General features: G+C 39.0%; 2 protein-coding genes across 4 annotated transcripts in view; one reads left to right on the forward strand and one right to left on the reverse strand.

Annotated features, from left to right (window-relative positions):
• The first annotated feature begins 1,681 nt into the window (after nucleotides 1-1,681).
• LOC135571196 (E3 ubiquitin/ISG15 ligase TRIM25-like) lies at nucleotides 1,682-23,933 on the forward strand. 3 transcript variants are annotated; one of them, XM_065016990.1, is made up of 7 exons: nucleotides 1,682-1,706; nucleotides 9,351-9,455; nucleotides 11,824-11,940; nucleotides 13,985-14,031; nucleotides 14,549-15,170; nucleotides 21,566-21,612; nucleotides 21,988-23,933. In XM_065016990.1, the coding sequence occupies exons 2-7, from the start codon at nucleotides 9,367-9,369 to the stop codon at nucleotides 22,566-22,568; spliced, it is 1,503 nt and encodes a 500-aa protein (XP_064873062.1). In that variant the 5' UTR covers nucleotides 1,682-1,706; nucleotides 9,351-9,366; the 3' UTR covers nucleotides 22,569-23,933. The 3 variants fall into 3 exon arrangements, with proteins under 3 accessions (XP_064873062.1, XP_064873061.1, XP_064873063.1); XM_065016989.1 differs by lacking the exon at nucleotides 1,682-1,706 and adding an exon at nucleotides 1,744-2,269; XM_065016991.1 differs by lacking the exons at nucleotides 1,682-1,706; nucleotides 9,351-9,455; nucleotides 11,824-11,940 and adding an exon at nucleotides 12,364-12,522.
• A 32,462-nt stretch (nucleotides 23,934-56,395) lies between these two features.
• The window catches only part of LOC135571198 (NLR family CARD domain-containing protein 3-like), a 16,271-nt gene continuing 577 nt past the window's right edge, over nucleotides 56,396-72,089 (reverse strand). Inside the window, exons 3-8 of the mRNA XM_065016992.1 lie at nucleotides 70,065-71,853; nucleotides 69,605-69,778; nucleotides 67,731-67,904; nucleotides 61,326-61,499; nucleotides 59,851-59,897; nucleotides 56,396-59,363 (exon numbers count right to left, since the gene is read on the reverse strand). Coding sequence (XP_064873064.1) covers nucleotides 58,825-59,363; nucleotides 59,851-59,897; nucleotides 61,326-61,499; nucleotides 67,731-67,904; nucleotides 69,605-69,778; nucleotides 70,065-71,853 — 2,897 coding nt within the window. The 3' untranslated portion in view covers nucleotides 56,396-58,824. The remainder of the gene's footprint in view (nucleotides 59,364-59,850; nucleotides 59,898-61,325; nucleotides 61,500-67,730; nucleotides 67,905-69,604; nucleotides 69,779-70,064; nucleotides 71,854-72,089) is intronic.

Below are 72,089 nucleotides of genomic sequence, written 5' to 3' on the forward strand. Positions count from 1 at the left end.
CCTCAACACTAATACATTTCACTTCTGCTTTTAGTGTCAACTTGAATTAGAGTGTGGCTGTGGAAGACTGGTCCCTTGATGATGTCTGCAAGTGTCTGAGTACCAATGATCTCCATGATTCCGTCCCATCATTCCAAGGTTCACAATCTTTCTGAAGAATGCCAACTCTATTCAATTGTCCACTTTGCCACGAGCAAACTTTCTCTGTGTCCAGACTACTCACACATATTGGCCTCTACCACCAGCATGAACCACATTTTCTAACTACCTGTGGAGTTAATGGGTGTGGGAAAACAAATAGATGTTTCAGCGTCTATCGGTCACACATCTACCAAAACCACACAGAGCTTTTAAGAGCCAACTTAGATGAGAATTGCCCTCATGATGAATTTGAGACTGGGACTGATCCCATTGAAGATGACATGAGACTGGGACTGATCCCATTGAAGATGACATGAGACTGAGATTGAAGATGGGACTGATCCCATTGAAGATGACATGAGACTGGGACTGATCCCATTGAAGATGACATGAGACTGGGACTGATCCCATTGAAGATGACATGAGACTGGGACTGATCCCATTGAAGATGACATGAGACTGGGACTGATCCCATTGAAGATGACATGAGACTGGGACTGATCCCATTGAAGATGACATGAGACTGGGACTGATCCCATTGAAGATGACATGAGACTGGGACTGATCCCATTGAAGATGACATGAGACTGGGACTGATCCCATTGAAGATGACATGAGACTGGGACTGATCCCATTGAAGATGACATGAGACTGGGACTGATCCCATTGAAGATGACATGAGACTGGGACTGATCCCATTGAAGATGACATGAGACTGGGACTGATCCCATTGAAGATGACATGAGACTGGGACCGATCCCATTGAAGATGACATGAGACTGGGACTGATCCCATTGAAGATGACATGAGACTGGGACTGATCCCATTGAAGATGACATGAGCGATGTAGAGAGTCTGCCAGAGGCTGAATATGTTCAAGACACAGAGATCAACACTGAGCAGCTAATTGAACGTCTCCAAAACAATATCTGTCTTGTTATTTAGTAAACCAGGAAAGAACACTGCATCCCAGCTACGGTACAGAATAACATTGTTGAGGACCTCAGAACCATGTTGATGCATTATGACCCACTACAGTCCCCTCAGGTTTCATCTGACAAATAAACTAATAAATGTGGTTGAACAGGACGATCTCAGGGACAGGGGGGAGCTGATCCTGAATCAGATCATAATGGAATCAGATTTACATGGAGAGGGGGAGCTGATCCTAGATCATAATGAATCAGATTACATGGAGAGGGGGGATCCTATATCATAATGAATCCATGGAGAGGGGGACCTGAGATCATAATGAATCAGATTAGATGGAGAGGTGGACCTGATCCTAGATCATAATGAATCAGATTACATGGAGAGGGGGAACTGATCCTAGAGCAACGCTCCTCCTCTGGGACACTGCCTGTATGAAACAGAACACATAGTTGTAAAGTCTAGTTACAGCAGGTGTTTACTGCCATCTAGTGGAAGATACCAATATAACACTTTATTATCAGGGTGGGGAGGCGGCTGAGCTGAAACAGAAAGTAAAGTTGTTCTTTTGTTCAGGATCCATTTTGAGACGACAGAGCAGAAAAGACTATATATGGAGATTATTGAAAAATAAAGTAAGTATTTCTGAACAATAATCTATTCTAATGGACAGAGTACGTGCATGAATACCTGGAATGAGATATTACTAGTTAGTAGAACTGCTACTTGAGCTGAGTTGCTGACAGACAGCAGTTTTCAAAGTGTAAACTAATCAGTAGTCCTACATGTTATCAGTAACACGTCTGGTAAAGATGGTGGAGGAGCTTTTCAATGATATGGTTTTATGTTTATCTCAGGGTTTCTCCATCCTTTTGTTCTTACCAGCACTTACACACCTGATTCAACTAATCATCATATATTTTAAGACAGTTTAATATTTGAGGCAAACAATTGAACCTTCTCAAATTAAAACCTGTTTGGTTTGTAGGCCTGTTTACAATTATTAAAGTCCTACAGTAACTCACATCTTGGAGAAAAAAAACACAGCTAAACTTGGTTTCGAGTAAATTATATGTTTATCAACAATAATGTAAGAGAGATGTCTTGAAGAAACGCGTCTGGGATTCTAACTCTGTGTCTCAGTGCCCTGCTACAGTGGGAGTGCCCTGCTATCGTTTTGCATGGCCCGGTGCTACAGGTGGGTGGACATATATTTTATGGACCAATGGAATGGTGTAAAATGCTCAAACTCTGCTCCCCCGGGGAGCCGGGCAATGCACAACTAATTCACCCAGTGACCGTTACTTTATTTCCTCATATGAAATTGAAAGTAATTTTGTAGCCGACGCAGTTCCAGAATGTCTGTTGAAACTGTGTCTCATATGGAACGTGAGAACAGTGGTGAGAACAGTGGTGGAAACAGAACTCAGTTCCAGAATGTCTGTTGAAACTGTGACTCATATGGAACGTTAGAACAGTGGTGGAAACAGAACTCAGTTCCAGAATGTCTGTTGAAACTGTGTCTCATATGGAACGTTAGAACAGTGGTGGAAACAGAACTCAGTTCCAGAATGTCTGTTGAAACTGTGTCTCATATGGAACGTTAGAACAGTGGTGGAAACAGAACTCAGTTCCAGAATGTCTGTTGAAACTGTGACTCATATGGAACGTTAGAACAGTGGTGGAAACAGAACTCAGTTCTCAAACTGGAGTAAAAGTAAAGATTCCTTCATAGAAAATTACTCAATTAAAAGTGAAAGTCACACAGTAAAATACTACTTCAGGAAAAGTCTAGAAGTATTTGGTTTGAAATATAATTAAGTATCAAAAGTAAATGTAATTGTTAAAATATACTTAAGCATCAAAAGTAAAACTAAAGTAGTAATAATTTAAAATTCCTTTTATTAAGCAAACCAGACAGCACAATGTTCTTGTTATTTTAATTCATGGATAGCCAGGGTCACATTCCAACACTCAGACATCATTTAAAAACAAAGCATTTGTGTTTAGTGAGTCTGCCAGATAAGATGCAGTAGGGATGACCAGGGATGTTCTCTTGACAATTTTCTGTCCTGCTAAGCATTCAAAATGTAACGAGTACTTTTGGGTGTCAGGGAAAATGTACGGAGTAAAAAGTACATAATTTTCTTTATGACTGTAGTGAAGTAAAAGTAAAAGTTGTTAAAAATATAAATAGTAAAGGACAGATTCCCCCAAAAAACTACTGAAGTAGTACTTTAAAGTATTTTACTGAAGTACTTTACACCACTGTATTAGAAGACAGATAAATGTGTTGATTTGAAGGAAAGACGGCAGATTCTGGTAGGTCGGCTACGAACTATTATAAAGTTAGGTCGTCGTCAGACATTCAACAGTCACAGTAGGTTTGAGATACAGTATGATCACTAATCATGCCGACCAACCTGATGGTCTCAGTTGGAAATGTTGTGAAAAGAATCTGGCCTCGGCTATAAATATCTGGCATTACTCATCTCATATGTATATACTGTATTCTATACAATTCTACTGTATCTTAGTCTATGCATTACTCATCTCATATGTATATACTGCATTCTATACTGTTCTACTGTACCTTAGTCTAGGCATTACTCATCTAATATGTATATACTGTATTCTATACTATTCTACTGTATCTTAGTCTATGCATTACTCATCTCATATGTATATACTGTATTCTATACTATTCTACTGTATCTTAGTCTATGCATTACTCATCTCATATGTATATACTGTATTCTATACTATTCTACTGTATCTATGCATTACTCAGTCTATGTATATACTGTATCTCATATGTATATACTGTATTCTATACTATTCTACTGTATCTTAGTCTATGCATTACTCATCTCATATGTATATACTGTATTCTATACTATTATACTGTATCTTAGTCTATGACATTACTCATCTCATATGATTTATTTAGATTAGGCTATACTATTCTACTGTATCTTAGTCTATGACATTACTCATCTCATATGTATATAATCTATTCTATACTATTCTACTGTATTTTAGTCTATGCATTACTCATCAAGCATATGTATATACTGTATTCAATACTATTCTACTGTATCTTAGTCTATGCATTAACAGCATATGTATATACTGTATTCTATTATCACTAACTGTATCTTAGTCTGGAATGCATTATCATCTCATATGTATATACTGTATTCTATAATATTCTACTGTATCTTAGGAAGGCATTACTCATCTCATAACATACTCCTATTCTATACTATTCTACTGTATCTTAGTCTCCATGCATTACTCATCTCATAACATGTATATACTGTATTCTATACTATTCTACTGTATCTTAGTCTATGAAGGACCTTATCACTAACATTGTGACCAATAAGATTTGATTTGATTTTGATTAGGCTCCATACACTACATGACCAAAAAAGTATGTGGACTCCATGGAAGGTCTAACATCTAACAGGGGAGAATCCATGGAAATATAACACTCTTACAGGAACTTGTGAATTCAATATACACTTTAATACAAAGTAGCAAAACTGAGCCTTTCCATGGAAGGACCTTATCACTAACATAACAGGCCCTCCATGGAAGGACCTTATCACTAACATAACAGGCCCTCCATGGAAGGACCTTATCACTAACATAACAGGGCTGAGCCCCTCCATGGAAGGACCTTATCACTAACATAACAGGCCCTCCATGGAAGGACCTTATCACTAACATAACAGGCCCTCCATGGAAGGACCTTATCACTAACATAACAGGGCTGGCCCTCCATGGAAGGACCTTATCACTAACATAACAGGGCTGAGCCCCTCCATGGAAGGACCTTATCACTAACATAACAGGCCCTCCATGGAAGGACCTTATCACTAACATAACAGGCCCTCCATGGAAGGACCTTATCACTAACATAACAGGCCCTCCATGGAAGGACCTTATCACTAACATAACAGGGCTGAGCCCCTCCATGGAAGGACCTTATCACTAACATAACAGGGCTGAGCCCCTCCATGGAAGGACCTTATCACTAACATAACAGGGCTGAGCCCCTCCATGGAAGGACCTTATCACTAACATAACAGGGCTGAGCCCCTCCATGGAAGGACCTTATCACTAACATAACAGGGCTGAGCCCCTCCATGGAAGGACCTTATCACTAACATAACAGGGCTGAGCCCCTCCATGGAAGGACCTTATCACTAACATAACAGGGCTGAGTCCCTCCATGGAAGGACCTTATCACTAACATAACAGGGCCTCCATGGAAGGACCTTATCACTAACATAACAGGGCTGAGCCCCTCCATGGAAGGACCTTATCACAAACATAACAGGGCTGAGTCCCTCCATGGAAGGACCTTATCACTAACATAACAGGGCTGAGCCCCTCCATGGAAGGACCTTATCACTAACATAACAGGGCCTCCATGGAAGGACCTTATCACTAACATAACAGCCCCTCCATGGAAGGACCTTATCACTAACATAACAGGGCTGAGCCCCTCCATGGAAGGACCTTATCACTAACATAACAGGGCCTCCATGGAAGGACCTTATCACTAACATAACAGCCCCTCCATGGAAGGACCTTATCACTAACATAACAGGGCTGAGCCCCTCCATGGAAGGACCTTATCACTAACATAACAGGGCTGAGCCCCTCCATGGAAGGACCTTATCACTAACATAACAGGGCTGAGTCCCTCCATGGAAGGACCTTATCACTAACATAACAGGGCTGAGCCCCTCCATGGAAGGACCTTATCACTAACATAACAGGGCTGAGCCCCTCCATGGAAGGACCTTATCACTAACATAACAGGGCTGAGTCCCTCCATGGAAGGACCTTATCACTAACATAACAGGGCCTCCATGGAAGGACCTTATCACTAACATAACAGGGCTGAGCCCCTCCATGGAAGGACCTTATCACAAACATAACAGGGCTGAGTCCCTCCATGGAAGGACCTTATCACTAACATAACAGGGCTGAGCCCCTCCATGGAAGGACCTTATCACTAACATAACAGGGCCTCCATGGAAGGACCTTATCACTAACATAACAGCCCCTCCATGGAAGGACCTTATCACTAACATAACAGGGCTGAGCCCCTCCATGGAAGGACCTTATCACTAACATAACAGGGCCTCCATGGAAGGACCTTATCACTAACATAACAGCCCCTCCATGGAAGGACCTTATCACTAACATAACAGGGCTGAGCCCCTCCATGGAAGGACCTTATCACTAACATAACAGGGCTGAGCCCCTCCATGGAAGGACCTTATCACTAACATAACAGGGCTGAGCCCCTCCATGGAAGGACCTTATCACAAACATAACAGGGCTGAGCCCCTCCATGGAAGGACCTTATCACTAACATAACAGGGCTGAGCCCCTCCATGGAAGGACCTTATCACTAACATAACAGGGCTGAGCCCCTCCATGGAAGGACCTTATCACACACATAACAGCCCCTCCATGGAAGGACCTTATCACTAACATAACAGGGCTGAGCCCCTCCATGGAAGGACCTTATCACTAACATAACAGGGCTGAGCCCCTCCATGGAAGGACCTTATCACAAACATAACAGGGCTGAGCCCCTCCATGGAAGGACCTTATCACTAACATAACAGGGCTGAGCCCCTCCATGGAAGGACCTTATCACTAACATAACAGGGCTGAGCCCCTCCATGGAAGGACCTTATCACTAACATAACAGGGCTGAGCCCCTCCATGGAAGGACCTTATCACAAACATAACAGGGCTGAGCCCCTCCATGGAAGGACCTTATCACTAACATAACAGGGCTGAGCCCCTCCATGGAAGGACCTTATCACTAACATAACAGGGCCTCAATGGAAGGACCCTATCACTAACATAACAGGGCCTCCATGGAAGGACCTTATCACTAACATAACAGGGCCTCCATGGAAGGACCCTATCACTAACATAACAGGGCTGAGCCCCTCCATGGAAGGACCTTATCACTAACATAACAGGGCTGAGCCCCTCCATGGAAGGACCTTATCACTAACATAACAGGGCCTCCATGGAAGGACCTTATCACAAACATAACAGGGATGAGCCCCTCCATGGAAGGATCTTATCACTAACATAACAGGGCTGAGCCCCTCCATGGAAGGACCTTATCACAAACATAACAGGGCCTCCATGGAAAGACCTTATCACTAACATAACAGGGCTGAGCCCCTCCATGGAAGGACCTTATCACTAACATAACAGGGCTGAGCCCCTCCATGGAAGGACCTTATCACAAATATATAGAGTCCCCTCCCTCTATATAGAGTCCCCTCCCTCTATATGGAGTCCCCTCCCTCTATATAGAGTCCCCTCCCTCTATATAGAGTCCCCTCCCTCTATAAGGAGTCCCCTCCCTCTATATGGAGTCCCCTCCCTCTATATGGAGTCCCCTCCCTCTATATAGAGTCCCCTCCCTCTATATAGAGTCCCCTCCCTCTATATGGAGTCCCCTCCCTCTATATGGAGTCCCCTCCCTCTATATAGAGTCCCCTCCCTCTATAAAGAGTCCCCTCCCTCTATATGAAAACAGCTTCCCTTGACCTGTCCATTATTTTCTTCTCATCTCAGAGATGGTTCACGCCCACTAACGCTCATATCTGCTTTTGGTTATAATGATGGTAGAACTCCTTCCATGTTCTAAAAATAATGCTTATGTTTCACCTGTTAGTCATCAGTTATCTTGTTTCCATCTTTCTTCCTGTATCCTGCTGACCGTAGTATCGTCCAGCTGTCATAAATATACGTATGGTCTGATGTTCTCTTTCAAACATAGAGTATAGTCTGGGTGTCATATGGTCTTATGTACTCTTTCAAACATAGAGTATAGCCTGGGTGTCATATGGTCTTATGTACTCTTTCAAACATAGAGTATAGTCTGGGTGTCATATGGTCTTATGTACTCTTTCAAACATAGAGTATAGTCTGGGTGTCATATGGTCTGATGTACTCTTTCAAACATAGAGTATAGTCTTTCAAACATAGAGTATAGTCTGGGTGTCATATGGTCTGATGTACTCTTTCAAACATAGAATATAGTCTGGGTGTCATATGGTCTGATGTACTCTTTTAAACAGAGTATAGTCTGGGTGTCGTATGGCCTGATGTACTCTTTCAAACATAGAGTATAGTCTGGGTGTCATATGGCCTGATGTACTCTTTTAAACAGAGTATAGTCTGGGTGTCATATGGTCTGGGTGTCATCTTCTCTGTGCAGGTCCTTGCTACTTCAGCCTGGCAACTAGACCTATTTATATGTAATGATTTTGCTCTCCTTAATGGTTTGCTCCTACACCACTAGGCTACCTGCCGCCCCAAAATAAGATGTAGGCCTATCAGGGGCTATTAGCTAGTTTTCAGGCCTTGTGGGCGGGTTTTGAGTCGTCATTGGGCTAGAAAAAGTAATTGAACTAAATCACCTGACTGTTCGTCAATGTTTTATTTCTAAAAGATAATGAATAAAAGAGAACAATTGACCTTCAATGATTATTTGTCACTGTGTTAACCACAACCAACATGTTGGATCTCTGTTTAGTTGTCACTGTGTTAACCACAACCAACATGTTGGAACATGTTAACCACAACCAACTGGATCTCTGTTTAGTTGTCACTTGTCACTGTCACTGTTAACCACAACCATGTTGGACATCACTGGATCTCTGTTTAGTTGTCATGTTGGATCTCTGTGTTAACCACAACCAACATGTTGGATCTCTGTTTAGTTGTTACTGTGTTAACCACAACCAACATGTTGGATCTCTGTTTAGTTGTCACTGTGTTAACCACAACCAACATGTTGGATCTCTGTTTAGTTGTCACTGTGTTAACCACAACCAACATGCTGGATCTCTGTTTAGTTGTCACTGTGTTAACCACAACCAACATGCTGGATCTCTGTTTAGTTGTCACTGAGTTAACCACAACCAACATGTTGGATCTCTGTTTAGTTGTCACTGAGTTAACCACAACCAACATGTTGGATCTCTGTTTAGTTGTCACTGTGTTAACCACAACCAACATGTTGGATCTCTGTTTAGTTGTCACTGTGTTAACCACAACCAACATGTTGGATCTCTGTTTAGTTGTCACTGTGTTAACCACAACCAACATGCTGGATCTCTGTTTAGTTGTCACTGTGTTAATAACCACAACCAACATGTTGGATCTCTGTTTAGTTGTCACTGTGTTAACCACAACCAACATGTTGGATCTCTGTTTAGGGGTCAGTGCTCTAAAATGAGTCTCTCTGGGGAGAGAGCGGAGGGGGACCCTGCCTCTAAAATGAGTCTCTCTGGGGAACCTGACACCAAAACCAAAACTAAGAGGTGAGATGACAATATTGTTTCAGAATGTATATTCTAAAACGTGTTTAAATCAGAAAATATTGCATATGTGTACATTCTATATACTGTAACTATATACTATATACTACATTCTATATACTGTAACTATATACTATATACTGCATTCTATATACTGTAACTATATACTATATACTGTAACTATATACTATATACTACATTCTATATACTGTAACTGTATACTATATACTACATTCTATATACTGTAACTATATATTATATACTGCATTCTATATACTGTAACTATATACTATATACTGCATTCTATATACTGTAACTATATACTATATACTACATTCTATATACTGTAACTATATACTATATATGCATTCTGCTATATACTATATACTGCATTCTATATACTGTAACTATATACTATATACTACATTCTATATACTGCAACTATATACTATATACTACATTCTATATACTGTAACTATATACTATATACTACATTCTATATACTGTAACTATATACTATATACTGCATTCTATATACTGTAACTATATACTATATACTACATTCTATATACTGCAACTATATACTATATACTACATTCTATATACTGTAACTATATACTATATACTGCATTCTATATACTGTAACTATATACTATATACTACATTCTATATACTGTAACTATATACTATATACTACATTCTATATACTGTAACTATATACTATATACTACATTCTATATACTGTAACTATATACTATATACTGCATTCTATATACTGTAACTATATACTATATACTACATTCTATATACTGTACTACATTCTATATACTATATACTATATACTATATACTGCATTCTATATACTGTAACTATATACTATATACTACATTCTATATACTGTAACTATATACTATATACTGCATTCTATATACTGTAACTATATACTATATACTACATTCTATATACTGTAACTATATACTATATACTGCATTCTATATACTGTAACTATATACTATATACTACATTCTATATACTGTAACTATATACTATATACTGCATTCTATATACTGTAACTATATACTATATACTACATTCTATATACTGTAACTATATACTATATACTACATTCTATATACTGTAACTATATACTATATACTACATTCTATATACTGTAACTATATACTATATACTACATTCTATATACTGTAACTATATACTATATACTACATTTTATATACTGTAACTATATACTATATACTACATTCTATATACTGTAACTATATACTATATACTACATTCTATATACTGTAACTATATACTATATACTACATTCTATATACTGTAACTATATACTATATACTACATTCTATATACTGTAACTATATACTATATACTACATTCTATATACTGTAACTATATACTATATACTACATTCTATATACTGTAACTATATACTATATACTACATTCTATATACTGTAACTATATACTATATACTACATACTATATACTGTAACTATATACTATATACTACATTCTATATACTGTAACTATATACTATATACTACATTCTATATACTGTAGCTATATACTATATACTACATTCTATATACTGTAACTATAACTATATACTACATTCTATATACTGTAACTATATACTATATACTACATTCTATATACTGTAACTATATACTATATACTACATTCTATATACTGTAACTATATACTATATACTACATTCTATATACTGTAACTATATACTATATACTACATTCTATATACTGTAACTATATACTATATACTACATTCTATATACTGTAACTATATACTATATACTACATTCTATATACTGTAACTATATACTATATACTACATTCTATATACTGTAACTATATACTATATACTACATTCTATATACTGTAACTATATACTATATACTACATTCTATATACTGTAACTATATACTAAATACTACATTCTATATACTGTAACTATATACTATATACTACATTCTATATACTGTAACTATATACTAAATACTACATTCTATATACTGTAACTATATACTATATACTACATTCTATATACTGTAACTATATACTACATTCTATATACTGTAACTGTTCTAGATTTGTTTTGTTTTGTTGTTGATCCATTTTTCATCAAATCAAGTCTGTCTTTTTTAAGTGAAATTTACCCACTTTAGAAGCCTTTATAAAGACTTGAAGTCATTTAATAATTTCTACAAACAATCAAATATAATTTACCAACATTTCTGAAAGTGGACACAGCGTTTGGGAATGAAACTCTTCTTATGTTTCCCCCTCTGAGCTCAGAGTAGATGAGAGATGTAATGTTTGTCTCTGTTGAAGTCCAATCAAGCAGGAGAGACCAGCCTCCCCTGTTCCCAGCTGTGTGTCCATGAAGAGTGACCGGTCTATGGGTCTACCTATACAGTTTAGAGAGGGAGACTTTTCTACTGAACAAAGGTAAGAAGAACTCATGGGTCCTGGTCAGTGAGTTAAACAACACTGTCTCTAGTCATTTCTCCTCCCATTTTCCCATTTATTGTTGTTGTTTTCATAATCAATAGGCTAATCATTTTGTCCATTTTCATAGTCCTAAAACAATATTAAACAAACACAACATGCTGGATCTCTGTTTAGGGGTCAGTTCTCTAAAATGAGTCTCTCTGGGGAGAGAGAGGAGGGGGGCCCTGCTTCTAAAATGAGTCTCTCTGGTGAGAGAGAGGAGGGGGGCCCTGCTTCTAAAATGAGTCTCTCTGGTGAGAGAGAGGAGGGGGGCCCTGCCTCTAAAATGAGTCTCTCTGGGGAGAGAGAGAAGGGGGGCCCTGCCTCTAAATGATTCTCTCTGGGGAGAGAGAGGAGGGCACTGCCTCTAAAATGAGTCTTTCTGGGGAGAGAGAGGAGGGGGGCCCTGCCTCTAAAATGAGTCTCTCTGGGGAGAGAGAAGGGGGGCCCTGCCTCTAAAATGATTCTCTCTGGGGAGAGAGAGGAGGGCATTGCCTCTAAAATTGGTCTCTCTGGGGAACATGACACCAAAACTAAGAGGTGAGCTGACAGTATTGATTAAGAATGTATATTCCAAATAGTACTAGACTATAGTGACTAACACTGACATGAATTTCCCATTTCAATTATTTGTTGTTTTCATAAACCATAGGCTTATTATTTTTTCCATTTTCATAGTCCTAAATATTAAACAAACACAACGTACCCTCCTGTGTGTGTGTGTGTGTGTGTGTGTGTGTGTGTGTGTGTGTGTGTGCACTCCCTGGATGAGGAGAAGTAATCTCTATCCTGATTGTCTAGTCACTTTTACCTCTACCTACATGTACATATTACCTCAATTATAACCTCATTATTACCTCAACTACCTGGTACCCTGCACATTGACTCAGGACTGGTTCTCCTTATAGTCTCATTATTACCTCAACTACCTGGTACCCTGCACAATTACTCAGGACTGGTACTCCTTATAGTCTCATTATTACCTCAACTACCTGGTACCCTGCACATTGACTCAGTACTGGTTCTCCTTATAGTCTCATTATTACCTCAACTACCTGGTACCCTGCACATTGACTCAGTACTGGTTCTCCTTATAGTCTCTGTCCCTGAGATATGAATGACGCAGTGACAGAGACTACAACAAAACATGCTAACCTCTCACCATTACCAATAACAGAGGCTACAACAAAACATGCTAACCTCTCACCATTACCAGTAACAGAGGCTACAACAAAACATGCTAACCTCTCACCATTACCAACAGAGGGGGTTTGATCTTTGTGCCTCCGTAACTTTCTCATTCATCATCATTCACAATTTATTCATGATTATTCATAATCATGGTAGCATCCACATGAATGTAGAAGTGTTCAGAAACATCTTCTATTCTTACTGACAATACAAGTGAAGTGACTCCAAAATGACAGGACATTATTCACCATTCAGTTTCTATTAGGAAAAACATCTAAAACACAACCAAGACAAACTGCTAATTAATTCACCAAGTTAGTAGAATCACAAGCTTGATGTAATCACTGCAGGCATGGAATATGGGACAAAATACTAAACTTATGACTACTTTAATACAATATAAGTGAATTTGTCAGAATAATTTAGACTTCTTCAAATGGGAGAACTAGATACACAAAGTGCTTTCATTTCTAAATGGTTAAACAGATATGATATGTATGAATACCCTGAAATAAAAGGTGACATTCTGTTCTGTCACCTAATATGAAACATGTATGTAGGGTTTATGGCTTTGGTTTATGTTCATATAATGTTCATGTATTCATGGTGGACTTCTCAGGCTAGTTAAGACAAACATTCTGACCACCACTTGGACAAAGGTGTGTGTGTGTGTGTGTGTGTGTGTGTGTGTGTGTGTGTGTGTGTGTGTGTGTGTGTGTGTGTGTGTGTGTGTGTGTGTGTGTGTGTGTGTGTGTGTGTGAGTTCAGGTGCTTCACTCAATGACTGTCTGTTCTTCTGCTTACCGCTACAGTGTGGAACATGGTGGAGAGAACACAATGAAACCTGGACTTAGAAAATGTGAGTATTGACTGCTGTGAAGAATATGACTAAGAATAAGTCTTAATTCAAGTTAAGTCAAAGTCAAAGACCACCATCATTACTTACTTGGTCATATTAAATATCAGCTGTAGTTCTACAGAAGCAGAAATCAGGGACACCAACGTTTACAAAGAGTTGCTTTGACAATGTGTGTGTGTGTGTGTGTGTGTGTGTGTGTGTGTGTGTGTGTGTGTGTGTGTGTGTGTGTGTGTGTGTGTGTGTGTGTATGTGTGTGTGTGTGTGTGTGTGTGTGTGTGTGTGTGTGTGTGTGTGTGTGTGTGTGTGTGTGTGTGTGTGTGTGTGTCTTTAATGGGAATAAGTGTGTTTTATATTACCATACAGTACAACACATGACCATTCAACAAGTCTCAAGTGCCCTAGACTTCTCCTTTTGATACCTAGAAACATCTACATTAAATGAATTAGTGAAAAGTGAGTTAACATTCTAATGTGAATGATGAGGATTTCTAATATTGTGTCTGGTTTCATCCATCAGATGCCTGTGATCTCACACTGGACCCAAACACAGTATTCAGATACTGCTTTCTGTCTGAGGGGAACAAAAAGGTGACACATATGGGGAAGTACCATCCGTATCCTGATCACCCAGAGAGATTTGAGCACTGTGGAGAGGTGCTGTGTAGAGAGAGTCTGACTGGGCGCTGTTACTGGGAGGTAGAGTGGAGTGGGGGAGAGGCTGATATAGGAGTGGCATATAAAGGAATCAGCAGGAGAGGAGAGTTTAATGACTGTTATCTTGGATACAATGACAAGTCCTGGAGTCTGCGCTGCTCTGACAACAGTTACATTGCCTGGCACAATAATAACTTCACTACCATAGACATCCCCTCCTCCAGCCCCTACAGAGTAGGAGTGTATCTGGACTGGCCAGCCGGCACTCTGTCCTTCTACATAGTCTCCTCGGACACACTGACCCACCTGTACACATTCCACACCACATTCACTGAACCCCTCTATCCAGGGTTTCATCTTTGGGGTTGTGGCGTCTCAGCGTCCCTTTGTCAGGTGATTCTGAATAACAATGACCTGAAGGATTCAGGAGTGAAGCTGCTCTCTGCTGGACTGGGGAATCCCCACTGTAATCTGGAGACTCTGAGGTCAGTATTATCAGATATGAAAGCACTGGCTGTCAGACTGTGGAGTCACAGAGGAAGGCTGTGCTTCTCTGGTCTCAGCTCTGGAGTCAAACCCCTCACACCTGAGAGAGCTGGATCTGAGTAACAATGACTGGAGAATCCCCACTGTAATCTGGAGACTCTGAGGTCAGTATTCCTGTAGTTGGTCAGCAAGTGATAACTGTTCACCAGATCCACATGTGTTTACCAGACACACATAGTCCTCACAATATGTGTTTGGACAGTGAAGCTTACAGTTTTAAATTTGGTGCTATGCTCCAGCATTTTGGATTTGAGATATAATGTTTCATATTAGGTGACAGTACAGAATGTCACCTTTTTTTTGAGGGTATTTTCATACATATCTTTTTAACAGTTTAGAAATGAAAGCACTTTATGTATCTAGTTCTCCCATTTGAAGAAGTCTAAATTATTTGGACAAATTCACTTATATTGTATTAAAGTAGTCATAAGTTTAGTGTTTGGTCCCATATTCCATGAATGCAGTGATTACATCAAGCTTGTGATTCTACTAACTTGTTGAATTAATTAGCAGTTTGTCTTGGTTGTGTTTTAGATGTTTTCCTAATAGAAACTGAATGGTGAATAATGTCCTGTCATTTTGGAGTCACTTCACTTGTATTGTCAGTAAGAATAGAAGATGTTTCTGAACACTTCTACATTCATGTGGATGCTACTATGATTATTACTCAGTAGTGGTAGTCTCATTATTACCTCAACTACCTGGTACCCTCATTGACTTATAGTCTCATTATTACCTCAACTACCTGGTACCCTGCACATTGACTCAGTACTGGTTCTCCTTATAGTCTCATTATTACCTCAACTACCTGGTACCCTGCACATTGACTCAGTACTGGTTTCTCTCATTATTTCAACTAGTCTCATTATTACCTCACCTCAACTACCTGGTACCCTGCACATTGACTCAGTACTGGTTCTCCTTATAGTCTCATTATTACCTCAACTACCTGGTACCCTGCACATTGACTCAGTACTGGTTCTCCTTATAGTCTCATTATTACCTCAACTACCTGGTACCCTGCACATTGACTCAGTACTGGTTCTCCTTATAGTCTCATTATTACCTCAACTACCTGGTACCCTGCACATTGACTCAGTACATTGACTCAGTACCTGGCTTATAGTCTCATTATTACCTCAACTACCTGGTACCCTGCACATTGACTCAGTACTGGTACTCCTTATAGTCTCATTATTACCTCAACTACCTGGTACCCTGCACATTGACTCAGTACTGGTACTCCTTATAGTCTCATTATTACCTCAACTACCTGGTACCCTGCACATTGACTCAGTACTGGTACTCCTTATAGTCTCATTATTACCTCAACTACCTGGTACCCTGCACATTGACTCAGTACTACTACCTGGTACCCTGCACATTGACTCAGTACTGGTACTCCTTATAGTCTCATTATTACCTCAACTACCTGGTACCCCCATTGACTCAGTACTGGTATATAGTCTCATTATTACCTCAACTACCTGGTACCCTGCACATTGACTCAGTACTGGTTCTCCTTATAGTCTCATTATTACCTCAACTACCTGGTACCCTGCACATTGACTCAGTACTGGTTCTCCTTATAGTCTCATTATTACCTCAACTACCTGGTACCCTGCACATTGACTCAGTACTGGTTCTCCTTATAGTCTCATTATTACCTCAACTACCTGGTACCCTGCACATTGACTCAGTACTGGTTCTCCTTATAGTCTCATTATTACCTCAACTACCTGGTACCCTGCATTGACTCAGTATTGACTCAACTACCTGGTACCCTGCACATTGACTCAGTACTGGTTCTCCTTATAGTCTCATTATTACCTCAACTACCTGGTACCCTGCACATTGACTCAGTACTGGTTCTCCTTATAGTCTCATTATTACCTCAACTACCTGGTACCCTGCATTGACTCATTGACTCAGTCTCATTATTACCTCAACTACCTGGTACCCTCACATTGACTATAGTTCTCTCATTATTACCTCAACTACCTGGTACCCTGCACATTGACTCAGTACTGGTTCTCCTTATAGTCTCATTATTACCTCAACTACCTGGTACCCTGCACATTGACTCAGTACTGGTTCTCCTTATAGTCTCATTATTACCTCAACTACCTGGTACCCTGCACATTGACTCAGTACTGGGTTCTCCATTGACTATAGTCTCATTATTACCTCAACTACCTGGTACCCTGCACATTGACTCAGTACTGGTACTCCTTATAGTCTCATTATTACCTCAACTACCTGGTACCCTGCACATTGACTCAGTACTGGTTCTCCTTATAGTCTCATTATTACCTCAACTACCTGGTACCATTGACTCAGTACTGGCTCCTTATAGTCTCATTTGACTCAGTACTGCACATTGACTCTCCTTATAGTCTCATTATTACCTCAACTACCTGGTACCCTGCACATTGACTCAGTACTAGTCTCATTATTACCTCAACTACCTATAGTCTTGATTACCTCCATACTACAACTACCTGGTACCCTGCACATTGACTCAGTACTGGTTCTCCTTATAGTCTCATTATTACCTCAACTACCTGGTACCCTGCACATTGACTCAGTACTGGTACTCCTTATAGTCTCATTATTACCTCAACTACCTGGTACCCTGCACATTGACTCAGTACTGGTACTCCTTATAGTCTCATTATTACCTCAACTACCTGGTACCCTGCACATTGACTCAGTACTGGTACTCCTTATAGTCTCATTATTACCTCAACTACCTGGTACCCTGCACATTGACTCAGTACTGGTTCTCCTTATAGTCTCATTATTACCATTATTCTCAACTACCTGGTACCCTGCACTGACTCAGTACACTCCTTTGACCTCAACTACCTGCTCCCTGCACATTGACTCAGTACTGGTCTCCTTATAGTCTCATTATTACCTCAACTACCTGGTACCCTGCACATTGACTCAGTACTGGTTCTCCTTATAGTCTCATTATTACCTCAACTACCTGGTACCCTGCACATTGACTCAGTACTGGTTCTCCTTATAGCCTCTCAACTACCTGGTACCCTGCACATTGACTCAGTACTGGTTCTCCTTATAGTCTCATTATTACCTCAACTACCTGGTACCCTGCACATTGACTCAGTACTGGTTCTCAACTACCTGGTACCCTGCACATTGACTCAGTACTGGTTCTCCTTATAGTCTCATTATTACCTCAACTACCTGGTACCCTGCACATTGACTCAGTACTGGTACTCCTTATAGTCTCATTATTACCTCAACTACCTGGTACCCTGCACATTGACTCAGTACTGGTACTCCTTATAGTCTCATTATTACCTCAACTACCTGGTACCCTGCACATTGACTCAGTACTGGTACTCCTTATAGTCTCTTATAGTCTCATTGATTATTACTTATAGTCTCAACTCAACCTGGTACCCTGCACATTGACTCAGTACTGGTACTCCTTATAGTCTCATTATTACCTCAACTACTGGTACCCTGCACATTGACTCAGTACTGGTACTCCTTATAGTCTCTGGCCCTGAGATATGAATGACGCAGTTACAGAGACTACAACAAAACATGGAAACCTCTCACCATTACCAGTAACAGAGACTACAACAAAACATGCTAACCTCTCACCATTACCAGTAACAGAGACTACAACAAAACATGCTAACCTCTCACCATTACCAATAACAGAGACTACAACAAAACATACTAACCTCTCACCATTACCAATAACAGAGACTACAACAAAACATGCTAACCTCTCACCATTACCAATAACAGAGACTACAACAAAACATGCTAACCTCTCACCATTACCAATAACAGAGACTACAACAAAACATACTAACCTCTCACCATTACCAATAACAGAGACTACAACAAAACATGCTAACCTCTCACCATTACCAATAACAGAGACTACAACAAAACATGCTAACCTCTCACCATTACCAATAACAGAGGCTACAATAACACATGCTAACCTCTCACCATTACCAATAACAGAGGCTACAACAAAACATGCTAACCTCTCACCATTACCAATAACAGAGGCTACAATAACACATGCTAACCTCTCACCATTACCAATAACAGAGGCTATAACAAAACATGCTAACCTCTCACCATTACCAATAACAGAGGCTACAATAACACATGCTAACCTCTCACCATTACCAATAACAGAGGCTATAACAAAACATGCTAACCTCTCACCATTACCAATAACAGAGGCTACAATAACACATGCTAACCTCTCACCATTACCAATAACAGAGGCTATAACAAAACATGCTAACCTCTCACCATTACCAATAACAGAGGCTACAATAACACATGCTAACCTCTCACCATTACCAATAACAGAGGCTATAACAAAACATACTAACCTCTCACCATTATCATTAACAGAGGCTACAACAAAACATGCTAACCTCTCACCATTACCAATAACAGAGGCTACAACAAAACATACTAACCTCTCACCATTACCAATAACAGAGACTACAACAAAACATGCTAACCTCTCACCATTACCAATAACAGAGGCTACAACAAAATATGCTAACCTCTCACCATTACCAATAACAGAGGCTACAACAAAACATGCTAACCTCTCACCATTACCAATAACAGAGGCTACAACAAAACATGCTAACCTCTCACCATTACCAATAACAGAGGCTACAACAAAACATGCTAACCTCTCACCATTACCAATAACAGAGGCTACAACAAAACATGCTAACCTCTCACCATTACCAATAACAGAGGCTACAACAAAACATGCTAACCTCTCACCATTACCAATAACAGAGGCTACAACAAAACATGCTAACCTCTCATCATTACCAGTAACAGAGGCTACAACAAAACATGCTAACCTCTCACCATTACCAATAACAGAGACTACAACAAAACATGCTAACCTCTAACATTTACCAATAACAGAGGCTACAAAAAAATGCTAACTTCTCACCATTATCAATAACAGAGGCTACAACAAAACATGCTAACCTCTCACCATTACCAATAACAGAGGCTACAACAAAACATGCTAACCTCTCACCATTACCAATAACAGAGGCTGTAACAAAACATACTAACCTCTCACCATTACCAATAACAGAGGCTACAACAAAACATGCTAACCTCTCACCATTACCAATAACAGAGGCTACAACAAAACATGCTAACCTCTCACCATTACCAGTAACAGAGGCTACAACAAAACATGCTAACCTCTCACCATTACCAATAACAGAGACTACAACAAAACATGCTAACCTCTCACCATTACCAATAACAGAGACTACAACAAAACATAGTAACCTCTCACCAAAACAGAGACTACAACAAAACATACTAACCTCTCACCATTACCAATAACAGAGGCTACAACAAAACATGCTAACCTCTCACCATTACCAATAACAGAGACTACAACAAAACATGCTAACCTCTCACCATTACCAGTAACAGAGGCTACAACAAAACATACTAACCTCTCACCATTACCAATAACAGAGGCTACAACAAAACATGCTAACCTCTCACCATTACCAATACCAGAGGCTACAACAAAACATGCTAACCTCTCACCATTACCAATAACAGAGACTACAACAAAACATGCTAACCTCTCACCATTACCAATAACAGAGGGGGTCTGATCTTTGTGCCTCTGTAACTTTCTCATTCATCATCATTCACAATTTATTCATGATTATTCATAATCATGGTAGCATCCACATAAATGTAGAAGTGTTCAGAAACATCCTCTATTCTTACTGACAATACAAGTGAAGTGACTCCAAAATGACAGGACATTATTCACCATTCAATTTCTATTATGAAAAACATCCAAAACACAACCTAGACAAACTGCAAATGAATTCAACAAGTTAGTAGAATCACAAGCTTGATGTAATCACTGCAGGCTTGGAATATGGGACCAAACACTAAACTTATGACTACTTTAATACACTATAAGTGAATGTGTCCAAATAATTAGGACTTGTTCAAATTGGAGAACTATATACACAAAGTGCTTTCATTTCTAAATGGTTAAACAGATATGATATGTATGAATACCCTGAAATAAAAGGTGACATTCTGTTCTGTCACCTAATATGAAACATGTATGTAGGGTTTATGGCTTTGGTTTATGTTCATATAATGTTCATGTATTCATGGTGGACTTCTCAGGCTAGTTAAGACAAACATTCTGACCACCACTTGGACAAAGGTGTGTGTGTGTGTGTGTGTGTGTGTGAGTTCAGGTGTATCCCTCAATGACTGTCTGTTCTTCTTCTTACCACTACAGTGTGGAACATGGTGGAGAGAACAGAATGAAACCTGGGCTTAGAAAATGTGAGTGTTGACTGCTGTGAAGAATATGACTAAGAATAAGTCTTAATTCAAGTTAAGTCAAAGTCAAAGACCACCATCATTACTTACTTGGTCACATTAAATATCAGCTGTAGTTCTACAGAAGCAGAAATCAGGGACACCAACGTTTACAAAGAGTTGATTTGACAGTGTGTGTGTGTGTGTGTGTGTGTGTGTGTGTGTGTGTGTGTGTGTGTGTGTGTGTGTGTGTGTGATCATTCAACAAGTCTCAAGTTACCTTAACTTCTCCTTTTGATACCTATAAACATCTACGTTAAATGAATTAGTGAAAAGTGAGTTAACATTCTAATGTGAATGATGATGATTTCTAATATTGTGTCTGGTTTCATCCATCAGATGCCTGTGATCTCACATTGGATCCAAACACAGTATTCAGATACTGCTTTCTGTCTAAGGGGAACAAAAAGGTGACACATATGGGGAAGTACCATCCGTATCCTGATCACCCAGAGAGATTTGAGCACTGTGGAGGGGTGCTGTGTAGAGAGAGTCTGACTGGGCGCTGTTACTGGGAGGTAGAGTGGAGTGGGAGGGGAGAGGAAGAGTGGAAAGGGAGAAGGGTTGATATAGGAGTGACATATAAAGGAATCAGCAGGAGAGAAGGGGGTGATGACTGTTGGCTTGGATACAATGACAAGTCCTGGAGTCTGCGCTGCTCTGACAACAGTTACTCTGCCTGGCACAATAAGAATTCCACTACCATAGACATCCACCTCTCCAACTCCCACAGAGTAGGAGTGTATCTGGACTGGCCAGCCGGCACTCTGTCCTTCTACATAGTCTCCTCGGACACACTGACCCACCTGTACACATTCCACACCACATTCACTGAGCCCCTCTATCCAGGGTTTCATCTTTGGGGTCGTGACGCCTCAGCGTCCCTTTGTCAGGTGGTCCCTGTGTCAAACACAACATGATGTTTCACTCTAATCAGTGTCATGTTCAGTAAGACACACTGGAGCAACAATGTAAAATATCTCTCTAGTGTGTTAACCTCTCTATCCAGGGTGTTTGGTATGAATATCTCTCTAGTGTGTTAACCTCTCTATCCAGGGTGTTTGGTATGAATATCTCTCTAGTGTGTAAACCTCTCTATCCAGGGTGTTTGGTATGAATATCTCTCTAGTGTGTAAACCTCTCTATCCAGGGTGTTTGGTATGAATATCTCTCTAGTGTGTTAACCTCTCTATCCAGGGTGTTTGGTATGAATATCTCTCTAGTGTGTTAACCTCTCTATCCAGGGTGTTTGGTATGAATATCTCTCTAGTGTGTAAACCTCTCTATCCAGGGTGTTTGGTATGAATATCTCTCTAGTATCTTTCTCGTGTGTAAACACATGAATGTAAATATTAGAATATCTCTCTGGTCCTGAGATATAATGTTATTATTATATCTAAATATTCAGATATAATGTTATTAGTATATCTAAATATTCAAGGTTATACACCACCTAGTTAATACTCATTAATAGATTGAATCACCACACTGTGTTGTAGAAACTGGGTTCATTAATAGATTGAATCACCACACTGTGATGTAGAAACTGGGTTCATTAATAGATTGAATCACCACACTGTGATGTAGAAACTGGTTTCATTAGTAGAATCACCACACTGTGTTGTAGAAACTGGTTTCATTAGTAGAATGAATCACCACACTGTGTTGTAGAAACTGGTTTCATTAGTAGAATGAATCACCACACTGTGTTGTAGAAACTGGTTTCATTAATAGAATGAATCACCACACTGTGTTGTAGAAACTGGTTTCATTAATAGAATGAATCACCACACTGTGTTGTAGAAACTGGTTTCATTAATAGAATGAATCACCACACTGTATTGTAGAAACTGGTTTCATTAATAGAATGAATCACCACACTGTGTTGTAGAAACTGGTTTCATTAGTAGAATGAATCACCACACTGTGTTGTAGAAACTGGTTTCATTAATAGAATGAATCACCACACTGTGTTGTAGAAACTGGTTTCATTAATAGAATGAATCACCACACTGTGTTGTAGAAACTGGTTTCATTAATAGAATGAATCACCACACTGTGTTGTAGAAACTGGTTTCATTAATAGAATGAATCACCACACTGTGTTGTAGAAACTGGTTTCATTAATAGAATGAATCACCACACTGTGTTGTAGAAACTGGTTTCATTAATAGAATGAATCACCACACTGTGTTGTAGAAACTGGTTTCATTAGTAGAATGAATCACCACACTGTGTTGTAGAAACTGGTTTCATTAGTAGAATGAATCACCACACTGTGTTGTAGAAACTGGTTTCATTAGTAGAATGAATCACCACACTGTGTTGTAGAAACTGGTTTCATTAGTAGAATGAATCACCACACTGTGTTGTAGAAACTGGTTTCATTAGTAGAATGAATCACCACACTGTGTTGTAGAAACTGGTTTCATTAGTAGAATCACCACACTGTGTTGTAGAAACTGGTTTCATTAGTAGAATGAATCACCACACTGTGTTGTAGAAACTGGTTTCATTAGTAGAATGAATCACCACACTGTGTTGTAGAAACTGGTTTCATTAGTAGAATGAATCACCACACTGTGTTGTAGAAACTGGTTTCATTAGTAGAATGAATCACCACACTGTGTTGTAGAAACTGGTTTCATTAATAGAATCACCACACTGTGTTGTAGAAACTGGTTTCATTAGTAGAATGAATCACCACACTGTGATGTAGAAACTGGTTTCATTAGTAGAATGAATCACCACACTGTGTTGTAGAAACTGGTTTCATTAATAGAATGAATCACCACACTGTGTTGTAGAAACTGGTTTCATTAGTAGAATGAATCACCACATTGTGTTGTAGAAACTGGTTTCATTAGTAGAATGAATCACCACACTGTGTTGTAGAAACTGGTTTCATTAATAGAATGAATCACCACACTGTGTTGTAGAAACTGGTTTCATTAATAGAATGAATCACCACACTGTGTTGTAGAAACTGGTTTCATTAGTAGAATGAATCACCACACTGTGTTGTAGAAACTGGTTTCATTAGTAGAATGAATCACCACACTGTGTTGTAGAAACTGGTTTCATTAGTAGAATGAATCACCACACTGTGTTGTAGAAACTGGTTTCATTAATAGAATGAATCACCACACTGTGTTGTAGAAACTGGTTTCATTAATAGAATGAATCACCACACTGTGTTGTAGAAACTGGTTTCATTAGTAGAATGAATCACCACATTGTGTTGTAGAAACTGGTTTCATTAGTAGAATGAATCACCACACTGTGTTGTAGAAACTGGTTTCATTAATAGAATGAATCACCACACTGTGTTGTAGAAACTGGTTTCATTAATAGAATGAATCACCACACTGTGTTGTAGAAACTGGTTTCATTAATAGAATGAATCACCACACTGTGTTGTAGAAACTGGTTTCATTAGTAGAATGAATCACCACACTGTGTTGTAGAAACTGGTTTCATTAGTAGAATGAATCACCACACTGTGTTGTAGAAACTGGTTTCATTAGTAGAATCACCACACTGTGTTGTAGAAACTGGTTTCATTAGTAGAATGAATCACCACACTGTGTTGTAGAAACTGGTTTCATTAGTAGAATGAATCACCACACTGTGTTGTAGAAACTGGTTTCATTAGTAGAATGAATCACCACACTGTGTTGTAGAAACTGGTTTCATTAGTAGAATGAATCACCACACTGTGTTGTAGAAACTGGTTTCATTAATAGAATCACCACACTGTGTTGTAGAAACTGGTTTCATTAGTAGAATGAATCACCACACTGTGATGTAGAAACTGGTTTCATTAGTAGAATGAATCACCACACTGTGTTGTAGAAACTGGTTTCATTAATAGAATGAATCACCACACTGTGTTGTAGAAACTGGTTTCATTAATAGAATGAATCACCACACTGTGTTGTAGAAACTGGTTTCATTAGTAGAATGAATCACCACACTGTGTTGTAGAAACTGGTTTCATTAGTAGAATCACCACACTGTGTTGTAGAAACTGGTTTCATTAGTAGAATGAATCACCACACTGTGTTGTAGAAACTGGTTTCATTAGTAGAATCACCACACTGTGTTGTAGAAACTGGTTTCATTAATAGAATCACCACACTGTGTTGTAGAAACTGATTTCATTAGTAGAATGAATCACCACACTGTGTTGTAGAAACTGGTTTCATTAATAGAATCACCACACTGTGTTGTAGAAACTGATTTCATTAGTAGAATGAATCACCACACTGTGTTGTAGAAACTGGTTTCATTAATAGAATCACCACACTGTGTTGTAGAAACTGGTTTCATTAGTAGAATGAATCACCACACTGTGTTGTAGAAACTGGTTTCATTAGTAGAATGAATCACCACACTGTGTTGTAGAAACTAGTTTCATTAATAGAATCACCACACTGTGTTGTAGAAACTGGTTTCATTAATAGAATGAATCACCACACTGTGTTGTAGAAACTGGTTTCATTAATAGAATGAATCACCACACTGCGTTGTAGAAACTGGTTTCATTAGTAGAATGAATCACCACACTGTGTTGTAGAAACTGGTTTCATTAGTAGAATCACCACACTGTGTTGTAGAAACTGGTTTCATTAGTAGAATGAATCACCACACTGTGTTGTAGAAACTGGTTTCATTAGTAGAATGAATCACCACACTGTGTTGTAGAAACTGGTTTCATTAGTAGAATGAATCACCACACTGTGTTGTAGAAACTGGTTTCATTAATAGAATCACCACACTGTGTTGTAGAAACTGGTTTCATTAGTAGAATGAATCACCACACTGTGATGTAGAAACTGGTTTCATTAGTAGAATGAATCACCACACTGTGTTGTAGAAACTGGTTTCATTAATAGAATGAATCACCACACTGTGTTGTAGAAACTGGTTTCATTAATAGAATCACCACACTGTGTTGTAGAAACTGATTTCATTAGTAGAATGAATCACCACACTGTGTTGTAGAAACTGGTTTCATTAATAGAATCACCACACTGTGTTGTAGAAACTGGTTTCATTAGTAGAATGAATCACCACACTGTGTTGTAGAAACTGGTTTCATTAGTAGAATGAATCACCACACTGTGTTGTAGAAACACTGAATCACCACACTGTGTTGTAGAAACTGGTTTCATTAGTAGAATGAATCACCACACTGTGTTGTAGAAACTGGTTTCATTAGTAGAATCACCACACTGTGTTGTAGAAACTGGTTTCATTAATAGAATCACCACACTGTGTTGTAGAAACTGATTTCATTAGTAGAATGAATCACCACACTGTGTTGTAGAAACTGGTTTCATTAATAGAATCACCACACTGTGTTGTAGAAACTGATTTCATTAGTAGAATGAATCACCACACTGTGTTGTAGAAACTGGTTTCATTAATAGAATCACCACACTGTGTTGTAGAAACTGGTTTCATTAGTAGAATGAATCACCACACTGTGTTGTAGAAACTGGTTTCATTAGTAGAATGAATCACCACACTGTGTTGTAGAAACTAGTTTCATTAATAGAATCACCACACTGTGTTGTAGAAACTGGTTTCATTAATAGAATGAATCACCACACTGTGTTGTAGAAACTAGTTTCATTAATAGAATCACCACACTGTGTTGTAGAAACTGGTTTCATTAATAGAATGAATCACCACACTGTGTTGTAGAAACTGGTTTCATTAATAGAATGAATCACCACACTGTGTTGTAGAAACTGGTTTCATTAATAGAATGAATCACCACACTGTGTTGTAGAAACTGGTTTCATTAATAGAATGAATCACCACACTGAGTTGTAGAAACTGGTTTCATTAGTAGAATGAATCACCACACTGTGTTGTAGAAACTGGTTTCATTAGTAGAATGAATCACCACATTGTGTTGTAGAAACTGGTTTCATTAGTAGAATGAATCACCACACTGTGTTGTAGAAACTGGTTTCATTAGTAGAATGAATCACCACACTGTGTTGTAGAAACTGGTTTCATTAGTAGAATGAATCACCACACTGTGTTGTAGAAACTGGTTTCATTAGTAGAATGAATCACCACACTGTGTTGTAGAAACTGGTTTCATTAGTAGAATGAATCACCACACTGTGTTGTAGAAACTGGTTTCATTAGTAGAATGAATCACCACACTGTGTTGTAGAAACTGGTTTCATTAGTAGAATGAATCACCAAACTGTGTTGTAGAAACTGGTTTCATTAGTAGAATGAATCACCACACTGAGTTGTAGAAACTGGTTTCATTAGTAGAATGAATCACCACACTGTGTTGTAGAAACTGGTTTCATTAATAGAATGAATCACCACACTGTGTTGTAGAAACTGGTTTCATTAATAGAATGAATCACCACACTGTGTTGTAGAAACTGGTTTCATTAATAGAATGAATCACCACACTGTGTTGTAGAAACTGGTTTCATTAATAGAATGAATCACCACACTGTGTTGTAGAAACTGGTTTCATTAGTAGAATGAATCACCACACTGTGTTGTAGAAACTGGTTTCATTAATAGAATGAATCACCACACTGAGTTGTAGAAACTGTTTTCATTAATAGAATGAATCACCACACTGTGTTGTAGAAACTGGTTTCATTAGTAGAATGAATCACCACACTGTGTTGTAGAAACTGGTTTCATTAGTAGAATGAATCACCACACTGTGTTGTAGAAACTGGTTTCATTAGTAGAATGAATCACCACACTGTGTTGTAGAAACTGGTTTCATTAGTAGAATGAATCACCACACTGAGTTGTAGAAACTGTTTTCATTAATAGAATGAATCACCACACTGTGTTGTAGAAACTGGTTTCATTAGTAGAATGAATCACCACACTGTGTTGTAGAAACTGGTTTCATTAGTAGAATGAATCACCACACTGAGTTGTAGAAACTGGTTTCATTAATAGAATGAATCACCACACTGTGTTGTAGAAACTGGTTTCATTAGTAGAATGAATCACCACACTGTGTTGTAGAAACTGGTTTCATTAGTAGAATGAATCACCACACTGTGTTGTAGAAACTGGTTTCATTAATAGAATGAATCACCACACTGTGTTGTAGAAACTGGTTTCATTAATAGAATGAATCACCACACTGTGTTGTAGAAACTGGTTTCATTAGTAGAATGAATCACCACACTGTGTTGTAGAAACTGGTTTCATTAGTAGAATCACCACACTGTGTTGTAGAAACTGGTTTCATTAGTAGAATGAATCACCACACTGTGTTGTAGAAACTGGTTTCATTAATAGAATGAATCACCACACTGTGTTGTAGAAACTGGTTTCATTAATAGAATGAATCACCACACTGTGTTGTAGAAACTGGTTTCATTAGTAGAATGAATCACCACATTGTGTTGTAGAAACTGGTTTCATTAGTAGAATGAATCACCACACTGTGTTGTAGAAACTGGTTTCATTAATAGAATGAATCACCACACTGTGTTGTAGAAACTGGTTTCATTAATAGAATGAATCACCACACTGCGTTGTAGAAACTGGTTTCATTAGTAGAATGAATCACCACACTGTGTTGTAGAAACTGGTTTCATTAGTAGAATGAATCACCACACTGTGTTGTAGAAACTGGTTTCATTAATAGAATCACCACACTGTGTTGTAGAAACTGGTTTCATTAGTAGAATGAATCACCACACTGTGTTGTAGAAACTGGTTTCATTAGTAGAATGAATCACCACACTGTGTTGTAGAAACTGGTTTCATTAATAGAATGAATCACCACACTGTGTTGTAGAAACTGGTTTCATTAATAGAATGAATCACCACACTGTGTTGTAGAAACTGGTTTCATTAGTAGAATGAATCACCACACTGTGTTGTAGAAACTGGTTTCATTAGAAGAATCACCACACTGTGTTGTAGAAACTGGTTTCATTAGTAGAATGAATCACCACACTGTGTTGTAGAAACTGGTTTCATTAGAAGAATCACCACACTGTGTTGTAGAAACTGGTTTCATTAATAGAATCACCACACTGTGTTGTAGAAACTGATTTCATTAGTAGAATGAATCACCACACTGTGTTGTAGAAACTGGTTTCATTAATAGAATCACCACACTGTGTTGTAGAAACTGATTTCATTAGTAGAATGAATCACCACACTGTGTTGTAGAAACTGGTTTCATTAATAGAATCACCACACTGTGTTGTAGAAACTGGTTTCATTAGTAGAATGAATCACCACACTGTGTTGTAGAAACTGGTTTCATTAGTAGAATGAATCACCACACTGTGTTGTAGAAACTAGTTTCATTAATAGAATCACCACACTGTGTTGTAGAAACTGGTTTCATTAATAGAATGAATCACCACACTGTGTTGTAGAAACTGGTTTCATTAATAGAATGAATCACCACACTGTGTTGTAGAAACTGGTTTCATTAGTAGAATGAATCACCACACTGTGTTGTAGAAACTGGTTTCATTAGTAGAATCACCACACTGTGTTGTAGAAACTGGTTTCATTAGTAGAATGAATCACCACACTGTGTTGTAGAAACTGGTTTCATTAGTAGAATGAATCACCACACTGTGTTGTAGAAACTGGTTTCATTAGTAGAATGAATCACCACACTGTGTTGTAGAAACTGGTTTCATTAATAGAATCACCACACTGTGTTGTAGAAACTGGTTTCATTAGTAGAATGAATCACCACACTGTGATGTAGAAACTGGTTTCATTAGTAGAATGAATCACCACACTGTGTTGTAGAAACTGGTTTCATTAATAGAATGAATCACCACACTGTGTTGTAGAAACTGGTTTCATTAATAGAATGAATCACCACACTGTGTTGTAGAAACTGGTTTCATTAGTAGAATGAATCACCACACTGTGTTGTAGAAACTGGTTTCATTAGTAGAATCACCACACTGTGTTGTAGAAACTGGTTTCATTAGTAGAATGAATCACCACACTGTGTTGTAGAAACTGGTTTCATTAGTAGAATCACCACACTGTGTTGTAGAAACTGGTTTCATTAATAGAATCACCACACTGTGTTGTAGAAACTGATTTCATTAGTAGAATGAATCACCACACTGTGTTGTAGAAACTGGTTTCATTAATAGAATCACCACACTGTGTTGTAGAAACTGATTTCATTAGTAGAATGAATCACCACACTGTGTTGTAGAAACTGGTTTCATTAATAGAATCACCACACTGTGTTGTAGAAACTGGTTTCATTAGTAGAATGAATCATCACACTGTGTTGTAGAAACTGGTTTCATTAGTAGAATGAATCACCACACTGTGTTGTAGAAACTAGTTTCATTAATAGAATCACCACACTGTGTTGTAGAAACTGGTTTCATTAATAGAATGAATCACCACACTGTGTTGTAGAAACTAGTTTCATTAATAGAATCACCACACTGTGTTGTAGAAACTGGTTTCATTAATAGAATGAATCACCACACTGTGTTGTAGAAACTGGTTTCATTAATAGAATGAATCACCACACTGTGTTGTAGAAACTGGTTTCATTAATAGAATGAATCACCACACTGTGTTGTAGAAACTGGTTTCATTAATAGAATGAATCACCACACTGAGTTGTAGAAACTGGTTTCATTAGTAGAATGAATCACCACACTGTGTTGTAGAAACTGGTTTCATTAGTAGAATGAATCACCACACTGTGTTGTAGAAACTGGTTTCATTAGTAGAATCACCACACTGTGTTGTAGAAACTGGTTTCATTAGTAGAATGAATCACCACACTGTGTTGTAGAAACTGGTTTCATTAGTAGAATGAATCACCACACTGTGTTGTAGAAACTGGTTTCATTAGTAGAATGAATCACCACACTGTGTTGTAGAAACTGGTTTCATTAGTAGAATGAATCACCACACTGTGTTGTAGAAACTGGTTTCATTAATAGAATCACCACACTGTGTTGTAGAAACTGGTTTCATTAGTAGAATGAATCACCACACTGTGATGTAGAAACTGGTTTCATTAGTAGAATGAATCACCACACTGTGTTGTAGAAACTGGTTTCATTAATAGAATGAATCACCACACTGTGTTGTAGAAACTGGTTTCATTAATAGAATGAATCACCACACTGTGTTGTAGAAACTGGTTTCATTAGTAGAATGAATCACCACACTGTGTTGTAGAAACTGGTTTCATTAGTAGAATCACCACACTGTGTTGTAGAAACTGGTTTCATTAGTAGAATGAATCACCACACTGTGTTGTAGAAACTGGTTTCATTAGTAGAATCACCACACTGTGTTGTAGAAACTGGTTTCATTAATAGAATCACCACTGTTTAGAAACTGATTTCATTAGTAGAATGAATCACCACACTGTGTTGTAGAAACTGGTTTCATTAATAGAATCACCACACTGTGTTGTAGAAACTGATTTCATTAGTAGAATGAATCACCACACTGTGTTGTAGAAACTGGTTTCATTAATAGAATCACCACACTGTGTTGTAGAAACTGGTTTCATTAGTAGAATGAATCACCACACTGTGTTGTAGAAACTGGTTTCATTAGTAGAATGAATCACCACACTGTGTTGTAGAAACTAGTTTCATTAATAGAATCACCACACTGTGTTGTAGAAACTGGTTTCATTAATAGAATGAATCACCACACTGTGTTGTAGAAACTGGTTTCATTAATAGAATGAATCACCACACTGCGTTGTAGAAACTGGTTTCATTAGTAGAATGAATCACCACACTGTGTTGTAGAAACTGGTTTCATTAGTAGAATCACCACACTGTGTTGTAGAAACTGGTTTCATTAGTAGAATGAATCACCACACTGTGTTGTAGAAACTGGTTTCATTAGTAGAATGAATCACCACACTGTGTTGTAGAAACTGGTTTCATTAGTAGAATGAATCACCACACTGTGTTGTAGAAACTGGTTTCATTAATAGAATCACCACACTGTGTTGTAGAAACTGGTTTCATTAGTAGAATGAATCACACACACTGTGATGTAGAAACTGGTTTCATTAGTAGAATGAATCACCACACTGTGTTGTAGAAACTGGTTTCATTAATAGAATGAATCACCACACTGTGTTGTAGAAACTGGTTTCATTAGTAGAATGAATCACCACACTGTGTTGTAGAAACTGGTTTCATTAGTAGAATCACCACACTGTGTTGTAGAAACTGGTTTCATTAGTAGAATGAATCACCACACTGTGTTGTAGAAACTGGTTTCATTAGTAGAATCACCACACTGTGTTGTAGAAACTGGTTTCATTAATAGAATCACCACACTGTGTTGTAGAAACTGATTTCATTAGTAGAATGAATCACCACACTGTGTTGTAGAAACTGGTTTCATTAATAGAATCACCACACTGTGTTGTAGAAACTGATTTCATTAGTAGAATGAATCACCACACTGTGTTGTAGAAACTGGTTTCATTAATAGAATCACCACACTGTGTTGTAGAAACTGGTTTCATTAGTAGAATGAATCACCACACACTGTGTTGTAGAAACTGGTTTCATTAGTAGAATGAATCACCACACTGTGTTGTAGAAACTAGTTTCATTAATAGAATGAATCACCACACTGTGTTGTAGAAACTGGTTTCATTAATAGAATGAATCACCACACTGTGTTGTAGAAACTAGTTTCATTAATAGAAGAATCACCACACTGTGTTGTAGAAACTGGTTTCATTAATAGAATGAATCACCACACTGTGTTGTAGAAACTGGTTTCATTAATAGAATGAATCACCACACTGTGTTGTAGAAACTGGTTTCATTAATAGAATGAATCACCACACTGTGTTGTAGAAACTGGTTTCATTAATAGAATGAATCACCACACTGAGTTGTAGAAACTGGTTTCATTAGTAGAATGAATCACCACACTGTGTTGTAGAAACTGGTTTCATTAGTAGAATGAATCACCACATTGTGTTGTAGAAACTGGTTTCATTAGTAGAATGAATCACCACACTGTGTTGTAGAAACTGGTTTCATTAGTAGAATGAATCACCACACTGTGTTGTAGAAACTGGTTTCATTAGTAGAATGAATCACCACACTGTGTTGTAGAAACTGGTTTCATTAGTAGAATGAATCACCACACTGTGTTGTAGAAACTGGTTTCATTAGTAGAATGAATCACCACACTGTGTTGTAGAAACTGGTTTCATTAGTAGAATGAATCACCACACTGTGTTGTAGAAACTGGTTTCATTAGTAGAATGAATCACCAAACTGTGTTGTAGAAACTGGTTTCATTAGTAGAATGAATCACCACACTGAGTTGTAGAAACTGGTTTCATTAGTAGAATGAATCACCACACTGTGTTGTAGAAACTGGTTTCATTAATAGAATGAATCACCACACTGTGTTGTAGAAACTGGTTTCATTAATAGAATGAATCACCACACTGTGTTGTAGAAACTGGTTTCATTAATAGAATGAATCACCACACTGTGTTGTAGAAACTGGTTTCATTAATAGAATGAATCACCACACTGTGTTGTAGAAACTGGTTTCATTAGTAGAATGAATCACCACACTGTGTTGTAGAAACTGGTTTCATTAGTAGAATGAATCACCACACTGTGTTGTAGAAACTGGTTTCATTAGTAGAATGAATCACCACACTGAGTTGTAGAAACTGTTTTCATTAATAGAATGAATCACCACACTGTGTTGTAGAAACTGGTTTCATTAGTAGAATGAATCACCACACTGTGTTGTAGAAACTGGTTTCATTAGTAGAATGAATCACCACACTGAGTTGTAGAAACTGGTTTCATTAATAGAATGAATCACCACACTGTGTTGTAGAAACTGGTTTCATTAGTAGAATGAATCACCACACTGTGTTGTAGAAACTGGTTTCATTAATAGAATGAATCACCACACTGTGTTGTAGAAACTGGTTTCATTAATAGAATGAATCACCACACTGTGTTGTAGAAACTGGTTTCATTAATAGAATGAATCACCACACTGTGTTGTAGAAACTGGTTTCATTAGTAGAATGAATCACCACACTGTGTTGTAGAAACTGGTTTCATTAATAGAATGAATCACCACACTGTGTTGTAGAAACTGGTTTAATTTAGAAATCATTGATCGTGTTATTATTGGTTCTTCTTGGTGTTTGTAAATATTGTAGAATGTTTATTTGTCAAAATCTTGACTCAACAATCTTGTTTGTGTATAAACTCAATTCAACTGAATGAAAAGATGTGACAGATGTGACTAATAAAGGATCATCAACCAGATGGAAGAAGAGAGGTGGAAATGTTTTAATATTGATCACACTATGACAGTACAGTAATAGATGGAAGAAGAGAGGTGGAAATGTTTTAATATTGATCACACTATGACAGTACAGTAATAGATGGAAGAAGAGAGGTGGAAATGTTTTAATATTGATCACAATATGACAGTACAGTAATAGATGGAAGAAGAGAGGTGGAAATGTTTTAATATTGATCACACTATGACAGTACAGTAATAGATGGAAGAAGAGAGGTGGAAATGTTTTAATATTGATGTCACGTTCTGACCTTTATTTCCTTTTGTTTTGTATTCATTATTTAGTATGGTCAGGGCGTGAGTTGGGGTGGGCAGTCTATGTTTGATTTTCTATGATTTGGGGATTTCTATGTTTCGGCCTAGTATGGTTCTCAATCAGAGGCAGGTGTCATTAGTTGTCTCTGATTGAGAATCATACTTAGGTAGCCTGGGTTTCACTGTTTGTTTGTGGGTGATTGTCTATGTTGATGGCTTGTTTCAGCACAGTTCGCATTAGCTTCACGGTTGTTATTTCGTTTATTGTTTTTGTATAGTGTTTCAGTGTTCAGTGTTTTCTTTAATAAAATTAATGATGAACACGCCGCATTTTGGTCCTCCGATCCTTCTCGCCTCTCCTCTTCAGATGAAGAGGAGGACGACCGTGACAATTGATCACAATATGACAGTACAGTAATAGATGGAAGAAGAGAGGTGGAAATGTTTTAATATTGATCACAATATGACAGTACAGAAATAGATGGAAGAAGAGAGGTGGAAATGTTTTAATACTGATCACAATATGACAGTACAGTAATAGATGGAAGAAGAGAGGTGGAAATGTTTTAATATTGATCACAATATGACAGTACAGTAATAGATGGAAGAAGAGAGGTAGAAATGTTTTAATATTGATCACAATATGACAGTACAGTAATAGATGGAAGAAGAGAGGTGGAAATGTTTTAATACTGATCACAATATGACAGTACAGTAATAGATGGAAGAAGAGAGGTGGAAATGTTTTAATATTGATCACAATATGACAGTACAGTAATAGATGGAAGAAGAGAGGTGGAAATGTTTTAATACTGATCACAATATGACAGTACAGTAATAGATGGAAGAAGAGAGGTGGAAATGTTTTAATATTGATCACAATGTGACAGTACAGTAATAGATGGAAGAAGAGAGGTGGAAATGTTTTAATATTGATCACAATATGACAGTACAGTAATAGATGGAAGAAGAGAGGTGGAAATGTTTTAATATTGATCACAATATGACAGTACAGTAATAGATGGAAGAAGAGAGGTGGAAATGTTTTAATATTGATCACAATATGACAGTACAGTAATAGATGGAAGAAGAGAGGTGGAAATGTTTTAATATTGATCACAATATGTATTAACATTGATTTAATATTGACACTTATCATTCTATGGTACAATTTTTGATCAGACACTAATCATTCTGTTGTTACTACTGTATGATACTGAGAGAACAGGACACTAATCATTATGTTGTTACTACTGTATGATACTGAGAGAACAGGACACTAATCATTCTGTTGTTACTACTGTATGATACTGAGAGAACAGGACACCAATCATTCTGTTGTTACTACTGTATGATACTGAGAGAACAGGACACTAATCATTCTGTTGTTACTACTGTATGATGCTGAGAGACCAGGACACTACTTAGTCTGTTGTTACTACTGTATGATACTGAGAGAACAGGACACTAATCACTCTGTTGTTACTACTGTATGATACTGAGAGAACAGGACACTAATCACTCTGTTGTTACTACTGTATGATACTGAGAGAACAGGACACTAATCATTATGTTGTTACTACTGTATGATACTGAGAGAACAGGACACTAATCATTATATGTTGTTACTACTGTATGATACTGAGTGAACAGGACACTAATCATTCTGTTGTTACTACTGTAAGATACTGAGAGAACAGGACAGTAATCATTCTGTTGTTACTACTGTAAGATACTGAGAGAACAGGACACTAATCATTCTGTTGTTACTACTGTAAGATACTGAGAGAACAGGACACTAATCATTCTGTTGTTACTACTGTAAGATACTGAGAGAACAGGACACTAATCATTATATTACTACTGTATGATACTGAGAGAACAGGACACTAATCATTCTGGTGTTACTACTGTATGATACTGAGAGAACAGGATACTAATCATTCTGTTGTTACTACTGTATGATACTGAGAGAACAGGACACTAATCATTCTGTTGTTACTACTGTATGATACTGAGAGAACAGGATACTAATCATTCTGTTGTTACTACTGTATGATACTGAGAGAACAGGATACTAATCATTCTGTTGTTACTACTGTATGATACTGAGAGAACAGGACACTAATCATTCTGTTGTTACTACTGTATGATACTGAGAGAACAGGACACTAATCATTCTGTTGTTACTACTGTATGATACTGAGAGAACAGGACACTAATCATTCTGTTGTTACTACTGTATGATACTGAGAGAACAGGACACTAATCATTCTGTTGTTACTACTGTATGATACTGAGAGAACAGGACACTAATCATTATGTTGTTACTACTGTATGATACTGAGAGAACAGGACACTAATCATTCTGTTGTTACTACTGTATGATACTGAGAGAACAGGACACTAATCATTCTGTTGTTACTACTGTATGATACTGAGAGAACAGGACACTAATCATTCTGTTGTTACTACTGTATGATACTGAGAGAACAGGACACTAATCATTCTGTTGTTACTACTGTATGATACTGAGAGAACAGGACACTAATCATTCTGTTGTTACTACTGTATGATACTGAGAGAACAGGACACTAATCATTATGTTGTTATTACTGTATGATACTGAGAGAACAGGACACTAATCATTCTGTTGTTACTACTGTATGATACTGAGAGAACAGGACACTAATCATTATGTTGTTACTACTGTATGATACTGAGAGAACAGGACACTAATCATTCTGTTGTTACTACTGTATGATACTGAGAGAACAGGACACTAATCATTATGTTGTTACTACTGTATGATACTGAGAGAACAGGACACTAATCATTATATTACTACTGTAAGATACTGAGAGAACAGGACACTAATCATTATGTTGTTACTACTGTATGATACTGAGAGAACAGGACACTAATCATTCTGTTGTTACTACTGTATGATACTGAGAGAACAGGACACTAATCATTATGTTGTTACTACTGTAAGATACTGAGAGAACAGGACACTAATCATTCTGTTGTTACTACTGTATGATACTGAGAGAACAGGACACTAATCATTCTGTTGTTACTACTGTATGATACTGAGAGAACAGGACACTAATCATTCTGTTGTTACTACTGTATGATACTGAGAGAACAGGACACTAATCATTCTGTTGTTACTACTGTATGATACTGAGAGAACAGGACACTAATCATTCTGTTGTTACTACTGTATGATACTGAGAGAACAGGACACTAATCATTCTGTTGTTACTACTGTATGATACTGAGAGAACAGGACACTAATCATTCTGTTGTTACTACTGTATGATACTGAGAGAACAGGACACTAATCATTCTGTTGTTACTACTGTAAGATACTGAGAGAACAGGACACTAATCATTCTGTTGTTACTACTGTAAGATACTGAGAGAACAGGACACTAATCATTATATGTTGTTACTACTGTATGATACTGAGAGAACAGGACACTAATCATTATATTACTACTGTATGATACTGAGAGAACAGGACACTAATCATTATGTTGTTACTACTGTATGATACTGAGAGAACAGGACACTAATCATTATATTACTACTGTATGATACTGAGAGAACAGGACACTAATCATTCTGTTGTTACTACTGTATGATACTGAGAGAACAGGACACTAATCATTCTGTTGTTACTACTGTATGATACTGAGAGAACAGGACACTAATCATTATATGTTGTTACTAATGTAAGATACTGAGAGAACAGGACACTAATCATTATGTTGTTACTACTGTATGATACTGAGAGAACAGGACACTAATCATTCTGTTGTTACTACTGTAAGATACTGAGAGAACAGGACACTAATCATTCTGTTGTTACTACTGTATGATACTGAGAGAACAGGACACTAATCATTCTGTTGTTACTACTGTATGATACTGAGAGAACAGGACACTAATCATTCTGTTGTTACTACTGTATGATACTGAGAGAACAGGACACTAATCATTCTGTTGTTACTACTGTATGATACTGAGAGAACAGGACACTAATCATTCTGTTGTTACTACTGTATGATACTGAGAGAACAGGACACTAATCATTCTGTTGTTACTACTGTAAGATACTGAGAGAACAGGACACTAATCATTATGTTGTTACTACTGTATGATACTGAGAGAACAGGACACTAATCATTCTGTTGTTACTACTGTATGATACTGAGAGAACAGGACACTAATCATTCTGTTGTTACTACTGTATGATACTGAGAGAACAGGACACTAATCATTATGTTGTTACTACTGTATGATACTGAGAGAACAGGACACTAATCATTCTGTTGTTACTACTGTAAGATACTGAGAGAACAGGACACTAATCATTCTGTTGTTACTACTGTATGATACTGAGAGAACAGGACACTAATCATTCTGTTGTTACTACTGTAAGATACTGAGAGAACAGGACACTAATCATTCTGTTGTTACTACTGTATGATACTGAGAGAACAGGACACTAATCATTATGTTGTTACTACTGTATGATACTGAGAGAACAGGACACTAATCATTCTGTTGTTACTACTGTATGATACTGAGAGAACAGGACACTAATCATTCTGTTGTTACTACTGTATGATACTGAGAGAACAGGACACTAATCATTCTGTTGTTACTACTGTATGATACTGAGAGAACAGGACACTAATCATTCTGTTGTTACTACTGTATGATACTGAGAGAACAGGACACTAATCATTCTGTTGTTACTACTGTATGATACTGAGAGAACAGGACACTAATCATTCTGTTGTTACTACTGTATGATACTGAGAGAACAGGACACTAATCATTCTGTTGTTACTACTGTATGATACTGAGAGAACAGGACACTAATCATTCTGTTGTTACTACTGTATGATACTGAGAGAACAGGACACTAATCATTCTGTTGTTACTACTGTATGATACTGAGAGAACAGGACACTAATCATTCTGTTGTTACTACTGTATGATACTGAGAGAACAGGACACTAATCATTCTGTTGTTACTACTGTATGATACTGAGAGAACAGGACACTAATCATTATATGTTGTTACTACTGTATGATACTGAGAGAACAGGACACTAATCATTCTGTTGTTACTACTGTATGATACTGAGAGAACAGGACACTAATCATTCTGTTGTTACTACTGTATGATACTGAGAGAACAGGACACTAATCATTCTGTTGTTACTACTGTATGATACTGAGAGAACAGGACACTAATCATTATGTTGTTACTACTGTATGATACTGAGAGAACAGGACACTAATCATTCTGTTGTTACTACTGTATGATACTGAGAGAACAGGACACTAATCATTCTGTTGTTACTACTGTATGATACTGAGAGAACAGGACACTAATCATTCTGTTGTTACTACTGTATGATACTGAGAGAACAGGACACTAATCATTCTGTTGTTACTACTGTATGATACTGAGAGAACAGGACACTAATCATTCTGTTGTTACTACTGTATGATACTGAGAGAACAGGACACTAATCATTCTGTTGTTACTACTGTATGATACTGAGAGAACAGGACACTAATCATTCTGTTGTTACTACTGTATGATACTGAGAGAACAGGACACTAATCATTCTGTTGTTACTACTGTATGATACTGAGAGAACAGGACACTAATCATTCTGTTGTTACTACTGTATGATACTGAGAGAACAGGACACTAATCATTCTGTTGTTACTACTGTATGATACTGAGAGAACAGGACACTAATCATTCTGTTGTTACTACTGTATGATACTGAGAGAACAGGACACTAATCATTCTGTTGTTACTACTGTATGATACTGAGAGAACAGGACACTAATCATTCTGTTGTTACTACTGTATGATACTGAGAGAACAGGACACTAATCATTCTGTTGTTACTACTGTATGATACTGAGAGAACAGGACACTAATCATTCTGTTGTTACTACTGTATGATACTGAGAGAACAGGACACTAATCATTCTGTTGTTACTACTGTATGATACTGAGAGAACAGGACACTAATCATTCTGTTGTTACTACTGTATGATACTGAGAGAACAGGACACTAATCATTATGTTGTTACTACTGTATGATACTGAGAGAACAGGACACTAATCATTCTGTTGTTACTACTGTATGATACTGAGAGAACAGGACACTAATCATTCTGTTGTTACTACTGTAAGATACTGAGAGAACAGGACACTAATCATTCTGTTGTTACTACTGTATGATACTGAGAGAACAGGACACTAATCATTCTGTTGTTACTACTGTATGATACTGAGAGAACAGGACACTAATCATTCTGTTGTTACTACTGTATGATACTGAGAGAACAGGACACTAATCATTATATGTTGTTACTACTGTATGATACTGAGAGAACAGGACACTAATCATTCTGTTGTTACTACTGTATGATACTGAGAGAACAGGACACTAATCATTCTGTTGTTACTACTGTATGATACTGAGAGAACAGGACACTAATCATTCTGTTGTTACTACTGTAAGATACTGAGAGAACAGGACACTAATCATTCTGTTGTTACTACTGTATGATACTGAGAGAACAGGACACTAATCATTTCTGTTGTTACTACTGTATGATACTGAGAGAACAGGACACTAATCATTCTGTTGTTACTACTGTATGATACTGAGAGAACAGGACACTAATCATTCTGTTGTTACTACTGTATGATACTGAGAGAACAGGACACTAATCATTCTGTTGTTACTACTGTATGATACTGAGAGAACAGGACACTAATCATTCTGTTGTTACTACTGTATGATACTGAGAGAACAGGACACTAATCATTATGTTGTTACTACTGTATGATACTGAGAGAACAGGACACTAATCATTCTGTTGTTACTACTGTATGATACTGAGAGAACAGGACACTAATCATTCTGTTGTTACTACTGTATGATACTGAGAGAACAGGACACTAATCATTCTGTTGTTACTACTGTATGATACTGAGAGAACAGGACACTAATCATTCTGTTGTTACTACTGTAAGATACTGAGAGAACAGGACACTAATCATTATGTTGTTACTACTGTATGATACTGAGAGAACAGGACATGGTTATTAGTGGGATACTCATCTATCAATCCACTGGAACACCCCTCCACCTGGTTATTAATGGGAGTCTCATCTATCAATCCACTGGAACGCCCCTCCACCTGGTTATTAGTGGGAGACTCATCTATCAATCCACTGGAATGGTTATTAGTGGGATACTCATCTATCAATCCACTGGAACACCCCTCCACCTGGTTATTAGTGGGAGACTCATCTATCAATCCACTGGAACGCCCCTCCACCTGGTTACTAGTGGGAGACTCATCTATCAATCCACTGGAATGGTTATTAGTGGGAGACTCATCTATCAATCCACTGTAATGGTTATTAGTGGGAGACTCATCTATCAATCCACTGGAATGGTTATTAGTGGGAGACTCATCTATCAATCCACTGGAATGGTTATTAGTGGGAGACTCATCTATCAATCCACTGGAATGGTTATTAGTGGGAGACTCATCTATCAATCCACTGGAACGTCCCTCCACCTGGTTATTAGTGGGAGACTCATCTATCAATCCACTGGAACGCCCCTCCACCTGGTTATTAGTGGGAGACTCATCTATCAATCCACTGGAACGCCCCTCCACCTGGTTATTAGTGGGAGACTCATCTATCAATCCACTGGAATGGTTATTAGTGGGATACTCATCTATCAATCCACTGGAACACCCCTCCACCTGGTTATTAGTGGGAGTCTCATCTATCAATCCACTGGAACGCCCCTCCACCTGGTTATTAGTGGGAGACTCATCTATCAATCCACTGGAATGGTTATTAGTGGGAGACTCATCTATCAATCCACTGGAATGGTTATTAGTGGGAGACTCATCTATCAATCCACTGAATGGTTATTAGTGGGAGACTCATCTATCAATCCACTGGAATGGTTATTAGTGGGAGACTCATCTATCAATCCAATGGAATGGTTATTAGTGGGAGACTCATCTATCAATCCACTGGAATGGTTATTAGTGGGAGACTCATCTATCAATCCACTGGAATGGTTATTAGTGGGAGACTCATCTATCAATCCACTGGAATGGTTATTAGTGGGAGACTCATCTATCAATCCACTGGAATGGTTATTAGTGGGAGACTCATCTATCAATCCACTGGAATGGTTATTAGTGGGAGACTCATCTATCAATCCACTGGAATGGTTATTAGTGGGAGACTCATCTATCAATCCACTGGAATGGTTATTAGTGGGAGACTCATCTATCAATCCACTGGAATGGTTATTAGTGGGAGACTCATCTATCAATCCACTGGAATGGTTATTAGTGGGAGGCTCATCTATCAATCCACTCCAACTGTTTATTAGTAGGAGACTCATATATCAATCCACTGGAATGGTTATTAGTGGGAGGCTCATCTATCAATCCACTGGAATGGTTATTAGTGGGAGACTCATCTATCAATCCACTCCAACTGTTTATTAGTAGGAGACTCATATATCAATCCACTGGAATGGTTATTAGTGGGAGGCTCATCTATCAATCCACTGGAATGGTTATTAGTGGGAGGCTCATCTATCAATCCACTGGAATGGTTATTAGTGGGAGACTCATCTATCAATCCACTGGAACGCCCCTCCACCTGGTTATTAGTGGGAGACTCATCTATCAATCCACTGGAATGGTTATTAGTGGGAGGCTCATCTATCAATCCACTCCAACTGTTTATTAGTAGGAGACTTGTCATCTCTGATCTCTGACTCCTCCCACATGCTTTACAAACTAAAGAAATTACCTCCATAACATCATTGTCATTAGCTAAGTTGCTACAGCTAAATGCAACAACAGAACAATATTTATAAAAAACAGTCTATTAATATGGTTGTTAAACACTATAATGTGTTAAGCAGCATGACAGCTGTACCTTCAGGTTATGGTTGTTAAACACTATAATGTGTTAAGCAGCATGACAGCTGTACCTTCAGGTTATGGTTGTTGAACACTATAATGTGTTAAGCAGCATGACAGCTGTACCTTCAGGTTATGGTTGTTGAACACTATAATGTGTTAAGCAGCATGACAGCTGTACCTTCAGGTTATGGTTGTTGAACCCTATAATGTGTTAAGCAGCATGACAGCTGTACCTTCAGGTTATGGTTGTTGAACACTATAATGTGTTAAGCAGCATGACAGCTGTACCTTCAGGTGATGGTTGTTGAACACTATAATGCAGCATGACAGCTGTACCTTTCAGGTTATGGTTGTTAAAACAATTATAATGTGCAACAGCATGACAGCTGTACCTTCAGGTTATGTTAAACACTATAATGTGTTAAGCAGCATGACAGCTGTACCTTCAGGTGATGGTTGTTGAACACTATAATGTGTTAAGCAGCATGACAGCTGTACCTTCAGGTTATGGTTGTTAAACACTATAATGTGTTAAGCAGCATGACAGCTGTACCTTCAGGTTATGGTTGTTAAACACTATAATGTGTTAAGCAGCATGACAGCTGTACCTTCAGGTTATGGTTGTTGAACACTATAATGTGTTAAGCACCATGACAGCTGTACCTTCAGGTTATGGTTGTTGAACACTATAATGCAGCATGACAGCTGTACCTTCAGGTTATGGTTGTTAAACACTATAATGTGTTAAGCAGCATGACAGCTGTACCTTCAGGTTATGGTTGTTAAACACTATAATGTGTTAAGCAGCATGACAGCTGTACCTTCAGGTTATGGTTGTTAAACACTATAATGTGTTAAGCAGCATGACAGCTGTACCTTCAGGTTATGGTTGTTAAACACTATAATGTGTTAAGCAGCATGACAGCTGTACCTTCAGGTTATGGTTGTTAAACACTATAATGTGTTAAGCAGCATGACAGCTGTACCTTCAGGTTATGGTTGTTAAACACTATAATGTGTTAAGCAGCATGACAGCTGTACCTTCAGGTTATGGTTGTTGTTAACAGCATGACATACCTTCAGGTTATGGTTGTTAAACACTATAATGTGTTAAGCAGCATGACAGCTGTACCTTCAGGTTATGGTTGTTAAACACTATAATGTGTTAAGCAGCATGACAGCTGTACCTTCAGGTTATGGTTGTTAAACACTATAATGTGTTAAGCAGCATGACAGCTGTACCTTCAGGTTATGGTTGTTGAACACTATAATGTGTTAAGCAGCATGACAGCTGTACCTTCAGGTTATGGTTGTTAAACACTATAATGTGTTAAGCAGCATGACAGCTGTACCTTCAGGTTATGGTTGGTTGTTAAACACTATAATGTGTTAGCAGCATGACATGACAGGTTATGGTTGTTGAACACTATAATGTGTTAAGCAGCATGACAGCTGTACCTTCAGGTGATGGTTGTTGAACACTATAATGCAGCATGACAGCTGTACCTTCAGGTTATGGTTGTTGAACACTATAATGTGTTAAGCAGCATGACAGCTGTACCTTCAGGTTATGGTTGTTAAACACTATAATGTGTTAAGCAGCATGACAGCTGTACCTTCAGGTTATGGTTGTTGAACACTATAATGCAGCATGACAGCTGTACCTTCAGGTTATGGTTGTTGAACACTATAATGTGTTAAGCAGCATGACAGCTGTACCTTCAGGTTATGGTTGTTGAACACTATAATGTGTTAAGCAGCATGACCACTCATAATGAACACTATAAGCAGCATGACAGCTGTACCCTTCCAGGTTATGGTTGTTGGACACTATAATGCAGCATGACAGCTGTTCAGGTTATGGTTGTTGAACACTATAATGCAGCATGACAGCTGTACCTTCAGGTTATGGTTGTTGAACACTATAATGCAGCATGACAGCTGTACCTTCAGGTTATGGTTGTTGAACACTATAATGTGTTAAGCAGCATGACAGCTGTACCTTCAGGTGATGGTTGTTGAACACTATAATGTGTTAACCACTTAATTAAGCTTAGGGCTTACTTTTAAATTGCGCAACATTTCAGCGCCCTGCTACTCATGCCAGGAATCAAGGAAAAAAACATCGTTTTATAAAGCGACGTCATTTTTTTAAATTAAAAAAGTAGACGATAAACTTTCACAAAACTAATTAATTAATCACGAGACTAAGTATATTCTATAGGGGTACGTCTGGAAATAAAGTCCGGGTAAATCTCAACCAAAATATCCGGTCGGAGACCTGAAGTAAAAGGCTGTCTCTTGTTCGTTTGACCAAGAAACAAAGACTAGGCAAATGACAAGACTGTTGACATCGTGTGGAAGCTGTAGGTATTGCAACCTCGGCCGCATTTATTGTGGTTCACCTTTATCAATCGGTTGAAGTCGCGCATGGATATATTTTCCCATTTTCAGTGATCAGATTTTCCTGCGCTTTTCGATGAAACGCACGTTCTGTTATAGTCACAGCCGTGATTTAACCAGTTTTAGAAACGTCTGAGTGTTTTCTATCCACACATACTAATCATATGCATATACTATATTCCTGGCATGAGTAGCAGGGCGCTGAAATGTTGCGTGATTTTTAACAGAATGTTCGAAAAGTAGGGGGTAGGATTAAGAGTTAATAACCTTCTGGCTTGCAAAACCAGGATTTATTAACCAGTTGCTCCTACCCTCTACTTTTTTGAACATTTTGTTAAAAATCGCGCAACATTTCAGCGCCCTGCTACTCATGCCAGGAATATAGTACGTTCATATGGTTAGAATGTGTGGATAGGAAACCCTCGGACGTTTTTAAAACTGGTTAAATCACGACTGTGGCTATAACATAACGTGCGTTACATCGGAAAGCGCAGGAAAACCTGATCACAGAAAATGGAAATAAATATCCTTGCGCCACTTCCAGCAATTGTTAACAGTGAGCCGAATTAGATAAGACCGAGCATTCAACTCCCACAGCATCCCCATGTTGTCTAGAGTCTTGTGAATTGAATCATCTTTGATTCTTGGTTGAACCGAAACAGGGCACCACTTACCTCCAGTCTCCGCCAGATCATTCTGGAAGAGCTCTCTCGTGAAATTTTTCCAAGACGACAGCTAATGATTTTTACATCGCCTACGGATGATTTTTATCGCTTATTAACGTTTACTAATACCTAAAGTAGCATTACAAACGTATTTCGAAGTGTTTTGTGAAAGTTTATCATCTACTTTTTGAATTTTAAAAAATGACGTTACGTTGTGAAATCGCTGTTTTTTTTGTTTATCACACAGTCTACATATAACGATATCTTGGCTTTATATGGCCCGATTTAATCGAAATAAAGACCCAATAGTGTTTATGGGACATCTAGGAGTGCCAACAAAGAAGATGGTGAAAGGTAATGACTGTTTTCTATTTTATTGTGCGGTTTGTGTAACGCCGAAATGCTAATTATTTTGTTTACGTCCCCTGCTGTGCTTTTGTGTTGTAGTGTATTGGTGCATGCTATCAGATAATATCTTCTCATGCTGTCGCCGAAAAGCATTTTAAAAATCTGACTTGTTGCCTGGATTCACAATGAATGTAGCTTTAATTTGATACCCTGCATGTGTATTTTAATGAACTTTTGAGTTTTAACTAATACTATTAGCATTTAGCGTAGCGCATTTGCATTTCCAGAGCTCTAGTTGGGACGCAAGCGTCCCAAGTAGAAGCAAGAGGTTTAAGCTCTAGTTTATTTGTGGTAGTGCACCGTACCACAGGTCAATTTCAGACCTGTTTCCTTCCTATCGATTTTGGTTAAAACCCAAGGTAGAAACCCATTTTATTTGTTCAGAATATTCAAGCACCTATTATTGATCAAATCCAACTCCTTTATAACATTTTAATCAATAAATATGCTAAATAATCCCTCCCAAATTCGAGAATAAAGGCTACTGACCTGCTGCCGACTGGGAAAAGCACTGTTCGTTTGGATCTGTCACCATACGTCTGTAGTGTATACCAGCCGTGTTTTTAACCGCAAACCAGAAGCCAGGTCTTTTTAATAACGGCACGATTTTTCCGGCGTACGACCTCCAGATGGCAGGGACGGATTTTTAGATCAATGCTTCGAAGGACCAATTGTTGAAGGAATTTAATTCCTCTGTTTTAATTCCCAATTAAAATTAAACACTCTGTCAATTCATAAGAATTTGTAAGACCCTTATTTTATAGGAATGGACAGGGCCCGGTCTTAAAGGTCAAGATACAGCCTTTATTCAAGAGAGTACTGTCACAATACAGGTTACCACAGGTTATAAACTGAAAATGATATCCTTAGTTCCATCCCCAATCCGTGCCATATCCTTTCCAGTACAAAGGCTGTCTCTCCAGCCTTTCCACATCCGCCTCCCTACCAATTTAATATAATTTATGACTCTAGGCCTTCTCGAGTAGATAAGCATTCAAATATCAGTCTGAAGATTTGTACCAAGGAACAGACAGTCATTGTTCTAACTTTTGCCCACGTTCACACACATTATTTTCAGTACTGGGATCAAGAAAGAAAATTCATACATATACAGTAACATTTAGTATTCTGATTAGTGAATCCTGATTGAAATGTATACATAATTAGTCATTATAGATAAAAATTCCCTTAACATCCTACAGCCAATTTTTACTTTGCAGCTAGGGCTAGGGGGCACAATGAGTTCCCTAAAGGGAACACCCCCTCCCATTCTGCTGAAATTTTTTTCTTTAGAAATATTTAACTTTCACACATTAACAAGTCCAATACAGCAAATGAAAGATCTTGTTAATCTAGCCATTGTGTCCGATTTTTTAAATGTTTTACAGTGAAAACACAGCATATATTTATGTTAGATCACCACCAAATTCAAAAACACACACAGAGATTTGTCACAGTCACAAAAGCATAAATATAGATAAAATGAATCACTAACCTTTGATTATTTCCATCAGATGACACTCATAGGACATCATGTTATACATGTATTGTGTGTTTTGTTCGATAATGTGCATATATATATAAAATCTCAGTTTACATTGGCGCGTTACGTGCAGTAATGTTTTGATTCCAAAACATCCGGTAATTTTGCAGAAATACTCACAATAAACATTGATAAAAGATTCAAGTGTTATTCACAGAATTAAAGATAAACGTATCCTCTATGCAACCGCTGTGTCAGATTTAAAACAAACTGTACGGAAAAATAATAATCTGAGAACGGCGCTCAGAACCCAAAGAAATAGCCGCCATTTTGGCGTCAACAGAAGCTACAAAAAACACTATAAATATTCACTTACCTTTGAATATCTTCATCAGAAGGCAGTTCCAGGAATCCCAGTTCGACAATAAATGACTGCTTTGTTCCATAAAGTTCCAAAAAGCCCATAATTTAGCCACTTGTTGTTAGCTTGCTCAGCCCAACATTCAATCTTCAAAAAGCATGAGTAATTCCTCCAGACAAAAACTCAAAAAGTTCCATTACAGGTCGTAGAAACAAGTCAAATGATGTATGCAATCCATATTTAGGATGTTTTAAACATTAACCTCTTACCTCTACCCGGGACGCTTGCGTCCCAACTAGAGCTCTGGAAATGCAAATGCGCTACGCTAAATGCTAATAGTATTAGTTAAAACTCAAAAGTTCATTAAAATACACATGCAGGGTATCAAATTAAACCTACACTCGTTGTGAATCCAGGCAACAAGTCAGATTTTTAAAATGCTTTTCGGCGACAGCATGAGAAGCTATTATCTGATAGCATGCACCAATACACTACAACAGAAAAGCACAGCAGGGGACGTAAACAAAATAATTAGCATTTGGCGTTACACAAACCGCACAACAAAAATAGAAAACAGTCATTACCTTTCACCATCTTCTTTGTTGGCACTCCTAGATGTCCCATAAACACTATTGGTCTTTATTTCGATTAAATCGGGCCATATAAAGCCAAGATATCGTTATATGTAGACTGTGTGATAAACGAAAAAAACAGCGATTTCACAACGTAACGTCATTTTTTTAAAATTCAAAAGTAGACGATAAACTTTCACAAAACACTTCAAATACGTTTGTAATGCTACTTTAGGTATTAGTAAACGTTAATAAGCGTATATAAAAATCATCCGTAGGCGATGTACATATCAGTAGCTGTCGTCTTGGAAAAAAAATTTCAGGAGAGAGCTCTTCCGGAATGATCTGGGCGGAGACTGGAGGTAAGTGGTGCCCCTGTTTCGGTTCAACCAAGAATCAAAGATGATTCAATTCACAAGATACTCGACTGCATGGGGATGCTGTGGGAGTTGAATGCCTCGGTCTTATCTAATCTCGGCTCACTGTTAACAATTGCTGGAAGTGGCGCAAGGATATTTATTTCCATTTTCTGTGATCAGGTTTTCCTGCGCTTTCCGATGTAACGCACGTTATGTAATAGCCACAGTCGTGATTTAACCAGTTTTAAAACGTCTGAGGGTTTCCTATACACACATTCTAACCATATGAACGTACTATATTCCTGGCATGAGTAGCAGGCGCTGAAATGTTGCGCGATTTTTAACAAAATGTTCAAAAAAGTAGAGGGTAGGGAGCAACTAGTTAATCAACAATAAGGTTCCTACCAGAGAATTTCATTGTCTGAAGAAAAGCATAGGAACGGGAGGACACTCTCTCGTGAGGACGTAACGAGACCGAGGCTTTCTGCCAGACCACCCACTCAAAGAGCTATTATGAGCCCTACCTTTATAGTAGAATCATACAACCAGAATCTAAAGACGGTGACATCTTGTGGAAGCCCTAGGAAGTGCATGCTCATCCATATCTAAGGTGGACATCCAATGGCACTGTTTTGAATATCGAGTTCTCACTTCCTGTTTGATTTCTTCTCAGGTTTTTGTCTGCCATATGAGTTCTGTTATACTCACATACATAATTCAAACAGTTTTAGAAACTTCAGAGTGTTTCTATCCACCAGTAATAATATTATGCATATATTCCCATCTGGGACTGAGTAGGAGGCAGTTCACTCTGGGCACACCTTTCATCCAAAAGTGAAAATGCTGCCCGCTAGCATCAACAGGAAATCACGCAGTTCTGCCTCCAGGTCAAGATTCATGACAAACATCAACCTGCGACTGGGAGAGGCAATGTAAAATCCCAAACAATTTTTTTTTCTCACAATTAACATGCCTTTTCTTGTTTCAATTATGTTTTATGAAAAATACAATATATTCTTGTATACTTGTACAACTAAATAAACTAAAATCACATTTTTTTTGTCACATACACATGGTTAGCAGATGTTAATGCGAGGTTAGCGAAATTCTTGTGCTTCTAGTTCCGACAATGCAGTAATAACCAACGAGTAATCTAACCTAACGATTTCACAACAATGACCTTATATACACAAGTGTAAAGGGATAAAGAGTATGTACATAAACATACATGAATGAGTGATGGTGCAGAACGGCATAGGCAAGATGCTGTAGATGGTATCGAGTACAGTATATACATATGAGATGAGTAATGTAGGGTATGTAAACATTATATTAAGTGGCATTGTAGAGTGGCTAGTGATGCATTTGTTTCCATCAATTCCCATTATTAAAGTGGCTGGAGTTGAGTCAGTATGTTGGCAGCAGCCACTCAATGTTAGTGGTGGCTGTTTAACAGTCTGATGGCCTTGAGATAGAAGCTGTTTTTCAGTCTCTCGGTCCCTGCTTTGATACACCTGTACTGACTTCGCCTTCTGGATGATAGCGGGGTGAACAGGCAGTGGCTCGGGTGGTGATGATGCATCTGTACTGACCTCTCCTTCTGGATGATAGCGGGGTGAACAGGCAGTGGCTCGGGTGGTGATGATGCACCTGTACTGACCTCTCCTTCTGGATGATAGCGGGGTGAACAGGCAGTGGCTCGGGTGGATGTTGGCCTTGATGATCTTTATGGCCTTTCTGCGATATCAACAGTGTATGTGGAGCGTATGTCCATATATATTTGTACTATTTGTTATTCAACATAAAAGACGTACAACAAATGATCACATTGGTATTTTAACGGTGTTATTGTTTAAATTGTTTACATTTAAGAGTTTAATTGTTTAAATTTAAGAGTTTAAATGTTTAAATTTAAGAGTTTAATTGTTTAATTGTTTAAATTTAAGAGTTTAAATGTTGAAACATAGGATCCATCTAAAACAGTATAAAACAAGATGATAAACAGAGGATCCATCTAAAACAGTATAAAACAAGTGCAGTATGTTCTGAGAATGTTACTTTAACGTCAACTCATAACGTCACACTATAACTTCATGGGAGTCTTGTGGAAAGACTGCATGTTGTTTTGGGTGGATTGAGTGACGTCTTCATCAACATTTGCAGAATATTCCTGTTATATTTTCACCTCTTGTCAGACGCCAACAGTCTAGTCGGCTGCAGACATTCATAAGGAGTTCTAGTAGTTTATTTGCCATTTGCAGGTATTAAAAGTAATACATACATTGTAATTCCTTGTTGGATCTCTCTCACATATAGGACAGTACATACCAGTGGAGGCTGGTGAGGGGAGGACGGCTCATAATAATGTCTGGAACAGAGTGAATGAAATGGAACACATGGAAACAACGTGTTTGATACCATTCCACTTATTCCCCTCCAGCCATTACAGGCCTGGCCTCCCCAATTAAGGTCCCACCAACCTCCTGTGGTACAAACACAAACAGTAAAATGTATCATAAAAATGCAAAGTGGTAAAAGATCAGAAAAGGAACCAAAAGGTTCAGTCATGTTCTAATAGTCTGATGAAAACAGTTTAGGTTGATGATTTAACAGGCAGATAGAACTGGGATCGAAGCTGTTCTAGAACCTGTGGTCCAGAAACTGATTTAAGAGGCAGATAGAACTGGGATCGAAGCTGTTCTAGAACCTGTGGTCCAGAAACTGATTTAACAGGCAGATAGAACTGGGATAGAAGCTGTTCTAGAACCTGTGGTCCAGAAACTAATTTAACAGGCAGATAGAACTGGGATAGAAGCTGTTCTAGAACCTGTGGTCCAGAAACTGATTTAACAGGCAGATAGAACTGGGATAGAAGCTGTTCTAGAACCTGTGATCCAGAAACTGATTTAAGAGGCAGATAGAACTGGGATAGAAGCTGTTCTAGAACCTGTGATCCAGAAACTGATTTAACAGGCAGATAGAACTGGGATAGAAGCTGTTCTAGAACCTGTGGTCCAGAAACTGATTTAACAGGCAGATATAACTGGGATAGAAGCTGTTCTATAAGCTGTGGTCCAGAAACTGATTTAACAGGCAGATAGAACTGCGATAGATGCTGTTCTAGAACCTGGAATCCAGAAACAGCCAAGCAACCACTGGTCCTCACTAGACTGGTGCCCTGAATGGCTATTTTTTCATTTGAGTTTTTCAGGCCAGGAGGGAAATCCATCAAGCGCCACAAAATGGGACACGAGTCAGAGTCCCACATCCTTCCTTCCCAACAGTACACTACCTCTATCTGTACTATACCACTGTATGACTGACTGAACACCTGACAACACAGCTTAACACATATCATTGCAATGCTTTACCTGCTACACTATCAACACCTACAGTTGAAGTCAGAAGTTTACGTTCACCTAAGCCAACTACATTTAAACTCAGTTTTCACAATTCCTGACATTTAATCCTAGTAAAAATCTCCTATCTTAGGTCAGTTAGGATCACCACTTTATTTTAAGAATGTGAAATGTCAGAATAATAGTTAAGAGAATGATTTATTTCAGCTTTTATTTCTTTCATCACATTCCCAGTGGGTCAGAAGTTTGCATACACTATATTAGTATTTGGTAGCATTGCCTTTAAATGGTTGAACTTGGGTCAAACGTTTCGGGTAGCCTTCCACAAGCTTCCCACAATAAGTTGGGTGAGTGAATTTTGGCCCATTCCTCCTGACAGAGCTGGTGTAACTGAGTCAGGTTTGTAGGTCTCCTTGCTCAGAAAGGCTTTTTCAGTTCTGCACACAAATTGTCTATAGGATTGAGGTCAGGGCTTTGTGATGGCCACTCCAATACCTTGACTTTGTTGTCCTTAAGCCATTTTGCCACAACTTTGGAAGTATGCTTGGGGTCATTGTCCATTTGGAAGACCCATTTGCGACCAAGCTTTAACTTCATGACTGATGTATTGAGATGTTGCTTCAATATATCCACATCATTTTCGTTCCTCATGATGCCATCTATTTTGTGAAGTGCACCAGTCCCTCCTGCAGCAAATCACCCCCACAACATGATGCTGCCACCCCTGTGCTTCATGGTTGGGATGGTGTTCTTCAGCTTGCAAGCCTCCCCCTTTTTCCTCCAAACATAATGATGGTCATTATGGCCAAACAGTTCAATTTATGTTCCATCAGACCAGAGGACATTTCTCAAAAAAATATGATCTTTGTCCCCATGTGCAGTTGCAAACCGTAGTCTGGCTTTTTTATGGCGGTTTTGGAGCAGTGGCTTCTTCCTTGCTGAGCGGCCTTTCAGGTTATGTCGATATAGGACTGGTTTTACTGTGGATAGAGATACTTTTGTACCTGCTTCCTCCAGCATCTTCACAAGGTCCTTTGCTGTTGTTCTGGGATTGATTTGCACTTTTCGCACCAAAGTGCATTCACCTTCCTGAGCGGTATGATGGCTGCGTGGTCCCATGGTGTTTATTCTTGCGTGCTATTGTTTGTACAGATGAACATGATACCTTCAGGAGTTCGGACATTTCTCCCAAGGATGAACCAGACTTGTGGAGGTCTACAATCTTTTTCTGAGGTCTTGGTTGATTTCTTTTGATTTTCCCATGATGTCCAGAAAAGAGGCACTGAGTTGGAAGGTAGGCCTTGAAATACATCCACAGGTACACCTCCAATTGACTCAAATGATGTCAATTAGCCTATCAGAATCTTCTAACGCCATGACATAATTTTCTGTAATTTTCCAAGTTGTTTAAAGGCACAGTCAACTTAGTGTATGTAAACTTCTGACCCACTGGAATTGTGATACAGTGAATTATAAGTGAAATAATCTGTCTGTAAACAATGATTGGAAAAATAATAGTCGATTAGATGTCCTAATCGACTTGCCAAAACTATAGTTTGTTAACAAGTAATTTGTGGAGTGGTTGAAAAACGAGTTTTAATGACTCCAACCTAAATGTATGTGAACTTCTGACTTCAACTGTACAATTCCAATCTCAATTGATACAGTCCTCAATACATACAGCATCCATGCCATACTTTACTCACTATTGTCTACTAACTCCTTGCAAACCTACCTTGTCCATACATTGTGTTACAGGATATAGGGGCCATACAATCATTTGAACACCTAAATAATACAAGTTCTACAATGAGACACCCATTTGTGTGTAATGTACTGTAGGTCTCTCACAACCACTTAATTACGCCTATGTCTTCTCATACAAGGTTGCTAAGCAACAATAATGATAGTGACCTTTTAGAAATCAGTGGGATATGCCTCCTCCCTAATCCAAAGATCATCAGACAGACAGACAGACAGACAGACAGACAGACAGACAGACAGACAGACAGACAGACAGACAGACAGACAGACAGACAGAGCCATATTGTTAACACCTATTTATAGTGAAAATGTACACTGATCAAAAATATAACAAAATAATGAACGCAATATGTAAAGTGTTGGTCTCATTTTTCACGAGCTGAAATAAAAAATCCCAGAAATGTTCCATGAGAAGAACATCTCTGTTAGTGAACAGAGTGCCCCATGGTGGTGGTGGGGTTATGGCATGGGCAGGCATAATCTACGGACAACGAACACAATTGCATTTTATCCCAGTCATGTGAAATCCATAAATAATTTTTATGACTTTTTTACCTTTATTTTAACATGGAAGAAAATTGATACAACATAAAGTTGATACAACATAAATATACAGTACATATTATACTCTCTCTCTATATATATATATATATATATATATATATATATATATATATATATTTACAGTGCATTCGGTAAGTATTCAGACCCCTTGACTTTTTCCAAATGTTGTTACATTACAGCCTTATTCTAAAATTGATTAAATTAATATTTTTAATCAATCTACACACAGTACCCCATAATTACACAGCAAAACCCGTTTTTTAGACATTTTTGCACATTTATAAAATAAAATATGTAAATACCTTATTTACATAAGTATTCAGACCCTTTCCTATGAGACTTGAAATTCAGCTCAGGTGCATCCTGGTTCCATTGATCATCCTTGAGATGTTTCTACAACTTGATTAGAGTCCACCTGTTGTATTTTCAATTTATTGGACATTATTAGGAAAGGCACACACTTGTCTATATAAGGTCCCACAGTTGACAGTGCATGTCAGAGAAAAAACCCAACCATGAGGTCGAAGGAAGTGTCTGTAGAGCTCTGAGACAGGATTGTTTCGAGGCACAGATCTGGGGAAGGGTACCAAAACGTTTCTGTAGCATTGAAGGACTTGGTCAGGGAGGTGACCAAAAACCCAATTGTCACTCTGACAGTGCTCTAGAGTTCCTCTGTGGAGATGGGAGATCCTTCCAGAAAGACAACTATCTTTGCAGCACTCCTCCAATCAGGTTTTTATTGTAGAGTGGCGAGACGGAAGACACTCCACAGTAAATGGCACATGACAGCCTGCTTGGCGAGTTTGACCTGGCCTCCACAATCACCCAACCTCAACCGAATTGAGATGGTTTCCTATAGGCTGTCTCATTGTTGTCAGTGATCAGGCTTCACTGTTGTGTCATCAGCGAACTTAATGATGGTGTTGGAGTCGTGTTTGGCCATGCAGTCGTGGGTGAACAGCGAGTACTGGAGGGGACTAAGTACACACCCCTGAGGGGCCCCAGTGTTGAGGATCAGCGTGGCAGACAAGTTGTTGTTTGTGGAACCACTTGGTGTGTGTGTCCAGTGTGTGTGTGTGTGTGTGTGTGTGTCTGTGTGTGTGTGTGTGTGTCCAATGTGTGTGTGTGTGTCAAATATGTGTTTGTTTGTGTGTGTCCAATGTGTGTGTCCAGTGTGTGTGTGTATGTGTAGGTTTGTGTGTGTCCAATGTGTGTGTCCAGTGTGTGTTTGTGTCCAGTGTGTGTGCATGTATGTCCAGTGTGTGTGTATGTGTGTGTGTGTGTGTGTCCAGTGTGTGTGTGTTAGTGTTTTTGAGTCCAGTGTGTGTGTGTGTGTGTGTCCGCTGTGTGTTTGTGTGTGTGTGTGTGTGTCCAATGTGTGTGTGTGTGTGTCCAATATGTGTTTGTTTGTGTGTGTCCAATGTGTGTGTCCAGTGTGTATGTGTAGGTGTGTGTCCAATGTGTGTGTGTGTGTGTCCAATATGTGTTTGTTTGTGTGTGTCCAATGTGTGTGTCCAGTGTGTATGTGTAGGTTTGTGTGTGTCCAATGTGTGTGTCCAGTGTGTGTGCATGTATGTCCACTGTGTGTGTGTGTGTTTGTTTTTGTCCTGTGTGTGTGTGTGTGTGTCCACTGTGTGCGTCCAGTGTGTGCGTGTGTGTGTGTGTTTGAGTGAGTATGTGTGTGTGTGTGTGTTTGCGTGTGTGTCCAATGTGTGTATGTGTAGGTTTGTGTGTGTCCAATGTGTGTGTCCAGTGTGTGTTTGTGTGTCCAGTGTGTGTGCATGTATGTCCAGTGTGTGTGTGTGTGTGTGTGTGTGTGTGTGTGTGTGTGTGTGTGTGTGTTTGTGTGTCCAGTGCGTGTGTGTTAGTGTTTTTGAGTCCAGTGTGTGTGTGTGTCCGCTGTGTGTTTGTGTGTGTGTGTGTGTGTCCAATGTGTGTGTGTGTGTCCAATATGTGTTTGTTTGTGTGTGTCCAATGTGTGTGTCCAGTGTGTGTATGTGTAGGTTTGTGTGTGTCCAATGTGTGTGTCCAGTGTGTGTGCATGTATGTCCACTGTGTGTGTGTGTGTGTGTGTGTGTTTGTCCAGTGTGTGTGTGTGTGTGTGTGTCCACTGTGTGCGTCCAGTGTGTGCGTGTGTGTGTGTGTGTGTGTGTGTTTGAGTGAGTATGTGTGTGTGTGTTTGCGTGTGTGTGTCCAATGTGTGTGTGTGTGTGTGTGTGTGTGTGTGTGTGTGTGTGTGTGTGTGTGTGTAAGTCTATTGTGTGTGTGTCCAGTGTGTGTATGTGTAGGTTTGTGTGTGTCCAATGTGTGTCCAGTGTGTGTGCATGTATGTCCACTGTGTGTGTGTGTGTGTGTGTGTTTGTCCAGTGTGTGTGTGTGTGTGTGTGTCCACTGTGTGCGTCCAGTGTGTGCGTGTGTGTGTGTGTGTGTGTGTGTGTTTGAGTGAGTATGTGTGTGTGTGTTTGCGTGTGTGTGTCCAATGTGTGTGTGTGTGTGTGTGTGTGTGTGTGTGTGTGTGTGTGTGTGTGTGTGTAAGTCTATTGTGTGTGTGTCCAGTGTTTGTGTGTTTCAGTGTGTGCGTGTCAGGTTATTATTTACAGGGACACTGAGGAGTTGTAATCAACCCAAAACCCTGGAAAGAGGGGCTCAGTGAATGTGGAGGTGAATGTGTACAGGTAGGTCAGTGTGTCAGAGGAGGCTCTATAGAAGGACAGAGTGCCGGCTGGCCAGTCCAGATACACTCCTACTCTGTGGGGTCTGGAGGAGGGGACATCTATGGTAGTGGGATTAGAGGGATTGTTATTGTGATAGGCAGTGTAACTGTTGTCTGAGCAGGACAGACTCCAGGACTTGTCATTGAATCCAAGATAACAGTCCTTAACCCCTCCTCTTCCTTTCCTGCTGATTCCTTTATATGTCACTCCTATACCAGCCTCTCTCCCACTCCACTCTACCTCCCAGTAACAGCGCCCAGTCAGACCCTCTCTACACAGCACCTGTCCCCAGTCCTCAAATCTCTCAGGGTGATCAGGATACGGCTGCTCTTCTGTCCTACATGTCACCTTTCTGTTCTCCTCAGACAGAGAGAGGTGTCTGTTTACTGTGTTTGGGTCCAGTGTGAGATCACAGACATCTGATGGATGAAACCAGACACAATATTAGAAATCATTATCATTCACTTTTCACTAATTAATTTAATGTAGATGTTTCTAGGTATCAAAAGGAGAAGTTAAGGTAACTTGAGACTTGTTGAATGATCATATGTTATACTGTATGGTAATATAAAACACACTTGTTCCCATTAATTACACACACACACACACACACACACACACACACACACACACACTCACTCACCTGTATGCATCATGAAGACACACACACACACTTCTAACGTAACACACACACACACATCCACACACACACCACACACACACCTGTATACACACGCATTGTCAAAGCAACTCTTTGTAAACTTTGGTGTCCCTGATTTCTGCTTCTGTAGAACTACAGCTGATATTTAATATGACCAAGTAAGTAATGATGGTGGTCTTTGACTTTGACTTAACTTGAATTAAGACTTATTCTTAGTCATATTCTTCACAGCTGTCAACACTCACATTTTCTAGGCCCAGGTTTCATTCTGTTCTCTCCACCATGTTCCACACTGTAGCGGTAAGCAGAAGAACAGACAGTCATTGAGGGATACACCTGAATTCACACACACACACACACACACACACACACACACACACACACAGTAACATATAACTTTGTCCAAGTGGTGGTCAGAATGTTTGTCATAACTTCTTTGATATAGGGGGCGCTCTTTTCATTTTTGGATAAAAAAACGTTCCTGTTTTAAACAAGATATTTTGCCACGAAAAGATGCTCGACTATGCATATAATTGACAGCTTTGGAAAGAAAACACTCTGACGTTTCCACATCTGCAAGGATATTATATGTGAGTGCCACAGAACTGATGCTACAGATGAAATTTCAAACAGGAAATGCCCCAGATTTTGAATGCGCTGTGTTCCAATGTCTCCTTATATGGCTGTGAATGCGCCAGGAATGAGCTTACACTTTCTGTCGTTTCCCCAAGGTGTCTGCAGCATTGTGACGTATTTGTAGGCATATCATTGGAAGATTGACCATAAGAGACTACATTTACAAGGTGCTCGCTTGGTGTCCTCCGTCGCAATTATTGGGTAATCTCCAGCTGCGTGTATTTTTCCTTTTGTTTCCGAGGAGAAACCCAACTGCCAGGAATTTTTTTTTTTTTTTTTTACCTTTATTTTACCAGGCAAGTCAGTTAAGAACACATTCTTATTTTCAATGACGGACTGGGAACAGTGGGTTAACTGCCTGTTCAGGGGCAGAACGACAGATTTGTACCTTGTCAGCTCGGGGGTTTGAACTCGCAACCTTCCGGTTACTAGTCCAACGCTCTAACCACTAGGCTACGCTGCCGCCCCAAATGACTTATCATCGAACAGATATGTGAAAAACACCTTGAGAATTGATTCTAAACAACGTTTGCCATGTTTCTGTCGATATTATGGAGTTAATTTGGAAAAAAGTTTGGCGTTGTAATGACTGAATTTTCAGGTTTTTTTCTTAGCCAAACCTGATGAACAAAACGGAGCGATTTTTCCTACACAAATCATCTTTTTGGAAAAACTGAACATTTGCTATCTCACTGAGAGTCTCCTCATCGAAAACATCCGAAGTTCTTCAAAGGTAAATTATTTTATTTGCTTTTCTTGTTTTTGTGAAAATGTTGCCTGCTGAATGCTAGGCTTAATGCTATGCTAGCTATCAATACTCTTACACAAATGCTTGTGTAGCTATGGTTGAAAAGCATATTTTAAAAATCCGAGATGACAGTGTTGTTAACAAAAGGCTAAGCTTGTGAGCCAATATATTTATTTCATTTAATTTGCGATTTTCAAGAATAGTTAACGTTGCGTTATGCTAATGAGCTTGAGGCTATGATTATGCTCCCGGATACGGGATTGCTCGACGCTAGAGGTTAACTAGCCTGATGAGACAAACATGTCTGATGAACATTGACATAAAACCCCTACATACTTGAGTTTCTCCAGTCTGCAGTGTGGATCCTCCAGTCCAGCAGAGAGCAGTCTGACTCCTGAGTCTCCTGGGTGATTGTAGCTCAGGTCCAGCTCTCTCAGGTGTGAGGGGTTTGACCTCAGAGCTGAGACCAGAGAAGCACAGCCTTCCTCTGTGACTCCACAGCCTGACAGCCTGCAAAGAGTCAAATCATATTAAAATCACACTGATATTCTTTGGTGGTGAAAATAGTGACAGTATATTTTTCTACATATTCAGATATATCAGTGTCCTGAAACCTGCCATATCTATTCATTTATGAATGTATCATTATTATAAATGACACATTTTCCAAGTATTGCTTGTAGATAGAAAGATGCATATTAACAAATATTTGAGTGGACTGACGAGACCAGTTTAAAAGCAGTATCAGTCAAAAGACAGACAGTGAGGTATCAGATTTAGATTGTATTGAGTATACAGTCCACAACATATCTATTTAGACAGTGAGGTATCAGATTTAGATTGTATTGAGTATACAGTCCACACCATATCTATTTAGACATTGAGGTATCAGATTTAGATTGTATTGAGTATACAGTCCACACCATATCTATTTAGACAGTGAGGTATCAGATTGTATTGAGTATACAGTCCACACCATATCTATTTAGACAGTGAGGTATCAGATTTAGATTGCATTGAGTATACAGTCCACATCATGTCTATTTAGACAGTGAGGTATCAGATTTAGATTGTATTGAGTATACAGTCCACACCATATCTATTTAGACAGTGAGGTATCAGATTTAGATTCATATCAAATCAAATCAAATTTTATTTGTCACATACACATGGTTAGCAGATGTTAGTGTGAGTGTAGCGAAATGCTTGTGCTTCTAGTTCCGACAATGCAGTAATAACCAACAAGTAATCTAACTAACAATTCCAAAACTACTGTCTTATACACAGTGTAAGGGGATAAAGAATATGTACATAAGGATATATGAATGAGTGATGGTACAGGGCAGCATACAGTAGATGGTATCGAGTAGAGTATATACATATGAGATGAGTATGTAGACAAAGTAAACAAAGTGGCATAGTTAAAGTGGCTAGTGATACATGTATTACATAAGGATGCAGTCGATGATATAGAGTACAGTATATACTTATGCATATGAGATGAATAATGTAGGTAAGTAACATTATATAAGGTAGCATTGTTTAAAGTGGCTAGTGATATATTTACATAATTTCCCATCAATTCCCATTATTAAAGTGGCTGGAGTTGGGTCAGCGTCAATGTCAGTGTGTTGGCAGCAGCCACTCAATGTTAGTGGTGGCTGTTTAACAGTCTGATGGCCTTGAGATAGAAGCTGTTTTTCAGTCTCTCGGTCCCAGCTTTGATGCACCTGTACTGACCTCGCCTTCTGGATGATAGCGGGTGAACAGGCAGTGGCTCGGGTGGTTGATGTCCTTGATGATCTTTATGGCCTTCCTGTAACATCGGGCGGTGTAGGTGTCCTGGAGGGCAGGTAGTTTGCCCCCGGTGATGCGTTGTGCAGACCTCACTACCCTCTGGAGAGCCTTACGGTTGAGGGCGGAGCAGTTGACGTACCAGGCGGTGATACAGCCCGCCAGGATGCTCTCGATTGTGCATCTGTAGAAGTTTGTGAGTGCTTTTGGTGACAAGCCGAATTTCTTCAGCCTCCTGAGGTTGAAGAGGCGCTGCTGCGCCTTCTTCACGACGCTGTCAGTGTGAGTGGACCAATTCAGTTTGTCTGTGATGTGTATGCCGAGGAACTTAAAACTTGCTACCCTCTCCACTACTGTTCCATCGATGTGGATAGGGGGTGTTCCCTCTGCTGTTTCCTGAAGTCCACAATCATCTCCTTAGTTTTGTTGACGTTGAGTGTGAGGTTATTTTCCTGACACCACACTCCGAGGGCCCTCACCTCCTCCCTGTAGGCCGTCTCGTCGTTGTTGGTAATCAAGCCTACCACTGTTGTGTCGTCCGCAAACTTGATGATTGAGTTGGAGGCGTGCGTGGCCACGCAGTCGTGGGTGAACAGGGAGTACAGGAGAGGGCTCAGAATGCACCCTTGTGGGGCCCCCGTGTTGAGGATCAGCGGGGAGGAGATGTTGTTGCCTACCCTCACCACCTGGGCGGCCCGTCAGGAAGTCCAGTACCCAGTTGCACTGGGCGGGGTCGAGACCCAGGGTCTCGAGCTTGATGACGAGCTTGGAGGGTACTATGGTGTTGAATGCCGAGCTGTAGTCGATGAACAGCATTCTCACATAGGTATTCCTCTTGTCCAGATGGGTTAGGGCAGTGTGCAGTGTGGTTGAGATTGCATCGTCTGTGGACCTGTTTGGGCGGTAAGCAAATTGGAGTGGGTCTAGGGTGTCAGGTAGGGTGGAGGTGATATGGTCCTTGACTAGTCTCTCAAAGCACTCATGATGACGGAAGTGAGTGCTACGGGGCGGTAGTCGTTTAGCTCAGTTACCTTAGCTTTCTTGGGAACAGGAACAATGGTGGCCCTCTTGAAGCATGTGGGAACAGCAGACTGGTATAGGGATTGATTGAATATGTCCGTAAACACACCGGCCAGTTGGTCTGCGCATGCTCTGAGGGCGCGGCTGGGGATGCTGTCTGGGCCTGCAGCCTTGCGAGGGTTAACACGTTTAAATGTCTTACTCACCTCGGCTGCAGTGAAGGAGAGACCGCATGTTTTCGTTGCAGGCCGTGTCAGTGGCACTATATTGTCCTCAAAGCGGGCAAAAATTATTTAGTCTGCCTGGGAGCAAGACATCCTGGTCCGTGACTGGGCTGGGTTTCTTCTTGTAGTCCGTGATTGACTGTAGACCCTGCCACATGCCTCTTGTGTCTGAGCCGTTGAATTGAGATTCTACTTTGTCTCTGTACTGACGCTTAGCTTGTTTGATAGCCTTGCGGGAGGGAATAGCTGCACTGTTTGTATTCGGTCATGTTACCAGACACCTTGCCCTGATTAAAAGCAGTGGTTCGCGCTTTCAGTTTCACGCGAATGCTGCCATCAATCCACGGTTTCTGGTTAGGGAATGTTTTTATCGTTGCTATGGGAACGACATCTTCAACGCACGTTCTAATGAACTCGCACACCGAATCAGCGTATTCGTCAATATTGTTATCTGGCTTGTCGAAACATGTCCCAGTCCACGTGATGGAAGCAGTCTTGGAGTGTGGAGTCAGCTTGATCGGACCAGCGTTGGACAGACCTCAGCGTGGGAGCCTCTTGTTTAAGTTTCTGTCTGTAGGCAGGGATCAACAAAATGTAGTCGTGGTCAGCTTTTCCGAAAGGGGGGCGGGGCAGGACCTTATATGCGTCTCGGAAGTTAGAGTAACAATGATCCAGGGTTTTACCACCCCTGGTTGCGCAATCGATATGCTGATAAAATTTAGGGAGTCTTGTTTTCAGATTAGCTTTGTTAAAATCCCCAGCTACAATGAATGCAGCCTCCGGATAAATGGTTTCCAGTTTGCAAAGAGTTAAATAATGTTCGTTCAGAGCCATCGATGTGTCTGCTTGGGGGGGGATATATACGGCTGTGATTATAATCGAAGAGAATTCTCTTGGTAGATAATGCGGTCTACATTTGATTGTGAGGAATTCTAAATCAGGTGAACAGAAGGATTTGAATTCCTGTATGTTTCCTTCATCACACCATGTCTCGTTAGTTATGAGGCATACGCCCCCGCCACTCTTCTTACCAGAAAGATGTTTGTTTCTGTCGGCGCGATGCGTGGAGAAACCCGTTGGCTGCACCGCCCCGGATAGCGTCTTTCCAGTGAGCCATGTTTCCGTGAAGCAGAGAACGTTGCAGTCTCTGATGTCCCTCTGGAATGCTACCCTTGCCCGGATTTCATCAACCTTGTTGTCAAGAGACTGGACATTGGCAAGAAGAATGCTAGGGAGTGGTGCACGATGTGCCCGTGTCCGGAGTCTGACCAGAAGACCGCTACGTTTCCCTCTTTTACGAAGTCGTTTTTTGGGGTCGCTGCCTGGAATCAATTCCGTTGGCCTGTTTGTAAGGCAGAACACAGGATCCGCGTCGCGGAAAACATATTCTTGGTCGTACTGATGGTGAGTTGACGCTGATCTTATATTCAGTAGTTCTTCTCGACTGTATGTAATGAAACCTAAGATGACCTGGGGTACTAATGTAAGAAATAACACGTAAAAACACGTAAAAAAACAAAAAACTGTACTGAGTATACAGTCCACACCATATCTATTTTAACAGTGAAGCTAACATTTTAAATGTGTCTCTATACTCCAACATTTTGGATTTCAGATTAAATGTTTCATATGAGGTGACAGTATATAATGTCACCTTTTATTTGAGGATATTTTAATACATATCTGTTTCACCATTTAGAAAAATAAAGCACTTTATGTATCTAGTCCCCCATTTGAAGAAGTCATAAATATTCTGACCAATTAACTTTCAGTGTATTAAAATAGTCAAAAATTGAGTATTTGGTCCGATATTCCTTGAACGCAATGACTTCATCCAGCTTGTGACTGAAACTCTGTAATGGTCTGGGTGAGGCTGGTGCAGAGGAGTCAGGTGCAGGACAGCAGAGATGAGTAACACAAGTAACTTTTCTCAAATATTCTACTAACATGTCGTAATACCGAGCCCACAATAACAGACCGAACAGACAGAAAACAAAGGGGAAAAAGAGGGTTAAATAATGAACATGTAATTGGGGAAATGAAACCAGCTGTGTAAAACAAAGACAAAACAAATGGAAAATGAAAGTGGATCTGAGATGGCTAGAAGACCGGTGACGTCGACCACCGAACGCCGCCCGAACAAGGAGAGGGACCGACCTCGTCGGAAGTCGTGACAAACTCGTTTGTTGCATTTACAGTTTGTTTTGGTTGTTTTGGGTTATTTTTGATCATTAAAACAATTGTGATTCATGACTAGAGTAATTTTCTGTCTGAGTAGATAACATCTTTCTAAGCACTACTAAACTAATCCTGATGATGCCATGATTAATACAAATCATGACTGAATCATGAATAATAATGAGTGTGACAGTTACAGATGGTACAACATCACCATTACCAATAACAGAGATTACAACAAAACATGCTAACCTGTAACCATTACCAATAACAGAGACTACAACAAAACATGCTAACCTCTCACCATTACCAATAACAGAGGCTACAACAACACATGCTAACCTGTCACCATTACCAATAACAGAGACTACAACAAAACATGCTAACCTCTCACCATTACCAATAACAGAGGCTACAACAAAACATGGTAACCTCTCACCATTACCAATAACAGAGATTACAACAAAACATGTTAACCTCTCACCATTACCAATAACAGAGATTACAACAAAACATACTAACCTCTCACCATTACCAATAACAGAGGCTAGAACACAACATGGTAACCTCTCACCATTACCATTACCAATAACAGAGACTACAACAGAGACTACAACAAAACATACTAACCTCTCACCATTACCAATAACAGAGGCTACAACAAAAAACATGCTAACCTCTCACCATTACCAATAACAGAGGCTACAACAAAACATGCTAACCTCTCACCATTACCAATAACAGAGACTACAACAAAACATGCTAACCTCTCACCATTACCAATAACAGAGGCTACAACAAAACATGCTAACCTCTCACCATTACCAATAACATAGGCTACAACAAAACATGCTAACCTCTCACCATTACCAATAACAGAGGCTACAACAAAACATGCTAACCTCTCACCATTACCATGATGTTTGTACCTCTCTAACTTTCTCATTCATCATTATTCTCTATTCATTCATTATTATTCATCATCATAGTAGCATCCACATGAATTTAGAAGTGTTCAGAAACATCTTCTATTCTTACTGACAATACAAGTGAAGTGACTCCAAAATGACAAGACATTATTCACCTTTCAGTTTCTATTAGGAAAAACAACCAAAACACAACCAAGATAAACTGCAAATGAATTCAACAAGTTAGTAGGATCACAAGCTTGATGTAATCACTGCAGGCATAGAATATGGGACCAAATACTAAACGTATGACAAAAATAATTTATCCAAAATATTATGACTTTTTCAAATGGGAGAACTAGATACATAAAGTGTTTTCATTTATAAACAGTAAAATATATATCTATGAAAATACCTTTAAATAAAAGGTGACATTCTGTACTGTCACTTAATGAGAAACATTATATCTCAAATCCAAAATGCTGGAGCAGAGCACCACATTTAAAACTGTACGCTTCACTGTCCAAACACATATGGTGTGGACTGTGTGTGTCTGGTAAACACATGTGGATCTGGTGAACAGTTATCACTTGTTGACCAACTACAGGAATACTGACCTCAGAGTCTCCAGTTTACAGTGGGGATTCCCCAGTCCATCAGAGAGCAGCTTCACTCCTGAATCCTTCAGGTCATTGTTACTCAGATCCAGCTCTCTCAGGTGTGAGGGGTTTGACTCCAGAGCTGAGACCAGAGAAGCACAGCCTTCCTCTGTGACTAGACAGCCTGACAGCCTGCAAAGAGTCAAATCATATTAAAACCACACTGATATTCTCTGGTGGTGAAAATAGTGGCAGTATATTTTTTCAACATATTCAGATATATCAGTGTCCTGAAACCTTCCATATCTATTCATAAATGAATGTTTCATTATTAGAAATAACAAATGATCAAAGATTTGCCTGCAGATAGAAAAATATATAGTACAAATATTTGAGTAGACGGACCAGACCAGTTTAAAAAGAGGAATCAGTCAGAAGACAGAAGTGAGGAATCAGATTTAGATTGTATTGAGTATACAGTCTACACCATATCTATTTAGACAGTGAGGTATCAGATTTAGATTGTATTGAGTATACAGTCCACACCATATCTATTTAGACAGTGAGGTATCTGATTTAGATTGTATTGAGTATACAGTCCACACCATATCTATTTAGACAGTGAAGCTAACATTTTAAATGTGTCTCTGTACTCCAGCATTTTGGATTTCAGATCAAATGTTTCATATGAGGTGACAGTTTATAATGTCACCTTTTATTTGAGGATATTTTAATACATATCTGTTTCAACGTTTAGAAAAATTTAAGCATTTTATGTATCTAGTCCCCCCATTTGAAGAAGTCATAACTATTCTGACACTTAAAGTGTATTACATTAGTCAAAAGTATATCTGGTCCCATATTCCTCGAACACAATGAGACGCCTTGACTGAGAAAGATCATGAAAGAATCATGAATAATAATGAGTGAGAAAGTTACAGAGACTACAACAAAACATGCTAACCTCTCACCATTACCAATAACAGACACTACAACAAAACATGCTAACCTCTCACCATTACCAATAACAGAGGCTACAACAAAACATGCTAACCTCTCACCATTACCAATAACAGAGGCTACAACAAAACATGCTAACCTCTCACCATTACCAATAACAGAGGCTACAACAAAACATGCTAACCTCTCACCATTACCAATAACAGAGGCTACAACAAAACATGCTAACCTCTCACCATTACCAATAACAGAGGATACAACAAAACATGCTAACCTCTCACCATTACCAATAACAGAGGATACAACAAAACATGCTAACCTCTCACCATTACCAATAACAGAGGCTACAACAAAACATGCTAACCTCTCACCATTACCAATAACAGAGGCTCCAACAAAACATGCTAACCTCTCACCATTACCAATAACAGAGACTACAACAACACATGCTAACCTCTCACCATTACCAATAACAGAGACTACAACAAAACATACTAACCTCTCACCATTACCAATAACAGAGGGGGTCTGATCTTTGTGCCTCTGTAACTTTCTCATTCATCATCATTCAAGATTCATTCATGATTATTCATCATCATAGTAGCATCCACATGAATGTAGAAGTGTTCAGAAACATCTTCTATTCTTACTGACAATACAAGTGAAGTGACTCCAAAATGACAGGACATTATTCACCATTCAGTTTCTATTAGGAAAACATCCAAAACACAACCAAGACAAACTGGAAATTAATTCAACAAGTTAGTAGAATCACAAGCTTGATGTAATCACTGCAGGCTTGGAACATGGGACCAAATACTAAACTTATGACTACTTTAATATACTATAAGTGAATATAACCGAATAATTACGACTTTTTCAAATGGGAGAACTACATACATAAAAGTGCTTTCATATCTGATAATACTGACCTCAGAGTCTCCAGTTTACAGTGGGGATTCCCCAGTCCATCAGAGAGCAGCTTCACTCCTGAATCCTTCAGGTCATTGTTACTCAGGTCCAGCTCTCTCAGGTGTGAGGGGTTTGACTCCAGAGCTGAGACCAGAGAAGCACAGCCTTCCTCTGTGACTCCACAGCCTGACAGCCTGACAAAGAGATCATCATGACTTCACAAACACACTGTTCATTTAACACCAGTAGTGTAGAAGGACAATGGCAGATGCTTTTGGTTTATTCTCTCAAACAACATATAGATTCATCTTCCGTCTCCTAGAATTGTATGGTCATATTGTTATACTAATGTGAACATCAATGAATTTATTCAATATGTTTTTCAATGTAATATTATAGACATATTATAATACATATTTTTCTCTAAACTGAATATCTCTTCCTGATGATTAGTTCTTATATTTAATTTTATTTACTCACAGAACAGCTCTGGAGGCTTTGACCACTGGCAGCAGCCTCAGAAGACCTTCCTCTGATCTGGAGTATTTCTTCAGGTCAAACACATCCAGCTCCTTTTCTGAAGTCAGCAACACAAAGACCAGAGCTGACCACTGTGCAAGTGACAGTTTGGGTTTTGAGAGACTTCCTGATCTCAGGTAGCTTTGGATCTCCTCCACTAGAGAATGGTCATTCAGTTCATTCAGACAGTGGAACAGATTGATGCTCCTCTCTGGAGAGAGATCCTCCCCGATCTTCTCCTTGATGTACTTGACTGTTTCTCCATGGGTCTTTGAGCTGCTTCTTGTCGTTGTCAGTAGACCTCGTAAGTGCTTCTGATTGGACTCCAGTGAGAGGCCCAGAAGGAAACGGAGGAAAAGGTCCAAGTTTCCTGTCTCACTTTGTAAGGCTTTATCCACAGCACTCTTGTAGAAAGTAACTTCAGGCTTGTCTCTGAACAGCGAAGCAAAGATGCTGGACTTTGTTTGCGGTTCGGCCATTAGATTCTCATTGTTGTTGATGAATGAGAGGAACACATATACAGCAGCCAGAAACTCCTGAATGCTCAGATGAACAAAGCAGAACACCTTGTCCTGGTACAGCCCACATTCCTCTTTAAAGAGCTGTGTGCACAACCCTGAGTACACTGAGGCTTCATTAACATCAATGCCAGCCTCCTTCAGGTCTTCTTCATAGAAAATCAGATTGCCATTCACAAGCTGTTGAAAAGCCAGTTTTCCCAGTGACAGAATGCTCTCTTTATTCCAGTGTGGACCTGTCTCTTCTTTCCCAAGATACTTTTCATTCTTCTGTTTGGTATGAAACACCACAAGGTGTGTGTACATCTCAGTCAGAGTCTTGGGCATCTCTTCTCTCTTATGTTTCAGCATGTGTTCAAAGACTGTTGCAGAAATCCAACAGAAGACTGGAATGTGGCACATGATGTGGAGGCTCCTTGATGTCTTTATGTGTGAGATGATTCTGCTGGCCATGTCCTCATCACTGAATCTCTTCCTGAAGTACTCCTCCTTCTGTGGGTCATTGAACCCTCGTACCTCTGTCACCTGGTCAACACACCCTGAAGGGATCTTATTGGCTGCTGCAGGTCGGGTAGTTATCCAGAGGAGAGCAGAGGGAAGCAGATTTCCCTTGATGAGATTTGTCAGCAGAACATCCACTGAGGTTGACTCAGTGACGTCCCAACAGATCTTGTTCTTCTGGAAGTCTAGGGGCAGTCGGCACTCATCCAGACCATCAAAGATGAACAGAACTTTGTACTTGTCATAGTTGGAGATTCCTGATTGTTTGGTTTCCTTTGAGAAGTGATTGAGAAGTTCAATCAAAGTGTGTTTGTCCCCTTTCATCAAATTCAGCTCCCGAAAAGGGAATGAAAATACAAATTGGACGTCCTGATTTGCTTTTCCTTCAGCCCAGTCCAGAATGAACTTCTGCACCGAGACTGTTTTTCCAATGCCAGCGACTCCCTTTGTCAGCACAGTTCTGATAGGTTTGTCTTGTCCAGTTAAGGGTTTAAAGATGTCATTACATTTGATTGCAGTCTCTTGTTTCCTGGTTGTTGTCTCAATCTGTCTCAGCTCATGTTCATTATTGACCTCTCCTGTTCCACCCTCTGTGATGTAGAGCTCTGTGTAGATCTTATTGAGAAGTGTTGGGTTTCCTTGTTTAGCGATCCCCTCAAATACACATTGAAACTTCTTCTTTAGATTAGATTTGAGTTCACGTTGGCAAATCACAGCAGGATCATCTGAATCTAGAAATAACACAGAGGATATTAATATTACGTCTGTTTTAATGTCTACAGTATATAGGACTGTTATAAAGTTTTACATTATAATAATTTATTCTCTTAACTGACTGTATAAATGTGTAAATGTTTTCATAATGCATTACAGACTGGTGTGACTGATTATATTATTATTGGTATTATTGATGGTATTATTAATGTTCTCTCTCTCTAAATGAATCACCACAACACATCCCTGCTGC

The sequence above is a fragment of the Oncorhynchus nerka genome, unplaced genomic scaffold, assembly GCF_034236695.1.
Source record: "Oncorhynchus nerka isolate Pitt River unplaced genomic scaffold, Oner_Uvic_2.0 unplaced_scaffold_701, whole genome shotgun sequence".
Lineage (NCBI taxonomy): Eukaryota > Metazoa > Chordata > Actinopteri > Salmoniformes > Salmonidae > Oncorhynchus > Oncorhynchus nerka.

Excerpts from the sequence above, each read along its gene's own strand:
- LOC135571196 (XM_065016989.1), top strand. Across the intron at positions 14,032-14,548 it reads GAAACCTGGACTTAGAAAAT|ATGCCTGTGATCTCACACTG; the intron begins GTGAGTATTGAC and ends TTCATCCATCAG. Across the intron at positions 21,613-21,987 it reads GAAACCTGGGCTTAGAAAAT|ATGCCTGTGATCTCACATTG; the intron begins GTGAGTGTTGAC and ends TTCATCCATCAG.